The sequence below is a fragment of the Schistocerca nitens genome, chromosome 4 (assembly GCF_023898315.1).
Source record: "Schistocerca nitens isolate TAMUIC-IGC-003100 chromosome 4, iqSchNite1.1, whole genome shotgun sequence".
Taxonomy (NCBI): domain Eukaryota; kingdom Metazoa; phylum Arthropoda; class Insecta; order Orthoptera; family Acrididae; genus Schistocerca; species Schistocerca nitens.
This window is the reverse complement of record NC_064617.1, coordinates 750,775,809-750,847,897: the sequence shown is the minus strand read 5'-3', so window position 1 is coordinate 750,847,897 and position 72,089 is coordinate 750,775,809.

Sequence of the window (72,089 nt, the reverse complement as noted above, 5' to 3'; positions counted from 1 at the left end):
TTATTTAGCTGGCAGTAGTGGCGCTCGCTGTATTGCAGTAGTTCGAGTAACCAAGATTTTTGTGAGGTAAGCGATTTGTGAAACGTATAGGTTAATGTTAGTCAGGGCCATTTTTTGTAGGGATTTTTGAAAGTCAGATTGCGTTGCGCTAAAAATATTGTGTGTCATTTTAAGCACAGTCATGTATAAATTGTTCAAAGGGGACGTTTCGTATTTTTTTATTTTTTTTTAGAGAACAAACAATGTATTTACCTTAATATCATCAAAAGACATAATATATATAGCAGTTCATGACATCCAGTCTTACAAATTTCAAAACTCCGCCATTTCTTTCCCCACATCCACCACTGCTGGCGGCTCACCTCCAACTGCGCAACGCTATGCGCTGTTAACAGCCAACTGCCCAACACTACAATGGCAGACAACAATGCAAACTAGCCACAGACTGCACACAGCACAGCCAGTGATTTTCATACACAGCGCTACGTGGCGTGACCAATAAGAAAACCTAAACAGCCTACTTACATAATTAGCCCCCATGCTCCCCACAAAAAATTTTACAAAATGTTTTGGGCAGTGGCCAATACAGATTTGAAACAATTTTTCATAATTACAATAACAAAGAAATCAAATGCACACACATATTGATACAATGTTGGTCAAAAGCTAAAATCTTCTCACAGTCCATACAGACAGTCCTGATCATTCATCACAGTAAAATTGCAGTGTTTTTCTCAAAGTCTGAGCAGTAAAAGAAAATGCACATGGAAGTAGCGGATTTCCATGCAGTCTTGAAGAAGTAGTGTAGTCCTTCCAACGGAAAGACAGTGCTGACTCTTGACATGCAGACAGGTAATGGGCCACAACAGAGCAAACCCACTGCAGAGTCAGTCGAAGTTTTGAACAATATTGGTAGGTAGGTCATCACAGAGTAGACCAACTGTAGTCATGGTAGAGATTACGGTATTGGAGAATATAGAAAGTCCATAAACCATCACTTGTGCATGCACAAAAAATTTGTTTGAAATGTCCTTAGAACCAGCAATGCTGTTATCCAGTCCCTTGCTGAATTATTAACATACGTGCAAACACTATCAGTCCCTACTTCTCAGATATTGTCCATATACTATGACCAACAGAATCGTGTGCAGTGAAATGTAACTCACAAGTTACTTAATTTGATGAACTGGTGTCCAGTACAATTTTATAACATAAGAATACAATTACAAAGATACAAAATACATCATTAAAAACATAATAATACAGATAACATTTGTAGTACAGGCTTTACAAAAGAATCGAAATAACATATACATCAGTGTTACAGGAATTATGACATAAGTTCATTCATAAAAGATCAGAATAACTTTTGAAACATCAACTTCATACATGAGCATTAAAACAAAACAGAATAAATAATGTCTAAACATCTTTACATGGTAAATAACATATTATCAGAAAAATTCTACAACATAACTCTCCACATCTAAACACATAAAGACAGGAAAAACACAAATATACAAGGTTACACAAACACATAGTGGGATAACAGAAAGGGAAAGGACAGGGTTTGTTTTACTGCAGTATCTTGCAAACAAAACTTTCTTTACTTCTTGGAGATCTCCCTTCGTTCTTAGTTATTTCAAAAAGTGCTATCTATACCTGCTTTCTGTACTTTTTTCGTAAAACTTCTCAATGCATTTCTTCCAATTCATCGCAGCTCATTCTCTTATATAGTCTATCCCCTCTTAAGCTACCTTAAATCTACTGAGCTCAGATGCTAAACTAAGGGACGAGGCAATGCAGCAGCACAAAACAATTAACAGAAACAGCAATGACAAAAAAATGCAAATTGGCAAAGCTAGCAGCAGTAAATCTAAATTTGAAGAGCAAATGCAACATTATCACTAATATGAGCCAATGTGCAGCAAAACGAAAAATAAATCATTAGTAAAACTGGCTTCGCAGAGTAATACAAAGTGAAGTTTTGTAGCACTCTGCCTCGCAAGTAGCAGCAGCAAATGCAATAACTTATACCTAAACATGACGAAGCTCAAGCAGAAAAAATAGTACACTAAAGACAACAACGCAGATAAGGGAAATGTCTGTTCACATCTTATTGTCTTTAAAGTGGTGCACCACAAAAACTAATTCTACAAAAAATTACCAAGTACTTGAAAAGAAAATTATATATGCAGTTACTGGCATTAGTCCCTTCTTATTGTTCTTTCCATTCCAAGAGCTCCTTTTTCGAAGAATGTGGATCATAAAGTAATTATTTAATAGATCTGTTGACAGAAAGTGTTCACATTAGCAAATGCATTTAATTTTATTTTATAAAACCAATGCTGCAACACAGCTGGAAACCAGATATTAAACAAAATGAGCAATCTCTCAACTAGAAAGACAATAGATGTAAAATGTTTCTCATCATTTCATTAGGCATTTTAGTAAATATCATAAATTAAGAGCTCCACAGTGTAATCATATGTTTTCAAGTTTGAGCGTGTAGTATTTGCGATGCTTTCTACAAAGAAATGTCAATAGCGAGGATAATGGTCTCTTCCTTTTTTTTCCACCTGTGCCTATGAAAGGCACACACTAATGGCTTTTTTCCAGGCGATTGTCGCGCAGCTGGGTGCCCACGACGCATTACATGAAGGTGGTCATTTAACTCTCTTACTGAAATATTTACGACACCAGTTTGCATTACAGTGACAGTCTCATATAAAAATATTTCACAGGTCAAGAATTTGCGTTACAAATCTGTAGAAACAAAATCCTATTGATACAACAGTGTCCAAAAAATTTTCGTCGGCATTGTAATACATTTACGCATTTACATACATTTCATAACTCTTAAAGTACGATTCTTGGTTTCCAACAACCTTTTTCACAAACCAGAGTCCCTAACCACTACTCATTATTCCTTACCTTATTCGTCGACACTTCTTCAATATTTCATCATAACAGATACGTAGCATAATCAAATAACTCATATAGCATCAGCTTATTGATCATAAACATACTGGAATAGTATAATACACATAGTCATCGTAATAATAACATCATAACACTTCAGTCAAATCTCAAAAACGTCATAGCTTTCTGCAATAATGTCAAAACCTAAATAAAAAAACCTCTGCTCATTTCAACAGTGTCATCTACCTCCAACATACTTTAAAAATCATGATCCCATAACAAATATATCATTCAAAGCTCTCATAATATCACAATGGGTCCGAAAAAATATGAACAGTTCACAAAGTACAGACAAAATACAATTTCGTAAGTGTGAAGTTATCCAACGGTGTAAATACGTAAATATCTGTCACTGATGTAGTAAAATAACTGTTTATCTCTCTCAGTTAAATCATCAGATAGCTGTGTAATTTATGTGTTAGAGAAATATGGTACCGATGTGTAAAGTTGTATAAGCAAATACCATATCAGTTAGGGCTCCTTGTGCTTGCCACACGCATGGTACACAAAGTAGGCGTGTACCCCCCTGAGGATTAATGTAATTATACCCTCAGGTGTTACAGATTACAGCAATGGAATGAAATGTATCACGGAAAACCTTTGTATCATTGTACTTCAAATATCTTTAAAAATAAATGATTTAAGTACAAAATTAATCACTCAAATACGTGTCCTGTAGCGCTAAATGTGCGTCTTGCTGTAAGATAATCTCTGTCGAAGTGTCGTAGTTATTGTCCTCCGAAAGCTAAGTTCTGCAGAAGCCAATGTACTTACCTCATGATAAACAAAAGTGAAATGCTTTGCGTATAGATATCTTAGTTATTACGCTTATTGCCGTGATGAAGAAAGTACTGTGCTGTAACGTATTGTTGTGCTACGAAAAAGGCAGTCTCATTGCAGCTATACCACAAAAGTTACTACTAAAACATGTTTTACTTCCCAGAAGAATTCAGAAAAACTGAGCAGATATAAAACAGATACAGCGCAAAAGCAACATTGTAAATTGTCACTCATTAGTAGCGTCATGATAAAATCGTGTAGCTGTCACATAAACTAACCACTGTGTCATCTGGTATCTCACAGAAAGTACTTTAAATCCAGATTGTATCTTCAAGTAAACCAAAATGTTGCATTAAAATCTCATTAGCAGTACCAGTATATGTCCTAAGTATGTAAGCCTGATAGTCGATTCGTAATCGTGCAACTAACAAGCAAGAATGTACAAATACAACACTGTGTCGTCTGTTCACTATAACAATGCATTCGTAATTTCTGTTTAAAAATGTTCCCTAAGTTCTAGACTGGATATTTAACTTCAAACATTGTTGCATGTTAACAATTTCTTAAGTCTGACAAAGCATACTAGAAATGTGAAGTGAAACGTTTTATGGCAAAGACAAAGTTAAAAAGCAGATTATCTTTCAATAAACGGTTTTACATGTGAAATGTGGTGTAAACCTTTACTCTTCCTAGTACGCAGAGTTTCAACTTCAACGCAATTATCATGTGGTATACGTCGGATTCTGTAAGGTCCATTGTAAACTAGAAAGAATTTGTGATTCAAGTGTTTCTTCTTATGTGACAATGAATGAGCTTTAATGAGAACTTTCTGACCAAAATATAATTTCTTTGCATTTGCTTTGTCGTGTAGTTTTCTCCTTTTGTCTGCTGCAGATTTTATATTTTTAATAGCTAAATCAATTATGCCTTTCTGTCGAAGTTTACGTGTATTCGGGAAAGGTACAAGCTCTCTGATTCTGTTCGGTGGTTCTTCATTCTTCAGTACAAGAGTAGGTGGAGTAGTGGAGTCGTGAGGCACTTCATTCAGCACGTTTTGAAATAAGTCTAAATATCTGTCCCAATGCTGATGCTTTCTGTGACAATAAAGTCTGCAAAGCTTATTGATTTCTTTCATAATCTGTTCAGACGGGTTACAATGTGGTGAGTACAATGAAATAAAAACAGGTTTGATTTTATGATTCCGAAGCATGCGTGACCAAACAGCAGATCTGAATTGCGGTCCGTTATCTGAAATGACTTTACTAACGTGTCCAACTTCACGTAAGAAATTTTTAACAAAGGCGTTGGATACATACCGTCCAGTGGCTTTATGTAACGTTGTGAAAGAAACAAATTTTGAAGTAAGTTCAACAGCGACTAGAACGTACGAAAATCCATTCAATGTTCTGACAAGGGGTCCCAAGAGATCAACAGCAGCAAATTCTTTTAATTTAGAAGGAATGATAGGAAACAACGGAGCACGATGTGAGATAGTAGATGGTTTCGCCTTTTGACAAAGTTTACAAATAGACAAGACTCTTCGAATTCTCTTTTCCATATTGTTAAAATAACAAGTCGTTCGAAGAATATGATAACATTTTCGTGGACCAAAATGTGCGTAGCTGAAATGAATGTACCAAATGAGCTTATTAACAAAATCGTCAGGAATGCAAAGTACCCATAGCTAGTCAACAACAGTGCAGCGTTTGAACAGAATGTTGTTTCTAACCAGATAATAATGCCGAATCTGTGTGTGTGTCTTTTCATGCCATTTGCTTTTGATGTCTTTCCAAATCGGATCTTTATCTTGTTCATGAGCAATGTCCTTTAAAGATGTGGTGATGAAGTTTCCAAAGGCGACTTTCTGAATGTAAAGAATACTGAAATTTCTTTCGAGGTTGCCTTCTGTGTTACTTTTCTCAAGCCCAGCCGGTGCGCGTGACAGTGCGTCCGCAACAATGTTCTCCTTGCGGGGAATGTAGACTATTGTGAAGTGGAATTCTTGCAGAAACAATGCCCAACGTTTTAACCTGTCATGATTTAATTTTGAAGACATAAGAAATTGTAATGCACGATGATCACTGTATACTTTTACGTGCTTACCAGAAAGAAAGAAACGGAATTTGTTAAATGCCCAAACGATAGCAAAAGCTTCTAATTCAGTAACGGAATAATTTTTTTCAGATTTTATTAGCACTCGTCTAGCAAAAGCAATGGTTTTCTGAACAGTAATGTCATTTTCTATGGCTTCTTGAAATAATTGGGCACCAAGACCGACTTTAGAAGAATCCGTGCTAAGGCAAAAGTCTTGTGAGGGATCTGGATGAGCTAGTATTGGCGCATTAAGTAGCGATTCTTTCAAAGAATTGAATTGCAACTGTGCTTGTTCGTCCCAGTTCCAAATAGTATTCTTTCCAGTGAGAGAACAAAGTTTTGGTGTAACTAGAATTTGCATATTCAGAAAACGACGGTAAAAATTGACGAGACCTAGAAAACTGCGGACTTGTTTTTTTGTGGATGGAACTGGAATGGCTCTGATTGCTTCTAACTTTTCAGGATCCGGCTGAATGCCTTCAGAAGAAATAATATGTCCCAAAAACCTCACCTTGACCTACCGAATTCAGACTTTTCCAAGTTAACTGTAATTCCAGATTCTGCAAAAATATGTAACAAACTGTTGAGGATGCGATTATGTTGTTCCCATGAAGCTTCTGCTATTAGAATATCGTCCACATATAAGGTGATGTGACGTTTTAAGAACTCAGGTAATATGGAATTTAGCCCGCGAATGAATGCTGCCGAAGAAATGTTCAAACCAAAAGGAAGTTTCCGAAACTGATAACAAACGCCGAAACAAAGGAAAGCTGTGTATTTTTTACATTCTGGATGAAGTTCGATCTGATAAAAGCTGGATCTGAGATTAATGGAAGACAACACTTTTACACCTTTAAATATTTTGAAGAAGTACTTCCAACGACTGCGGCCTGTCTGTTTCAGGAATAATAATAGTATTGATTTGTCTCGAATCTAAGACAAGCCTGATCGATCCATTTTTCTTCTCAACAACATGTAATGGATTGTTGTATGAGCTTACTGCAGGCTCAATAATGCCCTCGTTAAGCATAGATTGTATTTCTGTCCTAACACGGTCCTTATAATGCGCCGGAATTACGTATGGTCTAACACTAAATTTAGTATGCTCACGAACACGAAATTGGTATTGAAATCCCTGTTTTGTGAGTAAAAACTGTGGAATGTGCTTGTAAAATCTCAAAAAGGTCTTGCCTATCAGTGTCATTACAATTCTCAATTGTTCGAATTTTATTCTGAATTAACTCATTAGTATCAAATATGTCACCGACAACATCCCTGTCAGTACTTGCAGAATGATTGTTAGTGTCTAGTTCCGTAGAAAATTCCGAACTGTTGTCTAACAGAAGGTAAAGCCGATTAATTTCCTCGTCATGGTTTGAGAGCCAATCTTCAAATTTCAAAGCTATTGACTTACCTTCCTTCTCTAAACATATTTCAGCATCGTGAAAGTTTAAGATTGCTTTGTATTCATTCAAAAAGTCTACTCCCAATATAATTTCCGTCGACAATAATGGAACAATGAGAAAGTTCATAGAGAAGCTGTGGCTTTGACAAAAGAATTCTAAGTTGGTTTGTTGGCGTACATCTACACTTTTTCCAACGATTGCACCTTGTAATTTAATCTTACGTAACGGAAGTGTGGGGCAATCGTTGCCGGCCGCGGTGGTCTAGCGGTTCTAGGCGCTCAGTCCGGAACCGCGCGACTGCTACGGTCGCAGGTTCGAATACTGCCTCGAGCATGGATGTGTGTGATGTCATTAGGTTAGTTAGGTTTAAGTAGTTCTACGTTCTAGGGGACTGATGACCACAGATGTTAAGTCCCATAGTGCTCAGAGCCATTTGGCAATTGTTCGATGTGTTGCATTTGCTAAAGGCTGTTTCACTAATTACTGAAATGGGACTGCCAGAGACAAGTACTGCAGTAAATTTTACGTCATTTACTGTAATGTGAATCACAGGATATGCAATGTTGTTATGTTTCACGTCGTGTTCCTGGAGTAATATGTCCCTAATGTCTTCCATTTTTACGTAATTACTAGCTACGGCAGCTGCGTCGTCAGTTTCATACATACGTTTTGTGGCTGCCAGCGGTATGAGTCATTGCCTATTGTCTCTTTGTTGGTGCGCGTCGTTATTGGGATTTGGAGACCTAACTTCTACACATTCACCTTGTCGAATGGGCCCTGCTCTGTTTGAATCCCGCCAGTTCTGATGCAATTCTGGTCTGTCGTTACGATCATATCGTCTGTCGTCATGTCGGTAGATTCCATAGTTTCTTTCTTGTCGATCACGTGGTGGAGAATTTCTCCCTGAATCGTAACTGCGCGCTGGACCGTTGCGTCTAAAGTTATTCTGTCTCCCCTGATAATATTTATTTTGGTTCCCATATTGTCTGTTCCTCTGATTGTCTCTGTGATAGTCATTACCGCGGAGAGGTGATCTTTCCCTGTAATTATTACTACTCTGCCAACGGTGGTCATACGGGTGGTGTCTGTTTTGGTCACGATTTGTGTTGTGAGAATAGCCTTGTCGTGTCCAGTTATTATTTCTTTCATCGCGGAATTACGACGGATGTGACCTGTAATTGTTGTGTTCCTGTTTTCGCGTTCCGCGATTGTCAGTGTCAATTTCTAATTCTTGTAAGAGTCCCTGAAAAGCTTCAATGTCGTCTTTGCAACGTCCTACCAAAATAATATGCCGTAAATGTTCAGGTAATTTGATTAAGCAAATGCGGATGAGTTCTGAGGGGCTGTATGGGTTTGACAGGTACTGATTCTTGTGCAACATGTCTTCAAAATATTTCACAAGACTGGAAAATTCAGATTGTTCGAAATGTTTCATCATTATGATGCCATGTTTTACTTGGTCTTGTATGGCTTGAGACCAATATGCTGAGAGGAAGGCATGGTAAAATTCTCCTTCACTATGGCAATCGTGAATGACCGATCGCATTCTTACAGCTGGTTCATTCTCTAAGTAGCCACACATAAATTCTAATCTATGTTCTAATGACCAGTTGGGAGGAAAACAATGAGAGAATTGATGGAGCCACGCTTGTGAATGAATGTCGTTGCCAGAATTCTTAAATGTTTTGAATTTACGTGTAGTAATGAACAGCTCGTAGTCAAAATCATCGTGTCGGCGAGTAGCATATCGGTCATTGTTACGTCGTGTCGGCGGTTCCATCTCAAAATTCGGTGCACCTTGCCAATTTCCTTCATAATTTCAGAAATGCCCTGTGTTATTATTTTGTGGCTTTTCCGTATTTGTAAGTCCCTCTTCCCGTGTTGGAGCGCGAGTGTCCTCTGAAATATGTAATTTTTGTATTACTTGTGCCAACTGATCGTGTACTTCCCGGATTTCTCTTTTGTACTGTGTATTGATTTGATTTTGATTTTGTTTGAATTTTCTAATTTGTTCATACTCTTCAGTGTCAGTGAAGGCTACAGGTCTTGTGTCATTCAGATCATCATCTACCTTTGTAGATAAGTTAGTGAACTGATCTGAAAGTTCGGCTACTTTATCCGTTAGTGAAATTATTTCCTCTCTGTGTTTTTCTGAACCACGTTTCAGAGTGTCCATTTGTGTTGAAATCGTATCTACTGTGTCTAAGTTTTCCTGAGTTTTTGAAAGTTGCGTAACCGAATCGGTAGATGCAACTGAGTCAATTTTAGCTTGCAAGGTGTCGTGATTTTCATGAACAATAGTTTGCAGTTCTTTTATGGCTGCTTCGTGATTCTGTAATGCATTTTCATGCCGCGAAAAAATAGGTTGAAAATGCTCACAAATCTGTGTTTTTACGTCATTACAGACTTTTTGACATTTCGATTCAATGTTATGTAACTCAGTAGTTAATTCTTCACGTGTTTGTTCAAGTGTGGTGTCTAACTTTTGAAGCTTTTGCTGTGTTTGTCTCTGATTTTGTTCCATTGTGTCTAACTTTTGAAGATTTTGTTCCATTGTGTCTAACTTTTGAAGCTTTTGCTGTGTTTGACTCTGATTTTGTTCCATTGTGTCTAACGTTTGAAGCTTTTGTCCCATTTGTTGCATTAATTGTAATAACAATGCACTAGTGTCTGAAACATGTTCCTCAGTGCTATTCGGCAATTCATTTGAACCGGCAATATTCGCAGTTTGAAAAGCAGAAAATGTGTCTTGACATACTTGAGAAAACGGTGAGGACGCAAAACCTGAATCTACAGTATTTGGAAGATTGTGTCCTGTCATTTCGGATTCCTGAGGCAAGCTGTTGCCGACCGATCGATCGATAATGCTTCACTGTTCACTAATTGTTTCACTGTCTACACCATTGTTTGCAGCTCGCTCCATTTCCCTATGTACAATTACCAAATTACTCATTGAACATTAGTTAATTCATTACTCGGTGGCTCTAACACACTGCTTTCGTCTTCACTGTCATTTCTCAGTTTACTTTGGAGCCTAGTATTACGTTTTCCACACGCCATTATTGTCACAATATTTCACACGATAACACAGAAAAGCACAATTTGAAGAGCAAAAATAAGAGAACACATTAACGTGGCACTGAAAATAATATCTCGTTAATTGCAAGCGCAGCTGCGAAATACTTGCTGCAAATCTACATGCATGCCACAACTGTTTTACTGTACTACAATGAAAAACTACAACTACAAAGGAAATTTTCTCTGCAATTACGCGCTAGCAATAAACGAAAGCTACACTAATTAGACAAACTACAAGAAAAAATCAGAAGATTCCAGTGAGGTATCCTCGGCTAAGGGTCGACATAGGAAACGTCCCCTTTGAACAATTTATACATGACTGTGTGACTGTGCTTAAACTGACACACAATATTTTTAGCGCAACGCAATCTGACTTTCAAAAATCCCTACAAAAAATGGCCTTGACTAACATTAACCTATACGTTTCACAAATCGCTTACCTCACAAAAATCTTGGTTACTCGAACTACTGCAATACAGTTAAGCGCCACTACTGCCAGCTAAATAAAAGTTTCAAACTACGGAAGGCACTAACTACTGATAGGGATAGTTAGCAAATGAAAGATTTTAATAGAGAACGAACAATGTATTTACCTTAATATCATCAAAAGTCATAATATATATAGCAGTTCATGACATCCAGTCTTACAAATTTCAAAACTCCGCCATTTCTTTCCCCACATCCACCACTGCTGGCGGCTCACCTCCAACTGCGCAACGCTATGCGCTGTTAACAGCCAACTGCCCAACACTACAATGGCAGACAACAATGCAAACTAGCCACAGACTGCACACAGCACAGCCAGTGATTTTCATACAGAGCGCAACGTGGCGTTACCAATAAGAAAACCCAAACAGCCTTCTTACAGCGTGAACCCCATGCTGCCCGTAATCGCGATGTGATTGACATGTGTAATCACACCTCCATACTTATCAAGAGGTCCGAAACGAATAATATGGTCTGCTGCCATTAACTTTCATAAGCACATAATGGTTTCCCTCTTGCACGTTTTACGTATCTTCGTACACAATATGAACCAGTACCGATCGGTGTACACCCGTCAGGTTGTCTTATTTATCCTGCACACCCAAAATAAGGTTTATCTAATGCGTTATATGACCCATTGTGCCTGTCGCGCAGGGCCTGGCTCTGCCTAGTCGAGTGTCCAACGTAGTTCCCACTACTGCCACAGTTACCACTTCGCCTTGTTTATGATTTGCGACCCATGCAAACTCCTGTACTCCACCACCCTCCAAGCATCCCATTTGTTGTTGCTTTGGCGTGCAGTACACCGCTTGCCAGTGTAGTCGTGCATCAGAGTAATTTAGTGACGGCACGGAGGTAGTACACATTGTGAATAAACGTTGTGTTGTGGAACTTATACTGTACAGTATAATGTACACACATGAAGATATGGTAGAAATGCTGCTGATCTATGGAGAATGTACGTTGATGGGAAATACGTTATGAGATTGCTTGTTTGTTGATAGTACCGTTAGCGAACATTATGATTATTAAGTTAATATGTCTGTTTTCTACCCTACTCTACGTACCTGTACTGTACCATGTTGTAGGTGGACGAATTGCTGTTCGGGCAGAAGACGATTCCCTGACAAGCCATCGCCTTCGCGCCGGATGTTTGGTCGTCTCACATCTCGTCTACGTGAAACGGGGAGCTTAAGTTTTGTGGCGGCGTTCGTAGCGACAACACTTCGCTGTAGAAACAGCCTACGAAGTCACCGCCACACTTTTAATAGCGGGCCGACCGGTCTGCTGGAACAGTGAACAGAAAGATGAAAACCCAAACACTCGGATTAAATGAAAGTCGGTACTTATCTTTATTAACGACGATACAGAACACAGTGGTGAACATGGTCTACAGAAATCTGTTTAGTTCGAGTCGGAGTGGCTTGGTCAGCGTCGGCTGACGACAAACAACAACTCTGCTGCGATGAACACACAACTGACTAGCAGGTACACAATTCGGTGGCGAGTATACAACTGAGCGGCGAATCCAGAACTGTCCTAGCGCTCGCGACTCCAGCGCTTAAGAAGCCAGAAGCCAGGGGTGGCGCGCGCAGACTTGCGGCGATTTCCTGTATCGCTGGCGCTGCTTATGCGGACGGCGTCCGGACTTTGATGCTGCCAACCTTTTTGGCAGCGGGCTCGGTTGGCATTACTGGCTAGGATATAACACTCCTCCCCCCCAAATCGCCGCACCGTCGTTGAATAATGACGTGGCGAACGTCGCCGGCGGGGGAGGGGTCTGGCCGCAGACGTAGCAGAAGAGACCGGGGCGGAGACTGTTGTCGGTGGCAGTCCCCGGTCCGCACCCCAGCATTGGCTGCGCGGGGCCTCGGGAAACACCGACTGAAAACCGAGGTCATTGCACTCCTGTGACCACGGGCGCAGCTTCCGGTACTGGACGCGACGGGGCGTCGGGACCCACGAAGAGAGGCAGCGTCTCCTGATGCTGCGTCGACGGCTGCCGAGTGGGCGCCGGACAAGGCGCTGCGGTGTCAGACTCCTTGGGGGTGCCCAAGGAAAGCGGCTGCAATACAGGCTGCACAGCCACCGCTTGGGAAGGCGGCCCGGCTGAGGGGTCGACGTCCATCAGCTCCGAAGGCGGTGGCGACTGAAGAGGGACCGCAGGCGCCAGAGCGACCACCCGGGGCGCTCCTGCATGAAGCTGCGCGGGAGGCATCAACGGGACGGGCTGTCGGCGTGGTAGCGGCGACGGCTGCTGCTGCTGCCCTGGGGGCGGCAGCGAAGTCGGAAGGCGCGGCTGGAACCCGCCGCGGACCAAATCTGTGGACAAAGAACGAGCGGTAGAATCCGGGCGGCCAGCGCGGCACAACTGGTTCTGATGCCTCCTGTGCACCCCAGTAGCACCTTGAACAGTATAAAAACCGCGACCCTGGACACTTATCACGGTACCACGTTCCCAACGACGGCGACCGTGATAAACTCTGAAAAGAACGGCGTCGTTGCGCTGAAAACGCGTGCGATGCTCAGAAGCGGCGGGTCGATCCGGGGGGTGCAACAACCGTAGTAGGGTGCGATGACGACGGCCGTGGAGAAGCTCCGCAGGCGAAGGGCCGTCGCGTGGCGTGGTCCGGTACGACGACAGGAACGTGATGAGGGCTTGCTGACGAGAGTGCGTAGCACGAAGGCGGTCCATATGATCCTTGAATGTGCGTACAAAACGTTCCGCTGCACCATTCGATTGAGGGTGGAACGGCGGAGTAAGAACATGGCGAATGCCATTGGCAGAACAAAAACTTTCAAATTCAGCAGAGGTAAATTGTGGACCATTGTCAGACACTAAAACTTCTGGAAGACCCTCAATACAAAAAAATTGAAGTCAACGCCTGTATAGTTTGTGCAGACGTTGTAGACTGCATGGGCACAACAAACGGAAAATTACTAAATGCATCTATCACGATGAGCCAACGAGAATGCCAATATGGACCAGCGAAATCAATATGTATTCGCTGCCAGGGACCGGCAGGGCGTGCCCACTCAAAATAGCGTTGAGGCGGAGCAGCTTGGTGTTCGGCACACGTCGAACAATCTGTAGACATCTGCGTAATCTGCTTATCAATGCCGATCCATGTACAATGACGGCGGGCAAGCTGCTTGGTGCGGACCACTCCCCAATGACCTTGATGCAACAAGTCGAGGACCTTGGATTGGAGCACTTGGGGAACTACTACACGAAGCTGGTCATTCTCGGTGCGTAACAGCAAAACTCCGTGCGAAACAGACAACAGATGACGTTGCGGATAATAACGACGAACCACAGGATCCGATATGTCCTTTGCCTTGGACGGCCAACCACGTTGAACAAAACGTAATAGTAAACTCAGATGAGGATCCGTAGCTGTCTCACGTGCCACCTGACGATAATCAATCGGAAAATCCCGGAGGGATTGATGCTCATCGGCGTCAATCTGATGGCAAGAGTCGTCAGAGGAATCGAAGACATCATCCGCAGCAATCGGCAATCTAGAAAGCGCGTCAGCGTTTGCATGCTGAGCTGTAGGGCGATACAGTATCTCATACTGGTATTGTGATAACAAAAGAGCCCAACGTTGTAGTCTCTGAGCTGTCCGCTGAGGAACTGGTTTAGACGGATGAAACAGTGACGTCAGGGGCTTGTGATCTGTTACTAAATAGAAAGGTCTACCATAGAGGTAGTGATGGAATTTTGTGACACCGAACACAATAGCCAACGCTTCCTTGTCCAATTGGCTATAATTACACTGAGCTTTGTTTAACAATTTAGATGCGAACGCAATAGGACGTTCGGTGTTACCGACTCGGTGAGACAACACAGCACCGAGGCCGAAAGAAGAGGCATCACAAGCTAACACCAGAGGCTTGTTAGGGTCGTAATGGACCAGACAACGATCATTCAATAAAGCCTCTTTTAGCTGCTGAAAGGCTGATTGGCAATCAGCTGACCACACAAACGGAACATTCTTACGGCGGAGACGATGCAACGGTGCAGCAATCTGTGATGCATTAGGTATAAACCTAATATAATACGTCAATTTGCCAAGAACTGCTTGCAATTCATGCAGATTGCGAGGGGCGGGCAAATCACGAATAGCTGCTAAATGTGACTGGGAGGGATGAATGCCTTGAGCATTAGTAACATGTCCCAGATACTCCAACTCCGTAAGGAAAAAGGAACATTTATCGATGTTGCAACGTAGGCCTGCCTGAGACAACACTGTAAACAAACACTCCAAATTACGGAAATGTTCAGCAGGCGTCCGACCGGACACAACAATATCGTCTAAATAGTTACAACACGATGGCACATTAGCCAAAAGTTGGGCCAAAAAACGCTGAAAAACAGCTGGAGCTGACGCACAACCAAAAGGCAAACGCAGAAAACGGAACAACCCCAACGACGTGTTTATGACAAAATACTGTTGTGATTGCTCGTCGAGGGGCAATTGCAAATATGCTTCACGGAGATCAATTTTGGAAAAGAAACGAGCTTCCCCTAACTTATCCATCAGCTCGTCCGGTCTAGGCAAAGGAAAAGAATCAATGACAGTCTGAGAATTAACTGTCGACTTAAAATCAGCACACAAACGTAACTTGCCAGACGGTTTCTTTATAATAACTAAGGGAGAAGCCCACTGGCTCGCTGAAACGGGTTGAATAACACCGTCATTTTGCCAACGACGAAGTTCATCTTCTACAGGTGCCCGGAGGGCGTGAGGCACTGGACGAGCACGAAAAAATCGAGGCTGAGCATTATCTTTTAACGTAATATGAGCGGCAAAGTTCGCAGCACAACCGAGTTCGTCTTTAAATATGTCACTGTATCGGTTACACAAATCGGTTATGCTGTCTTGAGGAACAACAACAGAATTAAGTTGCAACACATTGTCTTGGATAGACAGGCCAAACAAGTCAAAATAGTCTAATCCGAAAATGTTTACACTGTCTGTAGCGCAGAGCACTGTGAATGAAACTGTTTTTGTATTGCCACGGAATGTGGCTGGCACGCTACATACACCTAACACAGGAATTTGTTCTCCACTATAAGTAGCCAAAGAATGTTTTGCCGCTGAAAGTTCAGGGCGGCCGATAGCCGCATACGTAGCACTATTTATGAGAGTCACAGACGCACCAGTGTCTAATTGAAAATTGAAGGTCTTATCCTGGATGCGTAGCTTCACAAATAGTTTATTACACTGTCTCTGGATCGGTGCAGCGGAGGCGGAAGACACAAAATCAGCGCGTTTAGCGCGTGTTCGCTGCTTACGACAACTCGTGGGTTGGGCGGGTGGAACAACAACTCCCGCTTCACTTGCAGTCTGTACATTACCTTTTACAGCGTTTGAAATACGCTTGGGTCGCATGGCAGAAGGCTGGGTGGGTGGCTTATTGCGAACAAGTTTATTACCCACACGAACCGTGGAAGAGTCTTTAAACGCGACCTTCTGGGCGGGCTGGCTTTGAAGAACATGAATATCCATGGGCTGGGCAGCACTAGAATTGTTCTTGCGTTTACGCAAACAAACAGTCTGGATGTGTCCTTTCCTTTGACAAAAGTGACAAACCGCGTTTCTTAACGGGCAACGTTCACGAGGATGAGCAAGAACACACTTAGGGCAAGACTTAAGTCTATCATTTTGCACACGCGGCTGACGAATGTGTTTAACATGACGCGGCCGGCTAGTGTTTACAGTCTGACTCTGCCAGTGGGGCCGCGGGCGTGACATAACTTGCTTAGCACAGGCAATTTGAGAAATACATGGCTGATCTAACTCACACTCAGCATAGTCAAAAGTATCTTGGGCTTCAATAATGTTCATCACAGTCTCTAATGACGGGTCAGGCAACTTTAAGATAGCAGCACGAATACGAGAATCTGCAATGTTTTGAGTAATAGCGTCTCGTAACATGACATCACTGTAGGAAGCTCCACACACACAATTAAATCGGCACTGACGGGTGAGGCCCCGTAAATCTGTTAACCACTGTTTATTAGATTGATGTGGCAGTTTCTTTAATCTGAAGAACTTGAATCTGGCCGCTGCCACATGAACTCGCGACTCGAAATACTCAGCAAGCTTGGTAACAACAACGTCATAGTCTAAAGCTTCTGGCTTGGATTCCGGGAACAACTTACAAAGTAGTCTATAGACTTCCACGCCTGCAGTGGAAATTAAATAAAGCTGCCGCTCATTACCTGTGATTTTGTAGACTGACATGTGCGCCTGCAACTGCGCGAAATATTCTTGCCATTCTTCTCGTGATGCCTCAAAAGCACGAAAAGGCGGTGCTGCCTGTGCTTGTTCCGTGTGTGGTGGTGGATTAGCCGCTTGTTTGGCGATTGCTTCCACCAGACTTTGTATTTGCTGACTCTGTAACAAGATCAACTGTTGTAATTCGGCAGACATAGTGAACACAAATTAAACCAGCCCCCAAAATTCTATCTCAAAAAACAAGTTGAACCAGCCCTGCACACGAGTTCGGAAGTCCTCGTCGCCAGTTTTGTGGCGGCGTTCGTAGCGACAACACTTCGCTGTAGAAACGGCCTACGAAGTCACCGCCACACTTTTAATAGCGGGCCGACCGGTCCGCTGGAACAGTGAACAGAAAGATGAAAACCCAAACACTCGGATTAAATGAAAGTCGGTACTTATCTTTATTAACGACGATACAGAACACAGTGGTGAACATGGTCTACAGAAATCTGTTTAGTTCGAGTCGGAGCGGCTTGGTCAGCGTCGGCTGACGACAAACAACAACTCTGCTGCGATGAACACACAACTGACTAGCAGGTACACAATTCGGTGGCGAGTATACAACTGAGCGGCGAATCCAGAACTGTCCTAGCGCTCGCGACTCCAGCGCTTAAGAAGCCAGAAGCCAGCGGTGGCGCGCGCAGACTTGCGGCGATTTCCTGTATCGCTGGCGCTGCTTATGCGGACGGCGTCCGGACTTTGATGCTGCCAACCTTTTTGGCAGCGGGCTCGGTTGGCATTACTGGCTAGGATATAACATTAAGTCCAAGACCTCGACATCGTCCTAGAACACGCACAGATGAACGTGCTGAAGTTGCTGTGCTCGCTACCATAGCTGTGACTCCTCAAATCAGCACACGTCAAATTGAACGTGAAGTTGGTGTGTCGAAATCAAGTGCACAGCGTATTCTTAAACGTCATAAGTTTCATCCTTACCATGTTCATTTATACCAGGATCTTCATGGAAATGACTTCCGCAATAGGGTAACATTTTGTCGGTGGGCTCAGCAAAAACTTTTGACTAATCCAAATTTTTTTGCAGATGTTCTCTTTACCGACGAGGCATCATTCTCCAACAAGGGAATTGTCAATATGAGGAATATGCATTATTGGTCCGCAGACAATCCAAAATGGCTCCGTCAGGTAGAGCATCAACGTCCGTGGAAAGTTAATGTTTGGTGTGGGATTATTGGAGATACCATTATCGGACCTTTCTTTATAAGTGGCATCCAAAATGGCAGACAATGCTCCAGATTTATACGACACAATCTTCCTGTTCTCTTGGACACCGTACCTCTGAACCGGAGAATGGTCATGTGGTATCAGGATGACGGATGCCCTGCACATAACGCCTTATGAGCACGACGACTTCTGAACCGTAAGTCCCCTGGCAGGCGGATTGGACGAGGTGGCCCAGTTAGGTGGCCTGCCCGATCTCCGGACCTTACACCGCTGGATTATTTTCTTTGGGGAGCAGTGAAGGATGCTGTTTACCAACATGAACCAACAACACCAGAGGACATGAAGCAACGCATTATTGATGCTTGTACAGCCATCAAAGAGGAAACAGTAGCACGAAGTAGGGCATCCTTCATCCGCAGAGTGACCCTATGTATGCAAGCCAATGGGCATCACTTTGAGCATGAGATGTGAACGCTATGCTTAGCATGTAGTGCTGGTGTCACAGTGGAAGTTTCTACAAAGGGCCATTTTACCCAGTGATGTTAAGAAACATTTGTTTGCAACAATTTGTCATTTAACGCATTAGATAAACATAACATTGATAATTATGTGATAATAAAACTAATTGGTTAAACATGTTTACATTCATCTTCTATGTCCTACCTGAACTTCCCAAATCAAAACATTTTTACCTAAACAACGGTAAAACTTTTAGTCCACTTGCTCGTTTCGCTAAAACCATCAACATGAATTTTACTATTACGAGTGAATGATTAACTGTCACTTGCGCTAGATCTACAGTAAAGTTAAGTTTTAACGTTGAACGGCATTACCTTTTTAGTAACGGATTAACGATAAGCGAGCCCGCATCTCGTGGTCGTGCGGTAGCGTTCTCGCTTCCCACGCCCGGGTTCCCGGGTTCGATTCCCGGCGGGGTCAGGGATTTTCTCTGCCTCGTGATGGCTGGGTGTTGTGTGCTGTCCTTAGGTTAGTTAGGTTTAAGTAGTTCTAAGTTCTAGGGGACTTATGACCACAGCAGTTGAGTCCCATAGTGCTCAGAGCCATTTGAACCATTTGAACGATAAGCGAAGTTAACTTTGTGACTAACGTTGCGGTACACAGATATGTTACAGAACCGCATCACCCCTAGCCTATGGGATAAATACCTGCTGAAATGTACGAAGTTAATGCAGGATGGCAGCAGACCGTATTATTCGTTTCGGACCTCTTGATAAGTATGAAACTGTGATTACGCATGTCAATCACATCGCGATTACGGGCAGCATGGGGTTCACGCCTGAGCCTCAGGACGTGCGCTAGCAGCGCATGTCGGGTGTTTCAAGCGTCAACTTCGCGTCTTAATATCTCGGGATGTAAAGGGAATGTTGCGATGCAATCAACACCATTGTGTATGTGCTTTATCATGCTATGGATTGCTGAAGAAAAAATATAGGAGGTCCATTTAAAAAAACATAAGTTTGTGTTAAAAAACCCATATGCTTTCGTTTTAGAATGTTTCCAAATATGTACATTCATGGGCCCCAGCCCTACATTGATACCGGTGAAAGTCTTTTTCCAATAGCTGTTATTGTTCCAGAGATATTTTGGGTGGACAAGATAGCTGGGACACCCTGTATATAGGGTGTAAACGGTATAAGGCGCCAAAATTGTACAGATGGTACGTCTCGGTGTGCTTGACAAAAAAGTCTAATGACATTTTCTTGTATCATGTACTTTATTTTTGTATCATTAAAACCTAATGTTCGTAGGATAGATAGTATACGCATTTCTGTTTACGTAGTCAACCGACAGTACACGACGTACCGCGCTTATTGCCTACAATGACGGGGCGGCCAGAGAAAGGCAACGAGCCGACCAGAGGATTGAAATCATTAGACGAATACAACGACGTGGTGTGATAATCAGATGGTACCGAAAAAAGGAATGTAAACGGTTTTTGGGATGTCAAGAATGTGTAATTCGCTTTACGTGAATTGAATACAACCAGTCTCTTTCTCAACAAGTCGATAACGAAGGTCGTAGTAGTAATGACAAAATAATATCAAACACAATGTATTTCCAGTAGTACAAATTCGATCAATCACCAAGTAGATAGTTGTGCATTAATTACAACTGTTTCACCTTTTTACGGCAATGCCATAACGAATACTAAATTCACATTGTTTTCCTTCTGTACAACAACATCGTAACGAAAAGAAAACCCGTTACTTCGTTTCCACTTACACCAATACTACAATAAATGTTCGAAATGACCACCATTCGCTTCTACACATGCTTCATTACGGCGAACCCAGTTTCGTCGCACTCGTTCACACACATGTACATTGGCCTTTATGGTATTGGCAGCATCTAAAATCTTCTGCGTCAGTTCGTACACATTATTTACTGGCTCAGCATAAACAATTTCCTTCATATGGCCCCAAAAGTAAAAATCCAGTGGATTTAAAGCAGGGCTGCGTGCTGGCCATCGACGTTGACCCGAACGCCCGATCCATCGTCCTGGAAATCGATTATCCAAAAATCTGCGTATTCTGTGACCAATGTGGGGTGGAGCACCATCGTGGAGGAACCACATGTTATGACGTATGCCTAACGGAATGTCTTCTAACAACGTTGGTAACAATGTTTCCTCTAGAAACGTTCGGTAATCGTTACCAGTCAAACGTGCAGGTAAAACATAGGGCCCAATAATGTAATTATCGAGCATACCCGCCCACACATTTACGGAAAATCGTCGCTGAAAATGTGTTGCCACTACGTGGCGAGGATTGTGTACACTCCACGTGTGCATGTTAAGGAAATTAGTTATTCCGTCGCAAGTGAAACACGCTTCATCTGTGACGAGTATTTTGTTGACAAAATCATGCTCCGCACTGTGTAACAAAAACCACTCGTGGAGGGAAATCTTGTTCTTCCAATGCTTGTACGCGTTGAATGTGGTAAGGCCGCAGACGCTCCTCTTGCAAAGTGCGATGAACGACAGTGTGTGATATATCCACGTGGCGGGCGATGCTTCTAGTACTCTGAGAAGGATCCTCCTGGATGCGGTCCAGAATTCTTTCCTCAGCTTCCAATGTACGATCGGCGCGTTGTGGGCCTCTGCCTTCTGCGCGGGGCAGTAAAGAGCCAGTATCTCTCAATCTAAGGAAATTAAATACGTACTCGTCAGTTGTATTCTGTCAAGATGTAACAAAAACGGAAAGCATATCAGAACAGAAGATACGTTTCGCATACGGACGAAAATTTACAAAGGTGCAGATAACTAATGTACTTTATTAAGATGTAAAAGCGCATACAAGTAGAGATTTTTTTTTTTTTTTTTTTTGTCGTCAGTCTACTGACTGGTTTGATGCGGCCCGCCACGAATTCCTTTCCTGTGCTAACCTCTTCATCTCAATCTCAGAGTAGCACTTGCAAACTACGTCCTCAATTATTTGCTTGACGTATTCCAATCTCTGTCTTCCTCTACAGTTTTTGCCCTCTACAGCTCCCTCTAGTACCATGGAAGTCATTCCCCCATATCTTAGCAGATGTCCTATCATCCTGTCCCTTCTCCTTATCAGTGTTTTCCACATATCCCTTTCCTCTCCGATTCTGCGTAGAACCTCCTCATTCCTTACCTTATCAGTCCACCTAATTTTCAACATTCGTCTGTAGCACCACATCTCAAATGCTTCGATTCTCTTCTGTTCCAGTTTTCCCACAGTCCATGTTTGACTACCATACAATGCTGTACTCCAGACGTACATCCTCAGAAATTTCTTCCTCAAATTAAGGCCGGTATTTGATATTAGTAGACTTCTCTTGGCCAGAAATGCCGTTTTTGCCATAGCGAGTCTGCTTTTGATGTCCTCCTTGCTCCGTCCGTCATTGGTTATTTTACTGCCTAGGTAGCAGAATTCCTTAACTTCATTGACTTCGTGACCATCAATCCTGATGTTAAGTTTCTCGCTGTTCTCATTTCTACTACTTCTCATTACCATCGTCTTTCTCCGATTTACTCTCAAACCATACTGTGTACTCATTAGACTGTTCATTCCGTTCAGCAGATCATTTAATTCTTCTTCACTTTCACTCAGGATAGCAATGTCATCAGCGAATCGTATCATTGATATCCTTTCACCTTGTATTTTAATTCCACTCCTGAACCTTTCTTTTATTTCCATCATTGCTTCCTCGATGTACAGATTGAAGAGTAGGGGCGAAAGGCTACAGCCTTGTCTTACACCCTTCTTAATACAAGCACTTCGTTCTTGATCGTCCACTCTTATTATTCCCTCTTGGTTGTTGTACATATTGTATATGACCCGTCTCTCCCTATAGCTTACCCCTACTTTTTTCAGAATCTCAAACAGCTTGCACCATTTTATACTGTCGAACGCTTTTTCCAGGTCGACAAATCCTATGAAAGTGTCTTGATTTTTCTTTAGCCTTGCTTCCATTATTAGCCGTAACGTCAGAATTGTCTCTCTCGTCCCTCTACTTTTCCTAAAGCCAAACTGATCGTCACCTAGCGCATTCTCAAATTTCTTTTCCATTCTTCTGTATATTATTCTTGTAAGAAGCTTCGAGGCATGAGCTGTTAAGCTGATTGTGCGATAATTCTCGCACTTGTCAGCTCTTGCCGTCTTCGGAATTGTGTGGATGATGCTTTTCCGAAAGTCAGATGATATGTCGCCAGACTCATATATTATACACACCAACATGATTAGTCGTTTTGTTGCCACTTCCCCCAATGATTTTAGAAATTCTGATTGAATGTTATCTATCTATTCTGCCTTATTTGACCGTAAGTCCTCCAAAGCTCTTTTAAATTCCGATTCTAATAGTGGATCCCCTATCTCTTCTAAATCGACTCCTGTTTCTTCTTCTATCGCATCAGACAAATCTTCACCCTCATAGAGGCTTTCAATGTATTCTTTCCACCTATCTGCTCTCTCCTCTGCATTTAACAGTGGAATTCCCGTTGCACTCTAAATGTTACCACCGTTGCTTTTAATGTAACCAAAGGTTATTTTGACTTTCCTGTATGCTCAGTCTGTCCTTCCGACACTCATATCTTGTTCGATGTCTTCACATTTTTCCTGCAGCGATTTCGTCTTAGCTTCCCTGCACTTCCTATTTATTTCATTCCTCAGCGACTTGTATTTCTGTATTCCTGATTTTCCCGGAACATGTTTGTACTTCCTCCTTTCATCAATCAACTGAAGTATTTCTTCTGTTACCCATGGTTTCTTCGCAGCTACCTTCTTTGTACCTATGTTTTCCTTCCCAACTTCTGTGATGGCTCTTTTTAGAGATGTCCATTCCTCTTCAACTGTACTGCCTACTGCGCTATTCCTTATTGCTGTATCTATAGCGTTAGAGAAATTCAAACGTATCTCGTCATTCCTTAGTACTTCCGTATCCCACTTCTTTGCGTATTGATTCTTCCTGACTAATGTCTTGAACTTCAACCTACTCTTCATCACTACTATATTGTGATCTGAGTCTATATCTGCTCCTGGGTACGCCTTACAATCCAGAATCCGATTTCGGAATCTTTGTCTGACCATGATGTAATCTAATTGAAATCTTCCCGTATCTCCTGGCCTTTTCCAAGTATACCTCCTCCTCTTGTGATTCTTGAACAGGGTATTCGCTATTACTAGCTGAAACTTGTTACTCAATTAGTCTTTCTCCTCTTTCATTCCTTGTCCCAAGCCCATATTCTCCTGTAACCTTTTCTTCTACTGCTTCCCCTACAACTGCATTCCAGTCGCCCATGACTATTACATTTTCGTCCCCCTTTACATACTGCATTACCCTTTCAATATCCTCATACACTTTCTCTATCTGTTCATCTTCAGCTTGCGACGTCGGCATGTATACCTGAACTATCGTTGTCGGTGTTGGTCTGCTGTCGATTCTGATTAGAACAACCCGGTCACTGAACTGTTCACAGTAACACACCCTCTGCCCTACCTTCTTATTCATAACAAATCCTACACCTGTTATACCATTTTCTGCTGCTGTTGATATTACATGATACTCATCTGACCAGAAATCCTTGTCTTCCTTCCACTTCACTTCACTGACCCCAACTATATCTAGATTGAGCCTTTGCATTTCCCTTTTCAGATTTTCTAGTTTCCCTACCACGTTCAAGCTTCTGACATTCCACGCCACGACTCGTAGAACGTTATCCTTTCGTTGATTATTCAATCTTTTTCTCATGGTAACCTCCCCCTTGGCAGTCCCCTCCCGGAGATCCGAATGGGGGACTATTCCGGAATCTTTTGCCAATGGAGAGATCATCATGACACTTCTTCAATTACAGGCCACATGTCCTGTGGATACACGTTACGTGTCTTTAATTCAGTGGTTTCCATTGCCTTCTGCATCCTCATGTCGTTGATCATTCTTGATTCTTCCGCCTTTAGGGGCAATTTCCCACCCCTAGGACAAGAGAGTGCCCTGAACCTCTATCCGCTCCTCCGCCCTCTTTGACAAGGTCATTGGCAGAATGAGGCTGACTTCTTATGCCGGAAGTCTTCGGCCGCCAATGCTGATTATTTGTCAAAATTTAGGCAGTGGCGGTGATCGAACCCGGGACCGAAGACGTTTTGATTATACATCACAGACGCTACCCCTAGACCACGGGGGCCCAGTAGAAAATTACAATGACACAAACCTTTGGTGCACAGCAGCAAACGTCTTTCGTGCAGGAAGTCGTCGTTGTGGGAAGCGTTCTCGATAAATTCGTACAGCTGCCCTCGCAATACCTTTTGCCTCACCATAAATTAAATGCATATCGCATAGTTCAGCTACAGTAAACCTCCTTTCCACCCTAACAGGTGCAATAACATCTGCACAGGTTACTCGGCTACTGTCGTCGCTCGTTGTATTACAATGACGCACCCACTCACGCCGCAGTTGCCTATATGTTTACGATTTACGCTCGCGATGTCAATACGCGCAGCGGGCAATATCAGGAACCGATTGCTTACGTACGTGCACGGCCAAGTATCTACTTTTCCAAAACCATCACCCTGAGACGAACTGTTTTTTTTTCTGGGACAACCGTAGGAAATACGCAAACATGTTACTAGACTTTTTTGTCAAGCATTGCGATATGTGCCATCTGTATTATTTTGGTGCCTTATACTGTTTACCCCCTATATATATATAATGTGTATGTGTGTTCTTGCTGTTGACCCAACGGCTTAACATGTACATAGACGTTATGTATTTACTGTAAATTATCAGTCTGTCAAACTGTGTTTACAAAAATCACATACAATATGTGCAATTTTGGACATGTCATGGCATTATACGTCAGTGAAGAAGATACTGACATCTGCTAAAATAGTGAATAAGTTTTTGTGATATACTTCTTTTACTTTACGTAAATATATGGCCATATATTTATCCATTCACATTTATCCCTAATTTTGTAGGCTTCTGAGATGCCTAATTTGTTGAAACTGGTAATACGAAATAAAAATATCTCTACAACTGACAACTGAATTTTATTCTGACATATTTACTACAGTTGCCGAAAAAATAACGGCTATGAATAAAATAACTTTCCGCTTTTGTTCCAAAGCACCGCCTTGCTGCACTAGTAACATCGATTTAGTCAGATCACCGATTTTAAGCGCTGTCGGCTGGATGGGTGGCCGTCCTGTCTGCCGAGAGCTGTTTACGAGCGGGGTGCGCTCCGTCCTTGTGAGCCGACTGAGTAGCTGCTTCATTCAGATGAAGCGGCTCCGGTCACGAAAACTGACAGCGGCCGAGAGAGCGGTGTGCTGACCACATGCCCCTTCATATCCGCGTTCCAGTGCTCCAGAGTGGCATTTTTAGCATCCTATCAAGAGTTGAAGTTGTGTGGATAACAGCACGCCTGAGTATATCTTCGCCCTCGACAGTGCAACTGGACATCGATTCAGGTGGAGTATGATTACCCAAGTGTTCGTCTACCATTATATTCAGAAGGCGGTATACTTCGCAGTAGAGCTTGTTGGTAATTCCAAAACTGAGATATCTAGTCATCCATACATACTGTTTAAGGAGCGTAACTAGCTGTAATATTTAATCAATGTTCGTACCCAAGAGCGAGTTTTGATGGAATTATTCTGCCATTACTGCTATCCATGGATATCATACGTTGCTTCAGTGCGTCTGAGGTATACGTTGCCATTTGCACCGTCAACTATACCTGACAAAAGAAGGAAACAATATAGTCCAAGCATGTCAACACTGAGTGACCGTTCGTGCCGACACTCCAGCACAAATGTCAACAAAATGTGCTCTATCTTTCAGGTTCGTAACACAAACCCTTAACTTACTTCTTCCATTTCACCGGCTCTCTTACTAAACGGTCGTTAGGAATAATGTTGTCTCCTCTAAGATCTGTTCTACATTTATTCATTTCATTTTACTTCCGTTTCCTTTCAATAAGTCTTATAAGCGAAGGGTAATTATTTATAGTGCGATCCTGAATTGAAATTTGCCGTTCGAAAACTATAGATCTGGTTGAGGAAGCGTACAGAAGAAAAGAAACAGCGCTGTATTCAGTTTTATGTGTGCAGTTGAACTGATAAATAGTTTTGATGTTTGAACGAAGACTTTGGTTGTGGCCTTTTCCTAAGAAATGTAAACCTGTTTTTTCAACCTATTGGCCTCAGATTCATCTTGTCAAAAGTAGACATAGTAGTGTGAAGAAATTGAGTATAATAATCGTAGAGTGTATTTCCTCACACATACATTTCTGAAAATAATTACAATCAGCTACGACACTGTGATGCATCGTGAAGAGAAATAGGTTTTTGACGCGAAAAAAATTGGGAAATTTGTGGTAAGGTCTTACGGGACCAAACTGCTGAGGTCATCGGTCCCTAAGCTTACTCACTACTTAATCTAACTTAAACTAACTTACGCTAAAGACAACACACACACCCATGCCCGAGGGAAGACTCGAACCTCCGACGAGCGGAGCCGCGCGGACCATGACAAGGCGCCCAGACCACACGGCTACCCCGCGCGGCTTTTGACGTGACACTGGTCGGTTTTCTTGCAGGAAGAATATTATTTATAAATGATAGATTGTGTCAGTATTGGAGCTTCAGCAAACCGGACAGAATTCACTTTTAAAAAAAGTGACGTATTATCTCAGCGATGCAATTTAACGGAATCTATAACATGATGAGTCGCTTCTTGCATAGAAGTTAGTCAGGTGTGATTTGGTAAATTGCTTTGCAGTACACCAAACTGAAATTTCAATACTATCGACTCTCTTTCAAACGGCGGCAAGTATCATAAGGAATGAAACTTCCAGGCAGATTAAAACTGTGTGCCCGACCGAGACTCGAACTCGGGACCTTTGCCTTTCGCGGGCAAGTGCTCTACAATCTGAGCTACCGAAGCACGACTCACGCCCGGTCGTCACAGCTTTACTTCTGCCAGTATCTCGTCTCAGTAAAGCTGTGAGGACGGGGCGTGAGTCGTGCTTCGGTAGCTCAGATTGTAAGCACTTGCCCGCGAAAGGCAAAGGTCCCGAGTTCGAGTCTCGGTCGGGCACACAGTTTTAATCTGCCAGAAAGTTTCATATCAGCGCACACTCCGCTGCACAGTGAAAATCTCATTCTGGAAACATCTTAAGGCATGTTTAACTATGAATAATATATGTTGTAAATACTATAAAAAAACTTTGATGACGAGTCTAACGTATCCTGTCGTGTTAATGTAAGCTATGTGAGAATGGATGTCAAACAGTTAATCGTGTGCAGCAGCATTTTATATTATACGAAGGGAAAGCATATTGCTTAAAAAGAAGGATATGTGTGTGGGTAGCGAGACGAGAGACTCTGTATATTCCGCTCCCACTCTCCCCTCCCCCACAACACACACACAAAATTTCACTTTAGTGATTTTTTTAGAGAAGGGAGGAGAACGACATGTGTTTATGTGGACATGGACTGAGATGATTATGCAGTGATTCGATATAACGACCTGTTTACCTCTTACGGGATCAGTAAATGTTTATTGAGCAGTTTGTTGCCAGTGTAATATCCTCAAAGAATGATAGATGGAATGTAATACAAAGCAGCGATTATGTTCTGAACGCTTAGTATCACACAGGTAGCAACTGTTTACCGCAATTTCCAAAGGAAATTACGAAGTACGACGTTATGTGTATGGTCAGGAGACGATAATCACATCAAGATAGTTACCTGTTTATTTTCCACACATTCGCAACAGATTTACAGGACTGTCTCAACAACGTCCTTCACTCCAGTTGCTGCACAGAAAGGCCGTGCGCAGTCCGGAACCGCGCGACTGCTACGGTCGCAGGTTCGAATCCTGCCTCGGGAATGGATGTGTGTGATGTCCTTAGGTTAGTTAGGTTTAAGTAGTTCTAAGTTCTAGGGGACTGATGACCGCAGCTGTTAAGTCCCATAGTGCTCAGAGCCATTTGAACCAATGGCCGTGCATTGTCACCAACTTACAAGTACTCTTATTTTATACAGCACAACCGAAAAATAAAAATGTAATAAAAGTTCTTCCACTATCGACTTTTGATGATAGTTACAAAGGCGAAAAAAGTGCATTACGTGTATTAAAGTCTTATGTTACAATGAGAAACGGCCGGCCGGAGTGGCCGTGCCGTTCTAGGCGCTACAGTCTGGAACCGAGCGACCGCTACGGTCGCAGGTTCGAATCCTGCCTCGGGCATGGATGTGTGTGATGTCCTTAGGTTAGTTAGGTTTAATTAGTTATAAGTTCCAGGCGACTGATAACCTCAGAAGTTAAGTCGCATAGTGCTCAGAGCCATTTGAGCCAATGAGAAACGTAAACATTCCATCTAAAATTTCAGGGTTTTGTTGTTAGACAGATGATTCTTATTTATTTACACGATATATAAAGCAAAAAATTCGTCAGATATTGAAGCAGAGTTGGCTGCCTCTGTCACTGTTGGTTTGTTTAGAACGTAGTCAGTTGTCAGGCGTCTTGTGGACGGAGGACGTGTTTCGCGAAAAAGTAAGAAAAGGACATCTTCTTCCCTCCAGGGATTCCCAATTGAGTTCCCAGAGCATTTCCGTAATACTCGAGTATTGATCGAATCTACGGATAACATATCTGGAAGCACATCTTTGAATCCGTCCGACGTCTCCTTTGATCCGTCGCAGCGGAAATTCCAAACATTCCCACAAGTATTCTCTGAACCGTATACTTCACAGTCAAGTTACATTTTTCTAGAACTTTTCCTGTAAAATGAAGATGACCACCTTTCCCCCGGTGACCTTACGTGCTCGTTTCATTTCAGTACGCTTTGTAGTGTTACGCATAGATATTTAATCGACGTTACTGTTTCAAGCAGTACACTCTGTACTGTATTCCAACATCATATGATTGTTCATCGTATACTATATACAGAAACAGAAGGTATGTGATTAGCATTATATAGAAACATCCTTCATTTCTTTAAGTTGGTTGGTTGGTTTGGGGAACTGGGGAAGGAGACCAGACAGCGAGGTCATCGGTCTCATCGGATTAGGGAAGGAAGTCGGCCGTGCCCTTTGAAAGGAACCATCCCGGCATTTGCCTGGAGCGATTTAGGGAAATCACGGAAAACCTAAATCAGGATGGCCGGACGCGGGATTGAACCGTCGTCCTCCCGAATGCGAGTCCAGTGTCTAACCACTGCGCCACCTCGCTCGGTATTTCTTTAAGTCCAGCAGGTCACACCCTACATTCCAGATCATAACTTATTAAGAGACCAATAAGTTCCAATTTGACCTAGAGACGTTATGCTAACTATATGTACGGACTTTACCAAGTGGCTCTTATCGACAAAATATATGAGCTTCGTTTGCTGGAAATCATAATATTCCAGTAATATTCCAGTACACCAGAGATTCTTTTCTCAATAAATGCTGTTCCCAAAGCTTTGGTAATATAGCCAATTCTTCGATATTTTACCTTTGAGTAAGTAGATCATAAATTGCTCAATTTAAATATTTTTCTTGTGTCAAGTGACATTTTCATGTACGTGTTATTCAGAATTTTGTGTATGTCAGCCGGAGATAACACGCCCTAAGCACAAAATTATGTAGTACATGAGAGAATACATGCAGAAAGAAGATGTGGTGGAGAGCACCACACTTTAGCTTCCATTGTTGCCTATGTACAGCTTCACCTCTGTGACGAACACATCGTTTTTCTTAACAATAATTTCTGAGACCTTCAGAAAATAATAAATCTAGAACGACGGGAAGATCACAAAATTCGCTTGTCCTTAGTTTAAAAATGGCTTGAAATTTAAAAGTTACTGCCCCTAAGTTTAAAACGATGGGCAGCCCACTGATAGTTCAGTGTAACAGAGCATGACTTGATGTGAACCCCACTGGGTATCACTACTATACAGCACTTGTCCTAACTTTAAAACTGTATAACCTACTGATGCAGTCTGTATGGTTGTCAAACGCTCATCACTGTCGTGTATAGTGGCGAAAGAAACAGGAGGAGTATTTACTTGCCTCTTTATTTAAACACTTCGATCTCCGCTCCAGTCAATTTCCGCTCATGGGACGTCACACCATGGTGAGTCTCTTGAAGTTGTCACCCGACTTTTGAGAAATATACATTACTTTCGGAGTTTTTCATAGGTATACCACAGTTCTAGAGTCCCCCGTACAAAATTTAAATAATTGTGCAGAATTTCGCGGACAAAACAATAATACTTCGCAGAATTTTAATCTTGTAAAAAAATAATTGCCAACTTTGCGAAAAAATAATATGCACAATTCTAAATAGCTCCCCAAGAGTTCTAAAGAAAACCCTACGACATTTTGTGTGCAGATAAAAGTTTGTGAGATACATGAAATAATGAGGGACCCATTTCCACAGTCATGAGAAGCTGACGGCTGACTTTGGAGAAATATATATTTTTTCGGAGTTCTTCTTAGATGTGCTATAGTTCTAGAGTCTCCATAAAAAATTTTAATAGTTCTGTAGGATTCTGCAAAGAAAAAAAAACAAAAAACAAGGAAATCATTACCACAATTCTCAATATCTGTGAAGTTAGTAACCAATTTTCGAGAAACACATATTTTATTTTCAGAGATCTTTATAAGTGTGCTATAGTTGTAGAGCTCTCTACAAATTTTGAGCAGTTACGTAGAATTTAGCGAAGAAAAAGATATGACCATATTTCAGAATAGGTGACTGGTTGTGAAGTTGGCACCCAACTTTTGAGAAATATACATTTTTTTCAGATTCTTGGTAGATATGCTATATTTCTAGAATTACCTCTACTAAGTTTGAGTAGTTCTGAGAATTTTGCGAAGAAAACACTAGTAATAGGGAAAATTTTAATTTTTTAAAAAAACTATTTGTCAATTTGCGAAAAAATTGTGATCATAACACAAGAGTTCTACAGAAAACCTTAGTGATATTTTTTGCGCAGATAATAGTTTATGAGATAACTGCAGTAATGAGGGGCCTATTTTCACTACCGAAAATGTAAGAAATTGCACTAGAGTTCTGATGATAGTTCCGATCACAGTTCCGGATAACAACCTAAAAGTTTTGTCGAAAAACGTAATGCAGTTAAAAATGTTTTGTATTTTATAAACGTAAACATGGTCCGTAGTAGGCTGCAATGCCATGTTTATTTAATCGCGCTGTTAGCTAATTTCGACTAAGCGTCATTCATTGTCAAGTACATTTGTAACACATGTATTTCATGTCATTTTCAAATCACTCTTAATTACAAGTAAAAAGTAGCCATGTTTCGTCACTTTATGAAAGGATCCACTTACACTATGTGATCAAAAGTGTCCGGACACCTGGTAGAAAATTACTTATAAGTTCGTGGCGCTCTCCATTGGCAATACTGGAATTCAATATGGTGTTGGCCCACCCTTAGCCTTGATGACAACTTCCACTCTCGCAGGCATACATTCAATCAAGTGCTGTAAGGTTTCTTGGGGAATGGCAGCACATTCTTCACGTAGTGCTGCACTGAGGAGAGGTATCTACATCTACATCTACATATATACTCCGCGCTAGTCACAAAGCGGTGTGTGGCGGAGGGCACAATTCGCGCCAAAGTCATCCCCCCCCCCCTCCTCCTCGCTGTTCCGCTCGCGGATCGCGCAAGGGAAAAACGACTGTCTGAACGCCTCAGTACGAGCTCTAATTTCCCTTATCTTTGAAGGGTAATCATTGCGCGATTTGAAAGTTGGTGGTAATAATATATGCTCTACATCCTCGGTGCCAGCCGGAGTGGCCGATGTGGTTCTAGGCGTTACAGTCTGGAACCGCGCGACCGCTACGGTCGCAGGATCGAATCCTGCCTCGGGCATGGATGTGTGTGATGTCCTTAGGTTAGTTAGGTTTAAGTAGTTCTAGGGGACTGATGACCTCAGAAGTTAAGTCCCATAGTGCTCAGAGCCATCTACATCCTCGGTGAAGATCGGATTTCGGAATTTAGTGAGCAGCCCCGTACGTTTAGCGCGCCGTCTATCTGAAAGTGTGTCCCACTTCAAACTTTCTATGAGATTTGTAACGCTCTCGCCGCGCGGGATTCGCCGAGCGGTCTAGGGCGCTGCAGTCATAGACTGTGCGGCTGGTCCCGGCGGAGGTTCGAGTCCTCCCTCGGGCATGGGTGTGTGTGTTTGTCCTCAGGATAATTTAGGTTAAGTAGTGTGTAAGCTGCTTAGGGACTGATGACCTTAGCAGTTAAGTCACATAAGATTTCACACACATTTGAACATTTGTAACGCTTTCGCGATGGCTAGATGTACCAGTCATGAATCTTGCCGCTCTTATTTGGACCTTCTCAATCTCTTGAATCAGACCCAACTGGTAAGGGTCCCATACAGACGAACAACACTCCAAGACTGGACGAACCGACGTATTGTAAGCTATTTCCTTTGTTGAAGGACTGCATCGCTTCAGGATTCTACCAATAAACCGCAATCTAGAGTTTGCCTTACCCATTACTTCTGTAATCTGACCATTCCATTTGAGATCATTTCGAACAGTCACACCCAGATACTTGACGGATGTTACCACTTCCAAAGACTGGGCATTTACTTTGTACTCGTACGTTAATGGAGATTTTCGCCTTGTTATACACATTAGGTTACACTTACTAATATTGAGAGGTAACTGCCAGTCATTACACCACGCACTAATTTTCTGCAAATCCTCATTGATTTGTTCACAAATTTAGTGTGATACTAATTTCCTGTAGACTACACCTTCATCGGCAAGCAGTCTAATGCCGCCGTCAATACCATCAACCAGATCGTTTATGTAAATCGTAAAAAGCAGGGGACCTATTACGCTGCCCTAGGGCACACCTGAAGTTACGCTTGTTTCTGTTGAAGTCACCCCGTTCAGGACGACATACTGTTCTCTGTCTGTTAGAAAACTTTCTATCCAACCGTATATGTCATTGGATAGAACGTAAGCGCACACTTTTTGGAGTATGCGACGGTGCGGAACTGAGTCGAACTCCTTTCGAAAGTCGCGAAATATGACATCAACCTGGGAGCCGGTATCTAGAGCCTGTTGTATATCATGCACAATGAGGGCCATCTATGTCTCACATGACCGCTGTTTCCTAAAAAGGTGCTGGTTTCTGCAGATGAGCTTCTCAGAGTTTAGAAAGGTCATTATGTCTGAACACAAAGTATGTTCCATGATTCTACAACCGATGTCGGTCGGTGAGGCCCGGCATGAAGTCGGCGTTCCAAAATATCCCAAAGGTGTTCTATAGGATTCAGGTCAGGACTCTGTACGGGCCAGTCCAATACAGGGAAGTTATTGCCGTGTGACCACTCTGCCACAGGTCATGCATTATGAATAGGTGCTCGATCGTGTTGAAAGATGCAGTCGCCATCCCCGAATTTCTCTTCAACAGTCGGAAGCAAGAAGTTGCTTAAAACATCAATGTAGGCCTGTGCTGTGATAGTGCCACGCAAAACAAGGGGTGCAAGCCCTCTCCATGAAAAACACGACCACACCATAACACCACCGCCTCCGAATTTTACTGTTGGCACCACACGCGCTGGCAGATGACGTTCACCGGGCGTTCGCCATACCGACGTCCTGCCATCGGATCGCCACATTGTGTACCTATAATGAAGTCACTTATTACGAATTCCTAAAAGATTTCATGAGGCCATGAGTCCAACATTTAATATAGATCCGCATGGTTGTACGTTACTCATCTCTTTATTATCACTTGTAGTGTTTCATACTGATGATCAGCATACCAGGCAAAAAATTAGTCGCCCCAAGACGCTTGACACTAAGCCGTCTAACACCACCTATAGGCCTGATAATGGCCTCAGTTATGTGAGGAAGGCAGTCGACAGGTTTGTCATGTGTGCCACATGCAGCTCCAGCCAATCATTGAAAATTACATCCAGTAAGCGACTAAATTGTGGGAGTGTTGATTGCTACATTCCGTCGAATGTTCCATCTAGTTCCAGACATTTTCTAAAACATCATCGTCGGATGATTTTGCAGTCCTGTCCGTATGTGACATGGTGCCTCAGTATTAGTCAAAAATGTAGATCAAGTAATGTATACAAACAGTCCTGTGAACATATCTACACACATCAAAAAAAGTTTAGCATCACCCCAGTTCCCAGAACTCATGAAGATAAACGTTGACTGTGGGTACTGTTTCATAGACACAGTCCCTTTGACTATTCAGAGATGTCGCTAAACCCCCCAACATAAGGAAACAACCATGCATGAGAAGCGCCTTTTAGACGGAGGGGGTCCGACAGCCTATCAGTCCCAGTCATTCCACCAGGAAGGAGGTACATGGCTCTTGTTGTCTGTAGTTCAACCATGTCTATACGGTCAATACCGCGGTTCGATCGCATGGTCATTGTTACTTTGTGCCAGGAAGGGCTCTCAACAAGGGCAGTATCCAGCGTGTCGGAGTGAACGAAAGCGATGTTGTTCGGACATGGAGGAGATACAAAGAGACAGGAACTGTTGAAGACATGCCTCTCTCAGGCCGCCCAAGGCCTACTACTGCAGTGGATGACCGCTACCTACGGATTGTGGCTCAGAGGAACCCTGACTACAACGCCACCATGTTGAATAATGCTTCTTGAACAGCCACATGACGACATCTTACGACTCAAACTGTGTGCAATTCGCTGCATGATGCGCATCTTCACTCGCGACGTCCATAGCGAGGTCCATATTTGCAACCACGTCACCATGCAGCACAGTGCAGATGGACTTCCTTCATGTTAACGACATCGTTCGACTAGAGTGGCCAGCATGTTCTCCAGACATGAACCCTATCCAACATGCCTGGGATAGATTGAAAAGGACTATTTATGGACGACGTGACCTACCAAGCACTCAGAGGGATCTACGCCGAATCGTCATCTGGACCAACAGTGCCTTGATGAACTTGTGGATAGTATGCCACGACGAATACAGGGATGCATCAACGCAAGAGGACGTGCTACTGGGTATTAGAGGTGCCAGTGCGTACAGCAATCTGGACCACCACCTCTGAAGGTCTCGCTGTGTGATGGCGCACCATGTAATGTGTGGTTTTCATGAGCAATAAAAAGAGCGGAAATGATGTTTATGTTGATCTCCATTCCAATTTTCTATACAGGCTCCGGAACTCTCGGAACCGAAGTGACGCAAAACGTTTTCTGCTGTGTGTATTATTATCTTCAAAGATGAGAGTGTCCACATCACTCATTACAAAGGTGTGCAGAAGAGGACAACAATTTGTCCTAATAATGTTCAAATAAACATTTTGCTGTGCACAGAAGACACGTTGGCTCTCTCCTATCGATTATATCTGCCCTGTGTTTGTCTCTGATCTGCTGCTAGGAAATCAGATGACGCCTGGCCCTAGCGGTCCGTAAGCAGCGGCAGACGGGGATTCACAGGCGTGCCCAGTAGTTATGTGGAAGTGACTTGCTGACAGCAGTGGGCAGTTGGAGGACCAGGTTTACTGAAGACATGTGAGCTCTCTGTTGAGCCGAACATAGCTGGAACGCGGCGGCCTGGCCTGTGGAGTCTTTTGAGCACCATCATACACCTGCTCAGGGAACTGTGGACTATATGGGTGTCCTTTTCATTGCAGGCAATAGTTTTGTTCTCAATCTGCATGTGAGGCACTGCATCCTGCTTGGTTTTGGGCTTAGTTGATATTTGTATCAGGCTTATGGTCTGCTGTTGATAGCCAAAGGTGTTTGGTTTTTGCTACTTGACTGTGTCTGGCGATTTTCTAGTATTTGCATTTTGTGGGAAATTTGTATTATACAGGGTGAGTCACTAATTATTGACACCAAGAATAACTCCGAAAGTATGATAGGAGCTGACAAGTTTGTGGGACAGATGTTGCATGGGACAACGGGGGCCATAATATGACGGTTTTTTGTTGCTAGGTGGAGTCGAAGGTCAACTTTTTTTTAAAAATGGGATGCTATAGTTTGGTACCTATTTTCTGATAGCGGCTATCGAGACGAATCCAATGATGTGTAACAGTAAGGTCTTTGAACGTCAACGAAGCTCCCAAAGGTGGCACGAACGTCCATTTACAGAAGGTGTTCGAAGTGATGACCATTGGTATCAATGCAGCGCTGCAATCTTCTTATCATGGATTGATTAGTATTCCTTATCACTTCGGCACTTATCGAAGCACATGCACTGACACTTCTCTCTTGTGTATCGTGCAAATAGTAAATATTCGCCGAATATGGCGTATCCATCTAACGTTCCATTGACATGTAAACACCATTCGACAGTTTCGCAATACAAAAATAATAGGAACGGTAAGACTAGTATCGTCGAATCAAGCGTATGTCAATGATGTATTCGTTTGAAGAACAAGTCGATATGCTTCTTATTTACAGGGAAGGCCAATGAAATACAGTGAGGGCTAGAATTTATACGCTGGAAGATATCCTCAACGTAGTCACCTTACACGTCGTACATCTAAATATGTGTATGATAAATTGAGAACAAACTGGATCTTTTACGCATCGGAAACAAAAACGGCAAAGGAAAGTTTGAAAGGTCTCTGTTGGATTCCTTTCATGTTTGATTTCTTAAATCTGTTGTCATTTATGGAATAAATTCCTCTTCTAAATTTACTGTGGCGTTTCTGACTATCTGGGAGGAGACTGAGTAGTGGAACGTGTTACTTTTACATGTAAACAAGAACGATCTGTCACACTACTACACTTTAAAACACAGTTTATATGTAATTCATGTCACACAGTCTCATACGGAACCTACATCCGCTTTCTGTTATATACTGTATATGATAAGATACTGTCATCCCCCTTCCCTTCTGTGTGAGAGGATGAATGAGCAAACGTATTTGTAGTTGCATGCTTGAGGGTAGCAGACAAGGCTGTCTGCTAGAGAACAGTAGGATCAACGTCGGAACAGGTAGCTACGCTTTCTTAAAGCAGAGAGGTTTCTATTCTTAGTATGGTCCTGGCCGTCCATTGTCATGTTGGTATAGGAAGCTGCCCCTCTGGCCCCTTCCGTTTGTCTTTGTGAGCCACCCTCAGGAAGCACGCTCGGCAGTAGTGAGTTGCAGTCGGGTAGTAGGCAGTTGCAGTCTGGCGGTGGCGAGCGTCTGAAATGGTAAGATCTCCGGCTAAGCGCGTGTCTGCTAAGTCTGTAGGACAATGGATTTGTTAAGTTCAGCCTAACTGAGAATTTAATCACCTTTATTTCGGGTTAGCTCTAAGATATCTAAGGTTATCTTAAATTGCAGCGTAGTGTAATTCTCGTGTGAAGTTCATATTATTTTCCGGGAGTTGCTTTGTTACTACTTTGTGAGTAAAGTGGAACCACGTGTTGGTCAGTAACTCTAACTAAGATCAATCTTAAATGCAAATGCTTGTGTGATTATAACGTCTCGTCTTGACAATATTTTCAATATAGCAACTTTTCTTTATGTTCAACCCATGTGGGGTGTACTTTGCGAGACCAGTACCACGTGCTTATATAACTGTTTGACCCGTCAGGTTAACAGTAAGACGTTAGTAACCAGTTCGAGGTTTTTCTTTTGTAAATTGCTTTTTGATCTAATTTATTTTAATTATCAAAATTATTGTGGAGTTATACGCTTTGTGTAAAACAAGTTGACCACGTGAAGCATGTGGTGTAATCATCAAAGTAGCCCTCAGCTATTCTTTTCGCTAAGATTTCACAAAGAGTTAATATGAATTTAGTATACCAGTGTGTGGTAATTACATGACGGACAGGATTGTGCTACGAACGTAATTTCTTTGGGTAAAAATTTGAATCTGTTTGTAGTGGTTAACTTTCTCTTGCATGCGTTTCAACGTTCTTTGTGTGTTGTTTTATGAATGCAGTGTTGTATGCAGACTCCCAATCTTGGCTCTATATTTGATGTGTTCCGTAAGATTTTCACAATCCTAAATAAGGCACCAGCTTGTTACGAATAGAATTTAATATGCTGAAATTTCATGATCAAACTTAAAATAAATTTCCAAATATAAACTGAATTCCTTCTTTTTATTTAAATTCTCCTTTATATATATATATATATATATATATATATATATATATTACCGGTTGTTGTATGACTATTAAAAGATTATCATTAATGTTAATGTTGCCCAGTAATCCACGGTTAACTTCCCCAGACAGATCACAGCTTTTAACCCGCTTTTATTATCCATCAGTACCGCTTTCATCATACCAAATTAAAGCAAAAACGTTACAAGTTACTAACGAGGAAACGGAAATTGGTACTCTTGACACCACAGGCGCCGACTCCATGGGGCCTGAGGGGGCCCGAACCCTCAAAAATTCGTTTTGGGGGAGGGAGCCCCCACCCCCCAGTAATTTAAGAAAGTTATTTGTTATATTACTCTTTGTAAAATCACAAAATTATGTTGGAATGTTTTATTTTCCTTGTTTGACGATAGTAAATGAGTTAAAAAAATAATTATTACGGTAGTAAGCTTCCCAAATAGTTCCAGTCGCAACAGCAGAACGGTCATTTAGCGCACTTACACGTCTGAACAACTTGGCTGTTCTTCGTGCCCACAGACGTGTTTTGGATGAATTAGATATCCGACCAGTCATCAACGACTTCATCTTCAGTAATCCAGTCAGACGGTCGACATTTGCACCTTTCTAAAGACACTCTAGCCCTAATGATGGCATTTAGAGCAATATTAAGAATCTTTATAAAATAGAGAATTAAATACATATATAATGTTACACTTTCAGTTTCGAAATATTAGTACCAGTTTAGTACTGTATTACTATAGTACTATATTATTTAGTTTCAAATACTTAAATATTTTTAGGGTGTAAGACCCAAATAAAACCCGCTATTTACATACTTTTTGACTGAAAGTATTGGACACACTGTATTAACTGTATTAAAGCATTAACATTGAGATATTGTATTTTTTTAAGGAACCATGTATTCAAAGTACGCATAAATCAGCTATTTCACTTACTAATCAAAGTGCTATTACTGTGCGACAGCAATATTCTATGTTTCATTCTTTTAATGATAGCTTAGGATTTAGTTAAATATATTTCATCTTTCCAGAGCTATATATTCACTGCTCTGTAATAGTCTATAAGCATGACTATTTCGTAAATTAAATTAGCTTTTTACGAATATACCGTGAGTGTTTGTTTTGCTTCTTTTTCCAAAGCCAAAAAAGTGTCAAGTTTGTCGTGTTTCCCGGAGTGTCGAGTTATCGACAGTCCAGTTTTCGGGGTTCTAATGTTAATCATATTACTCTAAAATGCTTAAAAAACTTTAAAACTCACTAATTTTCATCTAAAATTTAGAAAATTTCCCGGGGCAAGACCCCCCCCCCCAGTATGCCCCCCCCCCCCCAATATTTTTTATAAGTCGGCGCCCCTGCTTGCCATTGTGGTGCGAGATCCTTGTGTCAGTTTGTCAAATCGCAAGGGAATCTGGCATGAGCCAGAGTAATGTTGTTCGTGTTCTGCATCATCACTGGTACAGATTGTATGTGTCGCATTAAATTCTGCCGATGGGCTCAATTGCAGATTCAGAGGGATGACACATTTATTAATTTGCTTTTATTTACTGACGAGGCTACATTCACGAACCATGGAAATGTTAATTTGCATAACATGCATTATTGGGCAACTGTAGATCCATATTGGCTGTGACAAGTTGCACACCAAAAACAGTGGTCGGTGAATGTATGGTGTGGGATTCTGGAGAACAGAATTATAGGCCCCTATTTCATAGAAGGAAATCTTAATGGTAGGGAGTACACCACATTCCTGCAAGAAACATTAGGTCTGTTATTGGAGGAAATACCTTTAGGAACAGTCATATCATTCTGTATGTTACTCACCTAACCTTTTTTTACTTATGTCATGCTTGTCAGTCTTCTTTCTGGTGTCTAGTATTTTATTAAAGTAGGTTTAAGATTAACTGTGAAGTACCTGCCCGACACATTGGCTAGTGTCTTGTACTTTATGGAAATAATGTTTATTCAATGCTAGCCAGCCTTTTAATTCATTCATAGTTTTGGCCTTTCATTAGAATAGTGTTTAGGGCCTAGTGTTGAGCATAATTCATTGGCGTTTCATATTTTATTAGAATACTCTTTAATACTTTCAGTATTAAATTAAAACAGGAGAAAAATAATAAATAATTGGATGTAATAGGAATAGGCTGTTGTATGAATTGATTTTATAGAGGGAGTCTCACATAAAACCGCTACGCTTCACGCCTGAGATTGAAGAAACAATGAAGCAATTGTAAAAGAACAGATAATGGTAACGTTAAAACATGTTTTTACTTGTTTATCAGAGATGCCGGAAGTGGTGGCCATGGGCATCCAGCATCGCTGACTTCGTGTGCTGGTGTTAACAGCAACACGCTTTAATTCTGATATCCCGTTTAAGACCGTCTCTTGCTCGAGGACTGTCAGCATACACTTTGCTGTTTGGATATAGAGTGTCCCATAATAAAAACTACAAGATGTTAAGTCTGCAGACCTTGGGGACCAGAGTCCTCTACTGACAAGTATGTCTTCAGGGAACACATTCGTGATGTAGGACATACTTTGGCTGTATCCGTGAGCGGTTGCTCCGTATTGTTGGACTACAGTAAACAGATTCTCTGCCTCTGTTAATTGTGCACAGGTAGAGTCAAAGATCTCTAGATATGTGGCACTGTTTAAGGTGTAACTGAAAAATATGGGGCCAATAATGAGCAAGGCCGACAATGCACACGAAACACCTATTTCCTCTGAATGAAGAGGTTCTTCATGCAGAATTTGTGGGATGTCCTGCGACCAGTATTTGCAATTTTGGGAGTTCAGAAAACCTGCAAAATGAAACCACGCTTCGTATGACATCCAAGTAACTGTTAGCCGTTAATGTTAACAGCCAGTTATAATAATCAACTCTTTTATCTGATCCTCAGATCTTAACTGTTGCACCACACACGCTAGGCTTTCAATTTCATATCTTCTAGTACAGTAGGACACGATGTATGAGATACACCATACTTCTGCGATAACCCCCTTATCAATTTGCGGAGACTTCTTGTAATGGCCATGCGAATTCTGTTTATAGTTTCAACGGTCCTCACAGTCGGTCGCCTATTTCTCTCCACATTCTGAATGGGTCCTACAGTCCTCAATTTCTTGCACAGCTCTTGAATAGTGATGGTCGTGGGGAGCTGATATGGAGGCTTACTGACACTCATTCTCCCCAAGCACCATTCGCGAGTCGAACGGGGAAGGGGGTATCAGTTAGTGGTACCAGTAGTAGTCCGTCCGCCACACGACGTTAGGTAGCCTGCGAAGTATGATATACACTACTGGCCATTGAAATTGGTACACCAAGAAGAAATGCAGATAATAAAAGGGTATTCATTGGACAAATATATTAAACTAGAACTGACATGTGATTACATTTTCACGTAATTTTGGTGCATAGATCCTGAGAAATCAGTACCCAGAACATCCACCTCTGGCCGTAATAACGGCCTTGATACGCCTGGGCATTGAGTCAAACATAGCTTGGATGGCGTGTACAGGCACAGCTGCCCATGTAGCTTCAACACGATACCACAGTTCATCAAGAGTAGTGACTGGCGTATTGTGACGAGCCAGTTGCTCGGCCACCATCGACCAGACGTTTTCAATTGGTGAGACATCTGGAGATTGTGCTGGCCAGGGCAGCAGTCGAACATTTTCTGTATCCAGAAAGGCCCGTACAGGAGCAACATACGGTCGTGCATTATCCTGCTGAAATGTAGGGTTCCGCAGGGATCGAATGAAGGGTAGAGCCACAGGTCGTAACACATTTGAAATGTAACGTCCACTGTTCAAAGTGCTGTCAATGCGAACAAGAGGTGACCGAGACGTGTAACCAATGACACCCCATACCATCACGCCGGGTGATACGCCAGTATGGCGATGACGATTACACGCTTCCAATGTGCGTTCACCGCGATGTCGCCAAACACGGATGCGACCATCATGATGCTGTAAACAGAACCTGGATTGATCCGCAAAAATGACGTTTTGCCATTAGTGCACCCAGGTTCGTCGTTGAGTACACCATCTCAGGCGCTCCTGTCTGTGATGCAGCGTCAAGGGTAACCGCAGCCATGGTCTCCGAGCTGATAATACATGCTGCTGCAAACGTCGTCGAACTGTTCGCGCAGATGGTTGTTGTCTTGCAAACGTCCCCAACTGTTAACTCAGGGATCGAGACGTGGCTGAACGATCCGTTACAGCCATGCGGATAAGATGTCTGTCATCTCGACTGCTAGTGATACGAGGCCGTTGGGATCCTGAACCCACCGATTCCATATTCTGCTAACAGTCATTGGATCTCGACCAACGCGAGCAGCAATGTCGCGATACAATAAACCGCAATCGCGATAGGCTAAAATCCGACCTTTATCAAAGTCGGAAACGTGATGGTGCGGATTTCTCCTCCTTACACGAGGCACCACAACAACGTTTCATCAGGCAGCGCCGGTCAACTGCTGTTTGTGTATGCGAAATCGGTTGGAACTTTCCTCATGTCAGCAAGCTGGAGGCGTCGTCACCGGCGCCAACCTTGTGTGAATGCTCTGAAAAGCTAATCATTTGCATATCACAGCATCTTCTTCCTGTCGGTTAAATTTCGCGTCTGCAGCACATCTTCGTGGTGTAGCAATATTAATGGCCAGTAGTGTAGATTTGGATGAAGATGCGTGGCAGTAACACAGTAGAGACGCTGAGCTGCACTCTCAGAGTCGGCGGCGTGTGGCTGCTAGGTTTGTAAACAGTGAGTCAGGATCTGTCTTCCACCGCCAACAGGTAGTCAGCCGGCTGCACCTTGCGCTGCCCCGGGGCGGCTGCCAGCCACGACAGCGCGGCACAGTGCGGCCAAGACAGGCTTGCCAAACCTCTGCCCTCTGCCGTCTGCTCTACGTGCCGGCCGCCGCAGCTGAGACACTGCTGAACTCGGCGCGGGGCGACTTGGCGGCTGCAAGCAGTGAATATCCTGTCAAACAAACATTTGCTCGTACGGCGTTATGCTGAAGTGCTAGGTAGCTTACGATACGGAAGCCAGCCTGCTGGAGAAAAAATAGCAGTTCATGGTTAGTGTACGGATTTTTTATTTTTTTAAATTTGGTGTGAGGAATATCTTCAGTCTTCTGATTGCATGGATACAGTCCGGCTCGCTTTCCACTGCTGTGTCAATCTCTCCGTCTCAGAGTAGAACCTACACACGGTGTTCTCTTTCAGCTCTTATCATTCTGATCTCAGTATCCGCCTCCGTAGCAGCACATGCGTTGGCGTTCGGGGCGCAGCACCCAAGTCTCCTGCGTGCAGAGAAGGAACGCAGTTCTCCCGTTGAAACCACGTGGTAGCGTACTTGCTTCAAATCGAAGCTGTAAAACGTTTTTCTGTCATAAGTGATCAGGAAAAACGACTCTGATTATCCTTTTGTTGCTTGAATACGCATTAGAGAGAGTGTTACCCAAGGTGCACCAAAAGGAGGCGACCTGTCTCAGGTTTTACTTTTACAGGAAACTAATTTTACATATTGCATTCTTGTAATTTTTTGCAGAGGGGGACCAAGAGACATAAGCAGATTGAGAAGGCTCTAGGTTGCAGAAGTTATTCGAAGATACACAGGATGGCGTAGCGTGGAGAGCAGCATCAAATCAGTCTTCGGAATAAAGATCACAACAACAACACTGCTCCCTCTAGTACCAAATAAGTATCGTACGTAAGACTGCATAATTATTTTACACCAGTCATTCCCAAAGGTTTTCACGCATGTCCTATCATCCATACGAGGCATGTTCAGAAAATAAGAGAGATTTTTATATTTTTTTAACAAAGAGCTTTTGAAAAAAAAAATTACAAGATATTGTAGATATTTTTCCACATAAGCGACATGGCGTTCAGTGCATCTGGTGAGCCGTGGCAAAAGCTTCTTTATGTCCTCATCGAACAAATCTCCCGCCAGCTTCTTCCGGCACTTCGGAACTTCTTTCTGCACCTGCTCATCTGTTGAAAATTTAATCCCACTCATGTGTGCCTTCAGGGAGGTGAGACAATGCCAGTCTGAAGGCGCCAAGTCAGGGCAATACGAGGGGGGGTTCAAAACAGCCCAACCAGACGAGCGCAAGGGCGCCTTGGTGGCTAAGGCCGTGTGAGGATGGCTGTTGTGGTGCCACAAGTACGCTCTTCTCGTCAGCATTATCGTCATTTTGTTTTGAATGTTCCTTTCCAGTTTTTTAAGGGTCTGACAATGCCATTTTGCATTGATGGTCTCCCCCTGAGTCATAAATTCGACCAAAGTGATCCCTTTCTGGTCCCAAATCACTGAGGCCATGATTTTTTTGCGCGAAATCGTGAATCTTTTGGCACATGGGCAACTGCTGTGACGCCACTGTGATGACTGTCTTTCTGGCTCAGTCTTGTAATGACATAGCCACGTTTCATCTCCAGTCACAAAAAAGCTCAGAAAATCCTCACCTTCCAATTCAGATCGCTCAAGAATCTCGTGGGCGCTTTTGACCCGATTTTTCTTTTGCTGCTCTGTCAGTTGTTTTGGGACATATCTTGTGCACAGTTTCCAGTATCACAGCGTTTTTGTTAGTTTCTCAGATGGAGTTCTGGCTACATCGCAGAAATTTCATCTACTGTCAATCGGCTGTCTTCACGAACAGACTCATCAATTTTTTGCACCAGCTCATCAGTTAAAATGTAAGGTCCCACTCCTCTGTTCTTCGTGAACATCCGTTATGGCTCCACTAAACTTCCTGTACCACTTAAAAATGGTTCAAATGGCTCTGAGCACTATGGGACTCAACTGCTGTGGTCATTAGTCCCCTAGAACTTAGAACTACTTAAACCTAACCAACCTAAGGACATCACATACATCCATGCCCGAGGCAGGATTCGAACCTGCGACCGTAGTAGTCGCACGGTTCCGGACTGCGCGCCTGGAAGCGCGAGACCACCGCGGCCGGTTTGTACCACTTAAACATACTCTTTCTGTTCACAGTATATTCGCCGTAAGCCGCTTTGATTCATGAACAAATTTCGGTAGGTGCTATTCCTTCAGGGAGTAGGAAGCGGACCGCGGCACGTGGCTCGCACTTGGCGGGGTTTCTTACCGGCATCTTTCACCCGGCTGGATACTACAACGTAAATTTCGTACTACCGTGCTCCTGCGATGCTCGCTCTGGTCAGGGAATCTCCCTCTACCACTCTGTATCGCTAAACCTCAGAAAACATAAAACTGCAGCCCTTATGGTCACAAGTACACTATTTTCTGACCGTATCTCGTATATCCCTTTCCTCGTCGATTCTGTGAAGGGCCTCTTCTGATGTTATCAAACAGCTTAATTTTCGGTCTCACTCTGTTTCTTTCTCTCTCGCTCTCAGCATTAATTTCGCCGAATAGAGTTCCCTGTTTTCATCATGTCATTTTCTCTTTATGGTCGGATGCCCTTCCTGTCACGATGGTCGTCATTTAACCTCAGGGACGGAAGACTTCTGCGCCATCGGTCTGTGAATTGCGTTAACTTCGTTCTCTGTGTTAACATTGTATGACGTCTGCTGAAAGAAGATATCTATATCAATGACCAGCATCTGACTAAATCCAAACAAAGGTTGGCTGACACCAATCCATGTATTGCGCAACGGCGGAAGCTGGTGTGACTCGATAAAATTCTATAAAGGCTACTAACTGCTAGTTACTGCCCTTGGATAAGACAGTAAAAAGTTAAATCGCATATAGAATTACCCGTATATGGATTGACAACACCACACCCTCCGAAAAGAATAAGATAAGAAGCATCGTTGTTCGGCGGCGTGACTTAACTTACTTTTAAGAAAATATACACTATTATGCAATGGTGACTCCTCATAGACATCGTACTGAGGCAGCAAAAATTAATAATCCACACGATAATCACATTACTACCTTAGAAAAATCATGAGATAGAAACACCGGTCTGACCAAGGTAAAGAAATTTGAAAATTCAAATAAACTTCTGGTTTATTAGAATAATACCGAAACGAACTCTCACATAAATTAATATAACACGTAGCATCTGCTACACATAATACAGTTACATTTGACTCGTTTCCTGAATCATCGATATTAAGAAAATATAGAAATATTTTCCATCTATTAGATGAATGAAAACAATGATTTACTTACTCCCGGTCGCTGGTTAAATGTTGGACGTGAATCTAAACAATGGCGAATATCGGAGACAGCCTAATCGCCACTATGGCACGTGCTCCATAAGAAAATATAATCAGTCGTACTGCCACCAGGTACACGCCAAGCTGTAAGTAAAGGAAAGCAGTGACACATTACCTCGGATCTCTCAACCGAGTGCATAGAGAGGAGCGACATTTGCTTGTCAAAATCAATTAAAAAAAAAAAAAAAAAACATAACGTCCGCTCTCAAAACTAGTATTAAAGCCAAACTAATAGGTACAGAAGAAAGTGTAAAATTAATGGTATAGATCGCTTCACGATCCCGTATCAGTTCAGTTACATTTATTTTTTGAAGTACAGCAGACAGTGCAAACTGTTGGGTGATAGCTGAAGGTTCTCACGGAAGGAAACAAATACCGGGACTACACGTGGTCACTGTCGTGTATGACAGTACGGGGTGTAAATAAATTCTGGGAACACTTCCAATTATTTACTGCACAAGAACTAAACGTTGTACAGATGTCATACATATTGCATTTTGAAAAGAAACATTCGATATGCGAACCATGGGTAACCCGCTAGACGTCAATACGGTAATCGAATTCTTGCCATACCCGTCCCAGCATGGCATCGTCGACTGTGGCAGTCGCATCCCGTATTCTCTCCAGGAGCTCTGCTACATCACGTAGTAGAGGCGGTATACACACCAGATCTTTAATGTGTCCCCACAGAAAAAATTCTGGTGATCGGGGGTGGGGGGGGGGGGCATTTCATGTAACAGCTGTCCCTTCTGTAGCACGGCCGATCCATCAATGCGGCAGCTCCGTGTTCAGGTACCCACGAAATTCTCGATGAAAATGGGATGGAGCCCCATTCTGCTGAAAGGTGGACGGAGAGTCCGATTGCATTTGAGGAATCAGCCATTGCTGCAACACGTCCAAGTAGGAATATCCAGTGACAGTGCTCTCGGCGAACAAGATGGTTCAAATGGCTCTGAGCACTATGGGACTTAACTTCTGAGGTCATCAGTCCCCTAGAACTTAGAAATACTTAAACCTAACTAACCTAAGGACATCAGACACATCCCTGCCCGAGGTAGGATTCGAACCTGCGACCGTAGCGGTCGCGCGGTTCCAGACTGTAGCACCTAGAACCGCTCGGCCACTCCGGCCGGCGGCGAAGAAGATGGACCGTACAGTTTTCGACGAGACGGACAAAAAACATTTAGCTTTGGGGGTATAACGTTCAAATTCAATGCATTCGTGTGGGTGCTTTGTACCCCTGATTCGATAAGTATGCCTGTTCACTTTCCCATTTAAGTGAAATGTGGCTGTGTCGCTAAAAATCAAGCGATCAACAATGCCATCCCCATCCTCATGCAACTCCGAACAAAACTCAAAACGCTTGTCTTTGTCGTCGTCATTGAGCCTCTGCACTAGCTCCAATTTGAATGGTTTCATAGACAGCTTCCGTCGCAGGACTTCCCACACTGTCATTGGAACCATTTCGAGTTCACGGGATGCACGACGCACCGATTTCTTTGAACGCCTTTTGAATGTCTCTCGTACGCGCTCCACATTCACTTCACTCACACTGGGACGTCCGCTTATCTTTGCCGGGCACAAGCAACCCGTCCTAACGAATTTGTTGTGTCAGCGGTAAATGGCCTCCCTTGTTGGTGGCTTCGTGGTCGTGCGGTTCTAGGCGCTGCAGTGTGGAACCGTGAGGCTGCTACGGTCGCAGGTTCGAATCCTGCCTCGGGTATGGATGTGTGTGATGTCCTTAGGTTAGCCGGCCGAAGTGGCCGTGCGGTTAAAGGCGCTGCAGTCTGGAACCGCAAGACCGCTACGGTCGCAGGTTCGAATCCTGCCTCGGGCATGGATGTTTGTGATGTCCTTAGGTTAGTTAGGTTTAACTAGTTCTAAGTTCTAGGGGACTAATGGCCTCAGCAGTTGAGTCCCATAGTGCTCAGAGCCATTTGAACCATTTTTTTGTCCTTAGGTTAGTTAGGTTTAACTAGTTCTAAGTTCTAGGGGACTAATGACCTCAGAAGCTGAGTCCTATAGTGCTCAGAGTCAGTTTTGTTGGTAGCTTCTTACCGTACTTTGTTCTAAAAATTCATTGAACAGCTGTAGCACTCTTGTTTTTGTCGAAGTCCAACACACAGAAACCTCGTTCCGCACCTGAACTCGCCATGTTTGCGACAAATCGGTAAATTACCGAACTACGCTGGGGCCGTATACACGGAAAAATTTTTTTTTTCAGGGTGTCTCTTCAAAATGACATATGTGTGATATCTTTACAATGTTTGGTTCTTGTGCAATAAATAATTGAAAGTGTTCCCGGAGTTTGTGTACACTGGCATCACGAGATGTTTCCCAGGGTCTGCTCGGCATATTCTGATGTTGCCGTTTCCAGGGGTTAATCGTTGACGCGCGCCGCATTGGTGCTTTCTCCCCGAAGTGCCCATTTCCATTTTAGATGTAGCGAGTAACCACCGAGTATGTATGTCAACAAGAATCCTGCCATTCCATACACCATTCAAACTCGGGTCAAAACTAGCAAATTGTTTACTCGTATCGTACTTTTGCAGCATTCCCGTCTGTTTTCATGCTTCGAAGCACTTTTATGTCCGTCACATTCGGAATCCTTTTCATTCGTTTTACTGGGAGACGGCGCAAGCTATCATTCGCTTCCTGGCTGTCGTCCCATGCTATCTACGCAGTTTCAAAATGTAAGTGTCGGTTTTTGGTACAGCATAAGCTGTTAATCTCATATTTCAGAGAGCGTACTCTGACCAGTCGCACTTCTCTAGTTACTTGTGCATCATGGATGCATAGTTCATTGCGTTATTTCTCTCGTTTATTTGAAAAAGCAAAGGCAAAACTATTAGTGCAATGGGGAGAAAATGCAAAGCTTGCAGTAGATTTTGGAACATGTACTCTGCTCTAGTATTACGAATCAACTCGAAGAAAACGATTTATTCACAAATATCCAACACGGATTCAGAAAATATCTTTCTTGTGAAACACAACTAGCTCTTTATTCTCCCGAAGTAATGAGTTCTATCTACAGAGAACGTCCAATCGATTTCACAATTTTAAATTTTTAGAAGGCTTTTGACACCGTTCTTCAGATGCGATTTCCAGTTAAGTTGCGTGCCTAAGGAGTATCGTCTCATTTGCATGACTGAATTCGGATTTGCTGTCAGAAAGATATTTTTTTTTCTTTTTTTAAAGTCGGGCAGACCGTTCGCCGGGTGCCGGTCTTTCAATTTGACGCCACTTCGGTGACCTGCAGTCGATGAGGATGATAAGATGATGATGAGGACAGCACAACACCCAGTCCCTGGGCGGAGAAAATCCCCGACCCAGCCGGGAATCGAACCCGGGCCCAGAGGATTGACAATCCGTCACGCTGACCATTCAGCTACCGGGGCGGACTGTCAGAAAGATCACACTTCGTAATAACTGACAGATTGTCATCAAGTAAAACAGAAGCAATCTGGCGTTCCCCAAGGAAGTGCTGTAGCCCTCTGTTGTTCCTGATCTCCACAAACGACTTAGGAGGCAGTCTGAGTATCCCTTAGACTGCAGAAGATACTGTCGTTTACCGTCATGGTAAATCATCACATGATCAAAACGAATTGCAAAATGTTTTATACAAGGCGTCTGTATGGTGCAACAAGTGGTAACTAATTCTAAATTATGAAAAGTGAGAAGCCATCCTCATGAGCACGAAAAAGAATCCGCTAAATTTCAGTTACGCGATAAATCACACAAATCTGACGGCTGTAAACTTAACTAAATACTCAGGGATTACAATCATGAATAACTTAAATTGGAAGGCTCACATACATGCTGTTGTGGGGAAAGCAAACCAAAGGCTGCAATTTATTAGCAGGAGACTTAGAAAACGTAACAGGTCTACTAAAGAAACTGGTTACAGGATGCTTGTCCACCCTCTTCTGGAGTGTTGTGCGGTGTGGGATGCACATCTGACAGGAGTGATGGAGAGCATCGAAAAAGTTCAAAGAAGAGCAGCTCCTTTTGTATTATCGCGAAATAAGGTAGAGAGCTCCACGGGTATGATACATGAATTGGGAAAGCAGTCAGTATAACAAAGGCGTTTTTGCAGCAGGAAAAAAATGGCTCTGAGCACTATCGGACTTAACATCTGAGGTCATCAGTCCCCTAGAACTTAGAACTACTTAAACGTAACCAACCTAAGGATATCACACACATCCATGCCCGAGGCAGGATTCGAACCTGCGACCGCAGCAGCCGCGCGGTTCCGGACTGAAGCGCGTAGAACCGCTCGCCTACAGCTGCCGGCTTTGCAGCAGGACCTTGTCAGGGAATTTCAATCACCAACTTCTTCCTCACTTTGTGAAAATATTTTGTTGGCACCTACCTGCAAAGGGACAAATGATCATCATAATAAAATAAGAGAAATCAGGGCTCGTACGGAAAGATTTAACTGTTCGTTTTTCCCACGCGCTCTTCGAGACCGGGGCGGTAGAGTTGTAGCTTAGAAATGAACCCTCTGTCATGCACTTAATTGTGAATTGCAGAGTAATCATGTAGACGTACGCCAGCCGCAGTGGCCGTGCGGTTCTAGGCGCTTCAGTACAGAACCCCGAGACTGTTGCGGTCGCAGGTTCGCATCCTGCCTCGGGCATGGATGTGTGTGATGTCCTTAGGTTAGTTAGGTTTAAGTAGTTCTAAGTTCTAGGGGACTGATGACCTCAGATGTTAAGTCCCATAGTGCTCAGAGCCATTTGAACCATGTAGACGTAGATGTAGATTTGGTGAAGATTGGGTAGCGCTCGTACGTTTTTATTTAGTAGCTAAACCGTTACTAATGCAGATTAATTTCAAAAGAATAGTGACACAAAATACACTGCCTCGGTACTGCAGTTGCAGTGCAAACAGTGAAAGGCCTTTCCTTTAGGCGATTGAAACTAAGTTCCGTTGAATTCAGTTGCTGATAATAGCCTCCTTATTAAAAGCAAAGACTTACGAAAATACAATTTTACTGTGCACAGACATATACCAAACATTCAGCTGAATCCGCCCGTGCAGCTACTTCGTGATGACAACGGAAAACGTCTTCCGACATCTCTCTGGCGGCTATCACACGTGCTTGAAGTGGCACTGTCACTGTCGCTATTGAATGAATGGCACAACGAAAAACACTGTCACGCACTTCAAAACGATGTTCTGAGAATATCCACAAAATCTGCACGACGAATGGTCTGTAGAGCTTTAGTGTAGTAATTAGTCAGACTTTCGTGATGCCTGCTTACGATTGACAGCTTTTTGCCACACTAACTTAACTTATAAAATGCGTTGGACAGTATGAAAGGTACAAGTTAGAAATTCTCAGGAAAATATTTGTAAGCCACAGACTAAGAAGGGTAATCGTAAATACATTATACAAGCGAAAGTTCATGTGTGTTTGTATATGTGTGTGTATGTGTGTGTGTTCAAATGGCTCTGAGCACTATGGGACTTAACATGAGGTCATCTTTCCCCTACACTTAGAATTACTTAAACCTAACTAACCTAAGCACATCACACACATCCATGCCCGAGGCAGGTTTCGAACCTGCGACCGCAGCAGCCGCGTGGTTCCAGAGTGAAGCGCCGAGAACCGCTCGGCCACCGCGGCCGGCTGTGTGATGTTTTTAATTCTTCACACTGAAACGGCTTGACAGATTTGGGTGAGATCTGGAATGGAGACAGTTTGCACCCTGAATTAATACATACCTACCTATCAAACGGGTGGGGCTGGAGTGGAAAACTAGTGTAACCCACGAAGCGCGAATACCCACACTATATTCACCCAGTATTTGAGAAGGAGAGCGCTTTGTGACTTGCAAGAAACTTTACATACATCAAACCTTTATCAGACTTTTTCGCTGACAACCTCCACAAAATGATGAAAGGAAGAAAGTTTGACGATTACTGTTGTTTTCGCTGTTCATCCAGTGAAACTCTGCATGAAGCATGAGACGCTTAAATTTATTACCTCTTTATTACTAACAGCATTCGCCCCACATTTTGTAGTCAATATTCACATACACTACTGGATGTTACTGCAAAATTATATCATGGTGACATGGCCCCACAGGCATTAGCTTGCATAGATACCGGGGAAAACATCAGACAATGCTTTCAATACGTGGAAGTTCTGGGGGGTACGGGAAGGCACCGTTTCTCTATTATGAAAGTCTATTTTTTACCTTTAATATTTTACACCTTTATTAACTTGATTTTAAAATTGTAAGTGAGCATTCGTTATCGTGAACAGCAAGATCCTCAATATAGTTTGTTAATGAAAGTTCCTGAAGTATTATTTTGAAAGATCAAAGAACAGCTCTCAGAATCAATTTACAGCGCTTAAAACTCATAATACCTTTTCAAGCAAAGGGAAAAAATACAAATTACACAATGCAAGGTTAAATAAAAGATTCTAACGCCACATGGAAATACCAAAATTTTCGTAGATGTGATCTCTAAAGGCAATAAAATATTGACCACAAAATTTTTAATTAAAAAAATTTAAATGCAATAAAATCTGATTATTATTAACGTAAATTCAAACCCCGTAGTCTCTACGATGAGCACCATATAACAAAATATTTTCCTTCCTTTTAAACACTTTACACCATAAACCTCCCTAATGTGATTCCTACTACAACCAACGAGTTATGACAATTATGCATAGATGTTATAATTAACCAGGTATGTAATCTTTTCCTTTCAAAATAAATAAACAAACACACAAATCAACTCTTAATCTCAGTGCTTACGTCTGTTTCAAAATATGCAATACATATTTTTTGATTTCGTCTCGTTCATGCGCTGTTCTGCACCGTGCTCTCCATCAGGATCACATGCGGCACAGGAAAGATTTTCCACGATGTTCAAAACGTTAACAGGGCGCAACCAACTTACACAAATTGCATACTGCTATTATACGTCGATGTGGATCTTAAAACGGGCGACGGCGTAGATACGGTGCTACTGAACACTTCGACTATACCGCACCGCACCAAACAGCAGTACTGTGGGGTAGACAAGAGACAAATCAACAACTGTTGCAAAGCATCCTCAGCAAGGCAGTAAGAAAATATTTGGGGCTTTAAACTCTTTGGAAGCCCACCAAAACCACAGAATGTCGTTCCTAGCTAAATTACGAAAATACCATCGGCGATTTCGCCACGACAAGTAGAACCTGAAATACCATACTTTTCAAAATTCTTATGTTCACCTCATACACAAAACTTGCCGTATTTCTACGTCGGAATCCAAGGGCAGAACCAAGAAATCACTTCTCAGCCCTTGAATGAGCACACGATGATCGCCGTCAAGACAACACCGGCCCTCCACACTAGGATCTTCGAGCCCACGACGTTCCGACCCCAACCGACTGATTCTGCGGGGCACACCGACCGAGCGGCCTCGCCCTCCGACATCGACGTAGCTCCTCACGCACAGTCCAGAGCTAACTCCCAACAAGCCCCTTCTTCCTCGTCCTGTCCGCCTCGCGGCGCGCGACAAGCCAACTCGCCAACAACGAAATAAACTAGATTAATTAAAAGTGATCCATTTAATTAAATCCACTCAACTTCATGACTTTGAGCAAGATGCGTCATTATTGAAAGCTTTATATACATTGTTTATTTTATTTTAATCTTTGCTTTCATTGTGGCAGCGATCCCTTGCAATACAGATACACCCATTGAGATCAATTTGAGGACATTTCAGTGGACATATTTGGTTGTTGTATGGTTCAAATGGCTCTGAGCACTATGGGACTTAACATCTGAGGTCATCAGTACCCTAGAACTCAGAACTACTTAAACCTAACTAACCTAAGGACATCACACACATCCATGCCCGAGGCACGATTCGAACGTGCGACCGCAGCGGTCGCGCGGTTCCAGACTGTAGTGCCTAGAAGCGCTCGGCCACTCCGGCCGGCTGGTTGTTATATTCTGTATGAATCGTTAATCAACAAGCGGAGATCCCAAGATTTCAGCGTGTCTACAGCGAATGGCGTACCATCTGCAGTCATGTAACAAGGCGCAAAAACACTAGTTGCAGAAAGAACCTAACGGACAAGGACTGGAAATGTGCGTCACCCCATGTCAGTCACAGTCGGTTTCAAATCAGACAGGAATTTCTGTTGGAAGTGAATGCAATTTCTGAGCGAACTTTGAGAAGAGATATGAACACTGTGGGAACCACATCTGCACACACAAGTCGCCTAATTCTCGTAAATTCTGAAGACTGGGGGGGGGATACGTTTTGACGCCAAGTACGATATCACATCCCAGACTGGTTCCATCGGCTTCAGATCTGGCTCGTTGGGGGCCCAATTGGAACTCGACACTGTGTTTCTTGAACCACTCCATCACACTCCTGACCTTATGACAGGCTGTTGGGAAACATGACCGTCATGAAGGGGTGTACGTAGTCTGCAACCAGTGCACGGTACTCCTTAATCGTCTTGGTGCTTTGCACGAGCTCCAATGAACCCATGGGTACCCGCGTAAACATTTCCTAGAGCATAATGGAGACGCCGCCAGTCTCACAGTACAGATGTCAAGGAGCTGTTACCCTCGAAGACGATGGATTCCGGCTCTCCCATCGGCATTATGAAAAAGATATCTGAATTCATCAGACCAGGCAACGCTCTGCCACTACGTCAACGTGCCGATTACAGTCTGGAACCGCGCGACCGCTACGGTCGCAGGTTCGAATCCTGCCTCGGGCATGTATGTATTTGATGTCCTTAGGTTAGTTAGGTTTAAATAGTTTTAAGTTCTAGGGGACTGATGACCTCAGACGTTAAGTCACATAGTGCTCAGAGCCATTTGAACCATTTTTGAGCCAGTGCCGATGGTCAGTCGTAGCTGCTGATGTCCTGGTGCTAACATTGGGACATGCGTAGGTCATAGGCTGTGGAGGCCCATCGATAGGAGTTTTCGGTGCGCTGTGTGTTGAGACACACTTGTACTCCGTCCAGCATTCAAGTCTGATGTTAGTTCCGCCACAGTTCGCCGCCTATCCTGTCGTACCAGTCTACCCAGCTTATGATGTCCGATATGGGATAGCAGCGCAACCCCACGACGTCTGGACGTTATTTCACATTGATTTCGCCAAGTGTTGAAGACACTCATCACATCACTCCTCGGAACATCCGACAAGTCGTGCAGTTGTGCCAAGCTTCCGCGCCACCAAAATCTGCCCTCAGTCAAACTCAGATAGTTTGTGCACCTTCCCCGTACTACACACGGACAGCACTCTGACTGATACATGCACCTTACGTGTGTCTCACAAGCGGTCATTCCTCGCTAGGTGATGCTTCTATCGCCTGGACGGATTTATATCGATAGTAGATCGCTGATCATAATGTTATGGCTGATCAGTGTATACTTTGGGCATTCGAAGTTGGGAACCTCGCAAAATGCCATTGCTCATAGTGACCTGTCGAGAGCCAAACAACACAGTCTGTTCACTAGCCGACTGGAAGCGTGTACTGTGGTCCGAGGAGTCGCAGTTTTCCCTCTTTTCAAATGATTCAAGGCGTCGAACGCACCTAGGCTGCAGGGGTTTGAAACCCAGAGGGTGGAGGGCGTGGTTAGGGCAGGAGGTGGTTCTGTGATGTTGTGGGTGTGATTTCGTACCATCACTTGGTTCACTCACTCAGGTTACCGGTAACGTACTATAGAATTTTGATCCAAGACAGTAACGGGGTAATGAATGCACACCAACGAGCCATTATCTTGTGAGTGATGCAGCTTGTGGACACAGGAAAAGCTACTGCATATTGTTACTCAGTGTGGCGCAACCAACTTCTAAGCAGAAGGCACTTGTTGGCTACGAAAGATAAGAAGTGTACATACATTTGCCTCTCGCATATTACTCGTTCAAGATCTCCTGCAGTCTAAAATATTAATTTCTAATAATTGGTTCCTTATCTCTAAGTACCCAATTTGGCATCATTTGCCGCCTGTATAATGTTAACCCCATGGATCTGGAGTACTCTGTACACCAATGCACATCGAAACATGATACTAAAAGTAGTACCTGAGATTCGCTAATTCACTCTAACGCAGCGATTGTGGACTGCGATACCTCATTGCCCTTATTGTAGCCAAGACAAACTCCTAGCTCTCCAGAGTTCTAGTTTCCACTGGCCTTCATCTCCCGACTGCGCTCTTTTACCTTGACAACGCGAGTACACACTCCCCATCGCAACTGAGCTCTATCTAAAAATTTTGCTGAGAGCTGTGCGTGTTCCAAGGCATCTCGCCAGAGGAATCTCCAAATACGTGGTACTGTGATGCAGTACGCTAAAATATCTCAGAGACACAGTCCGTGGTCGCAGTTTTTCCTACATCTACATGATTACTCTGCAATTCGCACTTGAGTATTTGGCAGAGGGTTCACAGAACCACTTCGAGACTGTTTCTCGACTGTTCCACTCTCGAATAGTACTTGGGAAAAATGAACACCAAAATCATTCGTGCGAGCTTTGATTTCTCTTATTTTATTATGATGGTCATTTTTCCATATATATGTGGGACACAGCAAAATATTTTGGCATTCGGAGAAGAAATCCGGTGATTGAAATTTCGCGGAAAGATTGCGCTGTAACGAAAAACATCTTTATTTTAATGATTGCCACCCCCATTCGTTTATCAAAGCCGAGAGCCTCTCTCCGGTATTTCGTAATAATACAAAACGTGCCGCTCGTATTTTCCGTCAGTCTTATCTGTTAAGGATGCGATACTGCACTGAGATTCTGCAGAAAAGGACGGACTAACGCAGTGTAGACAGTCTCTTCTAAAAGTTCTGCCAATACAACGCAGTCTGTTGTTTGCCTTTCCCACGAAGTTTTCTATATAATGATTCCGATTTTGTTTGTGATTGTTTTTGATCATCTGAAGATTGTACTAGACGCGAAGCGACAGCATAATCTGCAGACAATCAAAAAGTGCTGGTCAGATTGTCTCCTAAATTGTTTATATACACTGCTAAACAAAAAAAAGTGAAGCAGCCAGAAGGGGAGGAGGAAGCGAAATGAAACTTCACAGGTTGAGAGGGTATGTGATGTTATTTTCACTTATTACAAAGTCGAGTCAAATGTACAGAGAACTTGGTAATACAGTCCCACTTCTCAGTACGACGTTGCACCCCCTCTGGCCATCATAATTGTTCCCTAATGGTTCCTGTGCGTATTGTATATTAACTCCGCCACGAGCTTGAACAGCTGTTCATTAAAAAAAAATGCCCTGGTATGAATGTATTCCAATCTCCTATTAGTCCATCTCCTCCTCTCCCTCTCTGTCCATTTCCTCCTCGCTTTTTCTCTGTACATCTCCTCCTACCCCCTCTTTGCCCATCTCCACCTCCTTTCCTTTCTCTTCTGGTTTTCACCCCCGCCCTAATAAAGGCTGGTGCTTCTTATCCCCAAAGTATTTCTCTCCAGATGGTAACTAATATGTGTAAAAAATCTGGTTGAAATAGTTCTAGGGATTTAAGATGAGCATTTTATCCGTGGCTTTGCCCATGTATTTAAAATCTACAATATAATCTTAAGTCAATAATACTCACAAAAAGTAGAATTTGCTGTAAAAATGGTCTAGTAAGAAAGAGCTAGCTTGAAATTAAAAATCATGGAATCTTCACTATCCACGAAATGTTAAGATATTCATGTACTTGGGTGTGCAACAGCTTTAAACTAATCATTAATAAAGACTGTTAACAAAGAAGATCAATTTATCAAACCAGACAATAACCTGTGAATATTTGGGATGGATGATACGCCAATTATTAAACAAATAACAAGGCAGACTGCTAGCAGAAATGCAGGTGGCGTTCCAGTAGACCCGAGCAGCTCACAAATGCAATTAAAGGAAACTGTATAATACTAGATTCAGTTCTGAATTAATACAAATGCAACATAAGTTGCGATTTAAAGGAAACGCAAGCTACGTGTTGCTCAGAGGTAAAAGAACTGTGCTGCTGCAAAACTGCGACACTTATTCAAACAGTAAACCCATCCAACGCTGCAAACCAGTTCCACGGCGATCGAAAATCAGACCTCGCGGACCCACGCGCCGCTCTTCGTCCTCTCTGCAACCACACTCTCTCGCTCCAGAACACTGCGTCCTCGATGAAAAGAGTCTGTCACGACTAACAGCCTGAAAACCCAGGATTTCTCTTTCCAGCACAAACTGCGGGGGAGAAACTGCTAAAATACTTGAATAACGCCCGCTATGTATTCCTCAGTTGTCCTTAGGTAGGCACACTGATAGCTGTCTCGTCACTCGATGGGTAAACCAAAACTGATGTGGGCGGCTGCTGGAGCTCCCAGAATGCGAAATGTTCCCATGCTGTGGAAGCACAAAATGGCAGAGTCGTACGCTACAATGCCCTGCAGGGAGAGCAGGTTCGTAACAATTGCGAAAACTTCCGAGGCTCAACGGAACTTCCTGATTTCAAATGGCGCGCTCTGTCCTGCCAACAAATAAGAACGGTCAGAGGCATCCTGTGAGCTCTAAGAATTTCGTGGCGCTTGAGTAGCTTAGGGAAGGAGCCCTGCGTTCTGAAGCGACCAGCCCTCCCAGGCACGATGCTGACTCGCCTGAACTGTCTCACTCAAGAGAAAATATTGTAACAGTCACTGCATTCGTTCGTTCTCCCAGTACAGTTAAGGAAACACAGATATTTTCAGACAGAATAAAGATCGCTTAGTGACATGTGGCAGATCATTTGTGTTACAACGTTGGACAATCTTTCTTTGTTGTTGTTGTTGTGGTCTTCAGTCCTGAGACTGGTTTGATGAAGCTCTCCATGCTACTCTATCCTGTGCAAACCTCTTCATCTCCCAGTACCTACTGCAGCCTACATCCTTCTGAATCTGCTTAGTGTACTCATCTCTTGGTATCCCTCTACTATTTTTACCCTCCACCCTGCCCTCCAGTACTAAATTGGTGATCCCTTGATGCCTCAGAACATGTCCTACCAACGGATCCCTTCCTCTAGTCAAGTTGTGCCACAAACTCCTCTTCTCCCCAATTCTATTTAATACTTCCTCATTAGTTATGTGATCTACCCATCTAATCTTCAGTATTCTTCTGTAGCACCGCATTTCGAAAGCTTCTATTCTCTTCTTGTCTAAACTATTTATCGTCCACGTTTCACTTCCATACATGGCTACACTCCATACAAATACTTTCAGAAACGACTTCCTAACATTTAAATCAATACTCGATGTTAACAAATTTCTCCTCTTCAGAAACGCTTTCCTTGCCATTGCCAATCTACACTTCATATCCTCTCTACTTCGACCATCATCAGATATTTTGATCCCCAAATAGCAAAACTCCTTTACTTGCTTTAAGTGTCTCATTTCCTAATCTAATTCCCTCAGCGTCACCCGACTTAATTCGACTACATTCCATTGTCCTTGTTTTGCTTTTGTTGATGTTCATCTTATACCGTCCTTTCAAGACACTGTCCATTCCGTTCAACTGCTCTTCCAAGTCCTTTGCTGTTTCTGGCGGGCAACTTCATTCACGGTGTGGACATGGGCCTTTCAAAACACAATAGCTCCTCTCTGCCATTATGTCATGTCTTCATGTCGATCCATCTTATGGTGCTGGTTCCATAAAATCAACAGGCAAATAAGCTTGTTTTCCCTGCCATAGCTTATGTCAGTGGTGAAGCGTCATTTGATTACCTGGTACACCGTCTACAGCGCTCCAAAGTGAACCAGTGCTCTTTAAAGGAGATGAAATATTTTGTCTAGTGAGCTTCGTTTGGTTGTACGTGTATAACAATCAAGAGTCTTAATTACACGTCTATTTGAAGTCACTGTTCCGTCCGTTGTATCATACCTGGAAAGCTGTTTCTCGCAGTTGGTCTGCTCTGTAAAACTATAGGCTATTCCAGAGCTGGTCCGCCATGAAGTTGGACCACTTATCGTTAATTTGAAAATTTGCGAGATGTCAGCCTAAGGAAGGACTGCCTCTCTCATTTTAATTCATTTCTCTATGCTGATATGATAATTTTGAAGTTAAGTGGATAGTGCTTTTGACATTAAACTGATTCAAGGGGATTGATGTCTGATTACGTGATTCAATCACAATTTGACTTTAACTTTTCCATATAATTTCTTCCAGATGCAAGTCTGTTATTGCATTATTCTTATCAACGCCAATTGCATCCTTGTTTCGTGTTTTTGTGTTCGAGCTGCGGGAATGAGTGGAAAGAGTAAGACAGCCACCGTTTATCTGGCTGCCATACCGAAAGGGGAGGGGGAAGGGGGGAGCCTAGCATAGTCGTGGTTCGCCAGCCTTGAGTTAACACCTGTGATTGAATGCCGCATTAGCTGGTACCGGGCACACACTGTCAATGGGTCGTCCCGTTTGTACAAACCTGTGGGTGTCTCGCTGAAAATATTTTCATTGAGATAGCCTTTCTGTGTTGCATGAAAAACATGTTTTTGTTTTCTGTTTCGTGGGGGCAGAAAGCGTCGGTCTGCCACCAAGCCTTGGAAAAGATTTGGGCGCTCGTTTTTCCGTGCGTGAGGATGTTGCCTGTTGTTTAATTCAAAAAATTTCTCTAAGAGGAAGATGTCATTTGTTTATTAAATCTTCCACTTGACAGAAGCTTTGAAGCTGACCTTCCATCTAGCGGGGAAAGGTGCACGAAATTGTAATACCGAACTCTGGAGCAGAGAAGCAGAGGACTCTCGGTGTCGCTTGCGTGTTAGGCATTCTTTGAGTAATGTTATTTTCGAGTCTTGTCTGTCTTTAAGCATTTTCCAAGCTCACACTAGATTTATAACAATTTTATACGAACGAGCTGTGGAGGCAGAAGGATGATGGAGACGAGGGACGTCGGGCCATCTCACAATTCATGTTTGAGACTCATCCGGTTGCAGGAACAAACGTCTCGCAGCTGCAGCTTCTGGCACACAGTTGGTAAGATGTACCTTCGTCGCGGTGTTTCGAGACTTTGATGAAGTTTAGGTGCAATCGGACCGTGGCTTATATTCAATTTATAATCGTCATTCCGTATGAATAAATGTAAGCATGGCTCACCAGTGACTAGCTGGGCACAGTATGATGTCTGGTACGGTGTACAAAATCGTAGTCAGATTCGTGTAACCACCTGCGCAGCTAGCTACTAATGGTAGATTACGTGGTTGTCTTTCAAATCCAGTGTGGTATTATTCATTATTTGACCAGTTACCAGAACGGTAAATCCTGTATCAGTGTTTGTTTGTCATATGATATGATTCTACCAGGCGTCGTGAAATCGAATTGCTTTACCTTGCGTATCTATAGTGAACACAAACAGAGAAACAAACGTTGTAATTCAACTGGACCATGAATTTGATTCATGTATTAGAAATGCCCTTTCTTGTTAGGATAGTAACTGTATACATACCAATGCCATAACCCAGTTACTTGGTCACACGAAACAGACGTTCCCCCAGCGCAAAAGCAGGTTGTAACATTACATATTAATATCGGTCGCCAGCCTAATTAGGCATTCTTGTGTCAAGCAATATAACAAAGCAGAAGGCAATGATAAGGCTAACCTAACCTTCCTTGACATACACACTAAACTCTCTCTTTGTATCTGTTCACACTACAACACAATAATCTAACGTTGTAGAAAATGTACCGCTAAATTGGAAGTCAGACAAACAAATGGCCAATGAAATAGCAAACAGTTACATATACCTCTCAACAACACGTACCTTAAGTGAACTAGATGCAGCAGGTTATAGAACCAATCACCTGCAACATGAAACGAGTAGCAATACTAAACAGGGAAAAGCATGAAATGATTCTGATTTAAATCAGAGGGGGTCTGTTAATGATCATACTCTATAACTTCATTGCTTAGTACATGGTCTCTATGCCTGTGCATTAACCAACTAGCATTAGAATAGCTAAGACGGTAATAATTCTTTCTTCGGTTTGAAGCAATTAAACAGAATGAAAATCTAACTACACTGGCTCTGTAGGAGTCTTTGCATATCTTCATTAAGTAACTAGCCTAGTATATGAGGGCCCTTAAACTTTCATGGTTTGAAGAACCATGCTCATTAACAAAACTACACCAGTATGTATGAAAAATGGTAAGTATTATTATCAATAACTATTAATTAAGTAAAGCACAACAAACTCTAACTCTTTAAACAACAAATGTGCTTTGATAAGCAGTCAAAATATAATTGGCTGTGCAAATGCCAATACAACATTAAATTCAAGTTCAACTACTTTATCAAGAAATGAACACTGATAGAACTTTGTGATTCTTATCAAAGTGCATACATGCAACAATTAATAATCTTTTCGCATCAGATCAACTTTACTATTTTCAGGCATCTTTTCAAGTAAGGCAAATTATTTAAGGAAATGACTGCAAAAATGGTTCAAATGGCTCTGAGCACTATGGGACTTAACTTCTGAGGTCATCAGTCCCCTAGAACTTAGAAGTACTTAAACCTAACTAACCTAAGGACATCACACACATCCATGCCCGAGGCAGGATTCGAACCTTCGACCGTATCGGTCGCGCGGTTCCAGACTGTAGCGCCTAGAACCGCTCGGCCACCCCGGCCGGCAAGTGACTGCAGATTGGTCTAAAATGCACTGGAAGTTGAGTATTTCTCAAACTATAAAAATGAACTTTAAACACTATAACTCCACACATGAGAAATCAATCATAACTATTTTTTACAGCTGCCGAATAAGTCTTTCCATAATAAATTAGGACGTTCGGAATGAAATTCACTAGGACAGGATTCCTATCCAGGTTAGTGATTTGGGATAATCACGGGTGTAAGATGAAGTTTTTAGCAACACCAAGATTATTATTAAAATCAACCAAATTTCACAAATGCCTGATCCATTTACAAAGTGCCTAATACACTCCTGGAAATGGAAAAAAGAACACATTGACACCGGTGTGTCAGACCCACCATACTTGCTCCGGACACTGCGAGAGGGCTGTACAAGCAATGATCACACGCACGGCACAGCGGACACACCAGGAACCGCGGTGTTGGCCGTCGAATGGCTCTAGCTGCGCAGCATTTGTGCACCGCCGCCGTCAGTGTCAGCCAGTTTGCCGTGGCATACGGAGCTCCATTGCAGTCTTTAACACTGGTAGCATGCCGCGACAGCGTGGACGTGAACCGTATGTGCAGTTGACGGACTTTGAGCGAGGGCGTATAGTGGGCATGCGGGAGGCCGGGTGGACGTACCGCCGAATTGCTCAACACGTGGGGCGTGAGGTCTCCACAGTACATCGATGTTGTCGCCAGTGGTCGGCGGAAGGTGCACGTGCCCGTCGACCTGGGACCGGACCGCAGCGACGCACGGATGCACGCCAAGACCGTAGGATCCTACGCAGTGCCGTAGGGGACCGCACCGCCACTTCCCAGCAAATTAGGGACACTGTTGCTCCTGGGGTATCGGCGAGGACCATTCGCAACCGTCTCCATGAAGCTGGGCTACGGTCCCGCACACCGTTAGGCCGCCTTCCGCTCACGCCCCAACATCGTGCAGCCCGCCTCCAGTGGTGTCGCGGCAGGCGTGAATGGAGGGACGAATGGAGACGTGTCGTCTTCAGCGATGAGAGTCGCTTCTGCCTTGGTGCCAATGATGGTCGTATGCGTGTTTGGCGCCGTGCAGGTGAGCGCCACAATCAGGACTGCATACGACCGAGGCACACAGGGCCAACACCCGGCATCATGGTGTGGGGAGCGATCTCCTACACTGGCCGTACACCACTGGTGATCGTCGAGGGGACACTGAATAGTGCACGGTACATCCAAACCGTCATCGAACCCATCGTTCTACCATTCCTAGACCGGCAAAGGAACTTGCTGTTCCAACAGGACAATGCACGTCCGCATGTATCCCGTGCCACCCAACGTGCTCTAGAAGGTGTAAGTCAACTACCCTGGCCAGCAAGATCTCCGAATCTGTCCCCCATTGAGCATGTTTGGGACTGGATGAAGCGTCGTCTCACGCGGTCTGCACGTCCAGCACGAACGCTGGTCCAACTGAGGCGCCAGGTGGAAATGGCATGGCAAGCCGTTCCACAGGACTACATCCAGCATCTCTACGATCGTCTCCATGGGAGAATAGCAGCCTGCATTGCTGCGAAAGGTGGATATACACTGTACTAGTGCCGACATTGTGCATGCTCTGTTGCCTGTGTCTATGTGCCTGTGGTTCTGTCAGTGTGATCATGTGATGTATCTGACCCCAGGAATGTGTCAATAAAGTTTCCCCTTCCTGGGACAATGAATTCACGGTGTTCTTATTTCAATTTCCAGGAGTGTATAAATAATTTAGTGGAAGGCTGATGGTACTGGTGGCGTAATTTGCAGTGGCTATTAAGCTGGTGGCGAAGCAGTCATTGCAATACTGTTGGCCTCGCCCTATTATTGATCTTCTTGGCGTCGGAATTATATTTTTATAGGGCCAAAAGCGTGCCATGATAATATTATCACCAAATACAGCATCCGAGGCCCATAAATATTGCTTTTAAGCTCTTCTGGCCTGAAAACTCCAAGAATATGAGCCACAATGATCCGCTGCTGCTAGCGAGATGTTATCCACAGCACTGCTCAGCCCAGGCTCCTTACCAGTCACAAAGGACGAGTTGCTACTTGCGCGCCAATCACACCTTTTCCACTCCTCCAGGTTACTTCCGTAGCTGAGCGGCTTCCCCACGTCTTTTACATTCAACCTTACGTTCCCTATCTATGGACCAAATGATTTACAGTACATTACATAACAATCATTTCAGTAGTTATTTAAATCCACAAGCATAATTTATTCAACGTCGTTCAAAAGTTCACATAACTGAAACATGTATACATAGTCAAAGAATTTCCATGATAGATACAACACTCTATATAAACAACACTACAAATTGACATAGAAATATCGATACAGATACAAAATAGGTCGAAAATAGGTGTTGCACTGGGATTAATGTCATTACCTGCCTCAGTTGGGCATTCAAAAATTAACTAAGCGCATTGATCAGATATTAGCATCTGTCACAGTAAAGGTGTATTTATAAACTTCATTAGGTTTCACAGTAATGGTACAAACTAAGACAATATCAGCTGTTATCTGTATGACTTCAGATGCGGGTTTTACGGTTTTAAGATTTGTGATTTTATCTGTAGAGTATACTCATTTTATCACCAGGCATGTATACGTAACCAGATATTTCTGATAAAGCCAAATGGTCTCATTTCAGATATCAGACAGCGATTCCCATCTTCCTTTCTTTTCTTTCATTACATGTCAGTGAGAGATAATTCAATGTCTACTCGTATTCGATAAGCGGCTGGTTGTGACCTTCACCAACGGAAAAATCACTAAGCGAAGTAGCTAAATGGAAACGTTGTTCTGATACCGCAGAGAAACGGAGTTAAGAAATTAGTCCGTCACTTTCCGCATAGGTTTCCCTTTGATTCTTTAAGCACTATAGGAATTCATCTGACGATGAGAATCTATTCCCTCTAAAAACATGCGAAAAAATGAGCTGGTGCCTTGTCTTTCCAATTACCAGTGTACACTAAGAAGAGAAATTTGTAGTAGACATGTAATAAGAAAGCCTACACGTACACTAATCGGTTCGTAATCACTCAATAACGTAAGGTCCATCCACTGTAATGGATCTTCCTATCCTGAAATATAAAGATATTTGTTTGTACAGTATCTTAACATAGTTTACATTCAGCCAAAGCCAATCTGTACCACCTATCAAAGGCATGAGAATACACCAACTCGCACCGAGATAGCTTTTCCAGAGATATTTAGATGTGTGGGGTATTATTACCATGCGTTATAAACGTTTAAAATGAATGGTAGAGTCTGCAGAATTCTGATTAAGAAGGCTCTATTACTGTGAACAGTTGACACTTAATCCCACCTTTTCTTACATACGCTATGGGATGGAAGGTGTACTGTCACCACTCGAGGCCTATGATGTCACCAATCGTGTGGAGTGGTCGAAAACGTCTAGTGCTGGCAAAAGGTTTGAGTGAAGGAATTGCAGTCTAGTCAAATGTACCGGTAGTTAAACAACTGTATTCAGGGCACCTGAGCATTCCTAAATGCAATTGTATCGACCGTTTCTGATTTCTATGCAAAATGGAAACAAACGGGAACCTGGACAGCTGAATTGTTGCCCAGCTAAATATACTGCTTGACAGAAAAAAGTGCGCTCCCAAAAGAGGAGGAGAAAACAAAATAAAACTTCACGAACTGAGGGGATAAGTGAGCTTATCACAGTGATTACAAAACTGAGTCAACTTTATAAAGAGCTTGGCAGTAAGAGCCCACTTATCAGTATGACGTTGCACCGCCTTATATGTTGGATGCATGCATTGATTCGGGTTTTCTTTTTATTTATTTTTTTTTTTCATGAGGCCTGAGAGAAGGGTGGGGGGCAAAGAGGGCAGGGGTCGTCTTCCGAGGCCTGGCCGGCCTCATTACGGCCTCAATGTCCTGTTCCCGCCCTCCCAGCACCAAGGAAATAAATGGTTCAAATGGCTCTGAGCACTATGGGACTTAACTTCTGAGCTCATCAGTCCCCTAGAACTTAGAACTACTTAAACCTAACTAACCTAAGGACATCACAGACATCCATGCCCGAGGCAGGATTCGAACCTGCGACCGTAGCGGTCACGCGGTTCCAAACTTAAGCGCCTAGAACCGCGCGGCCACACCGGCCGGCATGGAAATATATATATATATATATATATATATATATATATATATATATATATATATATATATATATAAATGGGATTCTACTACCGCCACCAGAAGCTTCCAAGTCGTGTTCGCGTAATGAATGTAAGGGTGACTCCCTCTAAACCATTTGCTCCGAGGATCAATCATGTGCCGTGAATAATTTTTAAGTGTGCCTTTTAGTACTCGGAACGCCCCAATGGGCAGGAGGACCGTCAAAAAACGCGCCTAAATAGTTCGATAGTCGTTTGCGGTACAATGCATGGTGGCGGAACGCCTCATGAGTCGTTGTCAGGAGGACCCACAAGTCCAGAGCGTTTTCGGGAGCGGCTTGCAAAATGTTATACAGCACCATGCCCTTCAGCCAGTTGACGGCGTTCGTTCTTGTAGTGGGAAAGTAAGAGGTATCTGGGCGTAGGAGTTCGTCCGGCGCGACAGACTCTGGCTGTCGTGGCAACAGGGGCGCCTACGTTGTACAAGATCCCAGCATCTGCTGAAAGGTGGCTACACTGAGCCACAGCGCCAGAGATCGCTAGAGAGCATTGTTCCGCCGCCTCCACGGGAAGTGATTATTGAGATGTCGTAGTGGGCAGTGCTTGGGGAGAGCTCGTAGTAGTCAGTTCGTGTTCAGATGTGCTAGTAGAGAGTGCTTGCTGAGATGTGATACTGAAAGGTTCTTGTTGAGATGTGGTAATAGCGAGTCGGTGTGGAGATATATTGTAAATATGAGAGTGATTTTGGTCAATATATGAAGGTAACGAAACTTGATTTATTTTTCATTATTTCCATGTTTTAAATAATGCGTCATTACAGGTTCAGTCAACAAAGCATCTGGCTTGTGTTCTTGTATTAGAGTGTAATTCTGGTTTTCTTGAGTAATTATGGTATTTTTATTTTCTTTAATTAATTCAGTATAAATGATATTTAAAAATTCTTGTGTTATTGAAGAAGAACCGTGCCAGATGCGTACGTTGAGTCATACTTCCACACGCAGAACAGTTACACTTGTGCTTTGGTTTCGTAGGTTTTATAGTTGCTGGGGACTTAATTAATTAATTGTGTTAATGAAAATTTCCATTTCATTCTTTGTTATTGTTCTATGCAGTCAGATAGCGTAATAATACTAGTCAGGGCCAACCGTTACGCGACTTCGTAATCGAACATTCAAATACTAAAATTGAAATTATTTGCATTCCATTTAATTAAGCCCCCATGCACGTGGCGACCGCTGCTTCGGATCGTCCCTTGGAATTCTTCTGATTGTAGAAATAGTAGACAGTAGGATTGTTGTAGTAATTTGTAGTTTAGTAATTGTAGTCTATTTTGCATGTGTAGATTTGGTAATTGTCATTCTTCTAATGGTATCTTTTTTCAGAATTTAATTTTGTTGTCTTGTATACGCGTTTGACAATTTAGTGCAATTATTTCAATTGTTCGATTAATCGTGTTTGAGGGAAACATTTCGTGTGAATGGTATTGTTGGAGATAAAGTGTCATTGTGTGTAATTTTCATATAGTGACGAGTTTTGTATGTTTTGTAAATGATTACGCGATCGATGAAAAAGGCAAAAATGATGGATAGTGAGAATGACGAAATTGTTAACATGGCGAACTCGCCAACAGAGGAAAACAGTATCATGAATAATGAAGTGGAAAACAATTTAATAAGTCGGGAAAATAGTCCGGAACCATTTCAAAATTTTTCTCAATCAGAAAATTCACAGAATACGAGATTAACGATAGAAGATTCTGAAACAGTATCGAACACAGATAGCTTTACAGCCATGACGAAAGAAGTTGGTTTTGCGGGAAATGTTAGGGGCGAAAAGAATTTCGAACCGGCTATTATGGAGCAGTTGATGAGTGCGATATTAAATTTACGATCTGAATTAAAAACAGATAGGGGAACAATGGAGCAGTTTCGATCTGAATTAAAAACAGATAGGGGAACAATGGAGCAGTTTCGATCTGAATTAAAAACAGAAATAGGAACAATTACAACTGGTATGGGAACAATGGAAACACGGTTAGACTCACTGGGATCACAAATAGGAACAATCAAAACCGAGATGGGAACTTTGGGATTTGAATTAAAAACTGATATGGGAACAATGGAAACACAGTTCAGATCTGAATTAAAAACACAGATGGGGACAATGGAAACACGGTTAGACTCACGAATAGGGACATGTTTCAAAAATATGAAAGATGAATTAAAGAAAGAAATCAGAGAAGAAGTACAACCGATTTTGAATTCTCACAATAATAGATTAATTGCAGTAGAGATTAGACAAAGGGAACAGGATAGAGAACAGGAGGAGAGAGATCGCGTGATAGTACAGAAATTTTCAGAGTTAAATTTACAATGTGCACACGATAAGGAAGAAATATTTGAGAGAATCGCGGAATCCGTACCAAATGACAGAATAAATAACTTAACGCAACAGTGTGAACAGTTAACTACTAAATGTGACAATACCGAAACCCGAGTCGCGACACTTACGGAAGACGTAAATAAACAGAAAGAGCAATTAGGTGACTTATCGGAAAGAGTTGAGGAGATTTCAGATAAATTGACAAGTCTTAGTTTACATGGGGACAGAGATTCAGATGATACAGCTCCATTACCATTTGCAGAAACCGAAGAGTACCAGGACATAAATAAGCATGTTGAAAATCAGGGAAAATTTAATGAACGCGTTAAAAGGGAAGTTGAGGCATTAAAAAAGCAAGTCAAACAAATTGAAGGTGAAATTGTAGGAAAAGACAGCAAAAGAAATTTAGAATCACAGGTAGCAGAGGGGTTTGAAGAAAGTAATTTGTTTCATTTACGGGATGCAACAAGAGAGCGCCAGGCGCGCGAACTTGACAATAATCGAAATTCAAACTGGGACAGACGCGGTAGGTCTTTGTCGCCACGAGGCGAAAACTTTGACTGTAAACACTTCTTGACTGTTCGGAAATTTAAGATCTTTTGCAATTCTAAGAATGACATACATCCATGTTCATGGTTAGATCAGTTTACGTACGCACTTCCGCCAGATGTGCCACTAAGTCACAAACTGGAAATTATGTGCAGCTATTAAAGTCCTCAGGGGATTCACTACACTAAGTGAATATGTGCCGTAGCGAGCATAGGGCCCCGAGCTGTAGTGGTGCTATTTCCCTTTTAGTTTTCTGCACCGCTGCCTACTCTTTCACTATTCTTTGCATCTATAAAAACAACTCTTCTACTATCAATCTATCTAGACAGTAGGTAAAGAATAACCAGATTTGACTGTTTTACCCGAAAGTGACTTTGGAAATTACCGTTTGGACTTACTGTATCTTCTGCAGCATTCATTCGTAGTTTAAATGAAATTTTACCTGTTTATCTTCGTGACAATATTACTTTATATGTTGACGATATTCTTATTGCTAAACGTTCTTGGAGTGAGCACAACAAAATTTTGGATTCATTATTACGTATTTTTGCAAGAGTTGGCATTACAGTGAACTTGGAAAAATCAGAATTTGGTCGTTCTCAGGTGAAATTTCTCGGTCACATTATTTCTACAGAAGGTATTCTCCCTGATCCAGAGAAACTAGACGCTATTCGTAATTATGCTGTTCCAACCACAAAACGTGATGTTCGTAGTTTCCTTGGTGTCTGTAATTTTCTTAGACGCTTTGTTAGATTGGACAATTTGGCCACACCTCGTTTATGTGAATTATCTGGAAAAAATTCTAATTGGTGTTGGGATGAGGAAGCTCAATCAGAATTTGAACAACTTCGTGATGCTTTAGTTGCTGCTCCACTTCTTTCACATCCGGATTTATCTAAAGATTTTTGTTTGGCGACGGACTCATCATACAAAGGCCTAGGTGCACATTTATTTCAAGAGATAGAAGAAAACGGCGTTGTAGTACAGAAGACTATTGCATTTGGAAGTCGTGTTCTCTCTAAATCCGAAAAGAATTATTCGATTACGGAACTTGAAGCTTTGGCTGTTGTTTGGGCTTTCACAAAATTTCGCACATTTTTGTTTGGCAGACATACTAAGGTTTACACCGATCATCGAGCTCTGGAATTTCTTATGTCAACAAAATTAACTCACGGCAGATTGTCACGATGGGCGTTGTACCTACAGGAATTTGATTTTAGTATTGTTTACATACAGGGATCTTCAAATATTGTTGCTGATGCTTTATCACGTGCACCTA